General features: G+C 45.0%; 1 long non-coding RNA gene across 1 annotated transcript; it reads right to left on the reverse strand.

Moving 5' to 3' along the window:
* Positions 1-10,655: 10,655 nt before the first annotated feature.
* Positions 10,656-30,976, reverse strand: LOC143774001 (uncharacterized). The gene is made up of 3 exons (XR_013215454.1): positions 30,884-30,976; positions 15,314-15,394; positions 10,656-11,195 (listed from the first exon to the last, which is right to left on the reverse strand). It is a non-coding gene; the product is annotated as an uncharacterized LOC143774001 (long non-coding RNA).
* Positions 30,977-55,772: the final 24,796 nt, after the last annotated feature.

Consider the following 55,772-nt stretch of genomic DNA (forward strand, 5'->3'; position numbering starts at 1 on the left):
TTTAAGTGACACGTATCACGTATAAGTGCCACGTGTCACGTATTTAATTGCCACATATTTAAGTGCCACGTATCAAGATTTTCCATGGAGAACAGACACATCCAGAGATATGTCTGCTCTCCACGGCTGCAGCAACACACTGACAGGAGCCATAGTTCCTGTCGGTGTGTCACTGCGCATGCGCGAGCGAGTTTACCGGCGGTCATTGACCCCGGCACTCTCGCTTAACGGCAGTGCTGCGTGGGAAAGTTCAACGCAGCTGTACTGCTGTTAACCGAGACGCCGGAGTCATTGAACTCCGGAACAGTACGCGATACACTGCTAGGAGCTTCGCTCCTGGCAGTGTATCGCCGGAGAGCAGCCGATCGGCGTGGGACACTCGTTTTATGGATTCTGCGGACAGGGAGTATGAATTTGGTTTATTATTTTTGGATTTTTTCCTGGAGGATCGAGGGCTTCGCCTACAAGTGTGCTGTTGGTGAGTATATACTCTGTGTTATATGTTGTATGTACTGTGTGTCATGTATGTGTATTGTGTGTAGGTGTTTTGTGTAACTTTACAATTGTGCTAAGTCGCCGGACACAGGGACAACTCTCCCATCCTAATACCGGATGGGAGTAGTAGTCCCATACGGCGACTTAGCACAATGGTGGCACTAGCGTCGCATGGGGACACACACACGCACACACACGCACACACACGCACACACACACACACAGAAGGACTCCATGCTGCTTCACTGGGGGGCGGGGGCTTCCCTCTTCCTGTCCGACGTCACGTCCGGTCCTGGGTGTCAACCCCTCCGTACAAAGACGCCGACACCCAGGACAAAGGCGCTGTGTGTGGAAGGTAATATGGGGCCCTAGGGGGATACGCAGACACGCCGCTGCGTAAAGAATTGACATGTCAATTCTTTTTACGCCGGCGTGTTTGCAGACAAAAGCGCCGCGTTTTTTTGCGGTGTGTCTGAACGGCAAAGTGAATTTCTCATTCACTTTGCCGGCAGACGAAAATGACATTGCGCATTTTTGAAAAGCGCCCGCAAAATAGCGCTCAAAAATGCGCTATGTCTGAAAGTAGCCTAAGGCTTCTTTCACACTTGCGTCGGTACGGGGCGGTCGCAATGCGTCGGCCCGATGTACCGACGCACGTTGTGAAAATTGTGCACAACGTGGGCAGCGGATGCAGTTTTTCAACGCATCCGCTGCCCAGTCTATGTCCTGGGGAGGAGGGGGCAGAGTTACGGCCACGCATCCGCGGAAATGGCGGACGCGACGTACAAAAAAAAGGTTACATTGAACTTTTTTTGTGACGACGGGGGCTAAAGTTATGGTTAGGGTTGGGGCTAAAGTTAGGGTTGGGGCTAAAGTTAGGGTTAGAGTTGGGATTAGGGTTAGGGTTTGGATTAGGGTTGGGATTAGTGTTACGTTTGGGATTAGGGTTGGGATTAGGGTTAGGATTAGGGTTAGGGGTGTGTTGGATTTAGGGTTTTGATTAGGGTTATGGTTAGGGTTGAGATTAGGGCTGTTTTGGGGTTAGGGTTGTGATTATCGTTAGGGTTGTGATTAGGATTATGGATCGGGTTGAGATTAGGGTTAGGGCTGTGTTGGGGTTAGGGTTGGAGTTAGAATTGGGGGGTTTCCACTGTTTAGGTACATCAGGGGGTCTCCAAACACGACAGCCAATTTTGCGCTAAAAAAGTCAAATGGTACTCCCTCCCTTCTGAGCTCTGCCGTGCGCCCAAACAGTGGTTTACCCCCACATATGGGGCATCAGCGTACTCGGGATAAATTGGACAACAACTTTTGGGGTCCAATTTCTCCTGTTACCCTTGTGAAAATAAAAACTTGGGGGCTAAAAATCTTTTTTGTTGGAAAAAAATATATTTTTTTATTTTCACTACTCTGCATTATGAATTTCTGTGAAGCACTTGAGCTTTCAAAGTTCTCACCACATATCTAGATAAGTTCCTTAGGGGGTCTAGTTTCCAAAATTTGGTCACTTGTGGGGGTTTCTACTGTTTAGGTACATTAGGGGTCTGCAAACGCAACATAACGCCCGCAGACAATTCTATCAAAGTCTGCATTGCAAAATGGCGCTCCTTCCCTTCCGAGCTCTGCCGTGCGCCCAAACAGTGGTTTACCCCCACATATGGGGTACCAGCATACTCAGGACAAATTGGACAACAACTTTTGGGGTCCAATTTCTCTTGTTACCCTTGTGAAAATAAAAATTTGGGGGCTAAAAAAATCTTTTTTGTGGGAAAAAAAATATTTTTTATTTTCACTACTCTGCATTATAAACTTCTGTGAAGCACTTGGGCATTCAAAGTTCTCACCACATATCTAGATAAGTTCCTTGGGGGGTCTATTTTCCAAAATGGGGTCACTTGTTGGGGGTTTCTACTGTTTAGGTACATTAGGGGTCTGCAAAGGCAACATAACGCCCGCAGACAATTCTATCAAAGTCTGCATTCCAAAATGGCACTCCTTCCCTTCCGAGCTCTGCCATGCGCCCAAACAGTGGTTTACCCCCACATATGGGGTACCAGCATACTCAGGACAAATTGGACAACAACTTTTGGGGTCCAATTTCTCTTGTTACCCTTGTGAAAATAAAAACTTGGGGGCTAAAAAATCTTTATTGTTAAAAAATATATATTTTTTATTTTCACGACTCTGCATTATAAACTTCTGTGATGCACTTGGGCATTCAAAGTTCTCACTACACATCTAGATAAGTTCCATGGGGGGTCTAGTTTCCAAAATGGGGTCACTTTTGGGGGGTTTCTGCTGTTTAGGCACATCAGGGGCTCTCCAAACGCGACATGGCGTCCGATCTCAATTCCAGTCAATTTTGCATTGAAAAGTCAAATGGCGCTCCTTTGCTTCCGAGCTCAGCCATGCGCCCAAACAGTGGTTTACCCCCACATATGGGGTGTCGGCGTACTCAAGACAAATTGTACAACAGCTTCTGGGGTCCATTTTCTCCTGTTACCCTTGGTAAAATAAAAATTTGGAGGCAAAAAGATCATTTTTGTAGAAAAAATGCGATTTTTTTATTTTCACGGCTCTACGTTATAAACTTCTGTGAAGCACCTGGGGGTTTAAAGTGCTCACCACACATCTAGATAAGTTCCTTAAGGGGTCTAGTTTCCAAAATGGTGTCATATGTGGGGGGTCTCTACTGTTTAGGCACATCAGCGGCTCTCCAAACGTGACATGGCGTCCGATCTCAATTCCAGCCAATTCTACATTGAAAAAGTAAAACGACACTCCTTCTCTTCCAAGCTCTGCGGTGCGCCCAAACAGTGGTTTACCCCCATATATGGGGTATCGACGTACTCAGGAGAAATTGCACAACAACTTTTGTGGTCTAATTTCTCCTGTTACCCTTGTGAAAATAAAAATTTGGGGGCAAAAAGATCATTTTTGTAGAAAAAATGAGATTTTTTATTTTCACGGCTCTACGTTATAAACTTCTGTGAAGCACTTGGGGGTTCAAAGTGCTCACCACACATCTAGATAAGTTCCTTGGGGGGTCTAGTTTCCAAAATGGTATCACTTGTGGGGGGTTTCCACTGTTTAGGCACATCAGGGACTCTCCAAACGCGACATGGCATCCGATCTCAATTCCAGCCAATTCTGCATTGAAAAAGTCAAACGGTGCTCCTTCACTTCCAAGCTCTGCGGTGCGCCCAAACAGTGGTTTACCTCCACATATGGGGTATCGACGTACTCAGGAGAAATTGCACAACAACTTTTGTGGTCTAATTTCTCCTGTTACCCTTGTGAAAATAAAAATTTTGGGGCAAAAAGATCATTTTTGTAGAAAAAATGAGATTTTTTATTTTCACGGCTCTACGTTATAAACTTCTGTGAAGCACTTGGGGGTTCAAAGTGCTCACCACACATCTAGATAAGTTCCTTGGGGGGTCTAGTTTCCAAAATGGTGTCACTTGTGGGGGGTTTCCACTGTTTAGGCACATCAGGGACTCTCCAAACGCGACATGGCATCCGATCTCAATTCCAGCCAATTCTGCATTGAAAAAGTCAAACGGTGCTCCTTCACTTCCAAGCTCTGCGGTGCGCCCAAACAGTGGTTTACCTCCACATATGGGGTATCGACGTACTCAGGAGAAATTGCACAACAACTTTTGTGGTCTAATTTCTCCTGTTACCCTTGTGAAAATAAGAATTTGTGGGCGAAAAAATCATTTTTGTGAAAACAAATGCGATTTTTTATTTTCACGGCTCTACGTTATAAACTTCTGTGAAGCACTTGGGGGTTCAAAGTGCTCACCACACATCTAGATAAGTTCCTTGGGGGGTCTAGTTTCCAAAATGGTGTCACTTGTGGGGGGTTTCCACTGTTTAGGCACATTAGGGGCTCTCCAAACGCGACATGGCGTCCGATCTCAATTCCAGCCAATTCTGCATTGAAACAGTCAAACGGTGCTCCTTCACTTCCAAGCTCTGCGGTGCGCCCAAACAGTGGTTTACCTCCACATATGGGGTATCGGCGTACTCAGGAAAAATTGCACAACAAAATTTGTGGTTAAATTTCTGTTTTTACACTTGTGAAAATTAAAAAAAATGGTTCTGAAGTAAAATGTTTGCAAAAAAAAGTAAAATGTTAATTTTTTTCTTCCACATTGTTTTAGTTCCTGTGAAGTACGTAAAGGGTTAATAAACTTCTTGAATGTGGTTTTGAGCAGCTTGAGGGGTGCAGTTTTTAGAATGGTGTCACACTTGGTTATTTTCTATCATATAGACCCCTCAAAATCACTTCAAAGGTGATGTGGTCCCTAAAAAAAACATGGTGTTGTAAAAATGAGAAATTGCTGGTCAACTTTTAACCCTTATAACTCCCTAACAAAAAAAAAAATTGTTTCCAAAATTGTGCTGATGTAAAGTAGACATGTGAGAAATGTTATTTATTAACTATTTTTTGTGACATATCTCTCTGATTTAAGGGCATAAAAATACAAAGTTTGAAAATTGCAAAATTTTAAAAATTTTCGCCATATTTCCATTTTTTTCATAAATAATCGCAAGTAATATCGAAGAAATGTTACCACTAACTTGAAGTACAACATGTCACGAAAAAACAATCTCAGAATCAGCGGGATCCGATAAAGCGTTCCAGAGTTATAACCTCATAAAGTGACACTGGTCAGAATTGTAAAAATTGGCCTGGTCATTAAGTACCAAATTGGCTCTGTCACTAAGGGGTTAAGGTCACGTTCAGTATTTGGTCAGTATTTTACATCAGTATTTGTAAGCCAAAACCAAGAATGGAGCAATCAGAGCAAAAATATAATAGAAACCCGTCACCACTTCTGTATTTATCACCCACTCCTCGTTTTGGATTACAAATACTGATGTAAAATACTGACTAAATACTGAACGTGTTAAAAAATAGCACCATTATATTATAGAAGCATTATACTAGTAAAATCTATAGGAAATCGACTCAGAGTATTTGAATGTGCTTTAATTGTGTTTTTGGAGCAGAATTTGCTTCAAAATCCGCATTGAAAAAACCCTTCAACTTAGAATTCTTATTTCAACTACAAGTCAATAATTCTTTCTTCTACCACAAGGGGGCGCTCACTGTACAGTGAAAGAATTGTTATTGACCCTTTCAGAACTGTATAAATCGGATACAATGATCTTCATTTTTTGCTGCGGAATGCTTTAAAATGAACCTGTCAGCTCATTTATGCTATCACAGCCACGATGAACCAGAGACTGCACACAGATATTTCTCTCTCTGAAACGCTCCGGAATTTCAGAGAAAATATAGTTGGGAGATTTGACCGGAGACCATAGGCAGAGACCGGACTAGTCCCATCGGCTTCTCCCAGAGCCACTGCACCTGATTGACAGGTCTCTCGCTAAGTACACACATGGGAGATGCCTATCCATCCCCTGGAGTGATGCAGGGAACATCTAGTGCCAGAGCATTTCAGGGAAGAAGATACCTGGCTGCAATCGTGCAGCCAGGCTGCTTTATGCTGCCCATAGTTTTTAAGAATTTTTCTTAAAAATTTGGCATTTTCTTTCTTTGGCATTTTTCTTTATTTTTAGCATTTAAAGGCGTATTCCAGACACAAATATTTATCCCCCATTCACTGGATAGGTGATAAGGAGGGGCGTAACTACAATAGGTTCAGGGGTTGCAATCGCATCCGGACCCTGAAGCCTAAGGGGTCCCAAAATTATCTATAGCCTATATGAAAAGACCAATAATATTAAATACTTGCAATAATTATAATTGGGGGTCCCATTCGAGCGTTTGCATTGGGGCCTCAAGTTGATACATTTTCAATAAGTGGAATCCAAATGTTGGAACATCAGCCATCCAGAATTGCTAAAATGAGACCCTAGTAAAGAGAAGGGGACTGGAGTGGAGCCCGCTGTTCCTCTGTTTAACTCTATAGGTAATGCACATGATGGTTGTTCTCACCACCATGGGTATTAAATGGGACATGAGCCCCTATAACTAAGTGGATTTGTTGTGACTATATAGGGCGATAGAGCAGAAAAATAAAACATTGACATTTAAACAATTTAGATCAATTTTTTTGCTCTAGACACAATGAATTTCCTCATCATTCCTATCCGTTAGCCGCCAAACCAACTGGATCTCTGAAAATATTAGGTTTTAAAAAAAAAATGTCTGAAATTTATTAAAATGTAGAAAAGTAGCTATACGTGCATGTAAATGCTCATAAGGAGATGCCACAATACCGTATATACTCGAGTATAAGCCGACCCGAGTATAAGCCGACCCCTCTAATTTTGCCACAAAAAACTGGGAAAACTTCATGACTCGAGTATAAGCCTAGGGTGGGAAATGCAGCAGCTACCGGTAAATTTCAAAAATAAAAATAGATACCAGTAAAAGTAAAATTAATTGAGACATCAGTAGTTTAAGTGTTTTTGAATATCCATATTGAATCAGGAGCCCCATATAATGCTCCATACTGTTCATGATGGCCCCATAAGATGCCCCATACAAAATACGCCCCATATAATGCGCCATACAGTTTATGATGGGCTCCATAAGATGCTCCATATTAAAATATGCCCTATACAATGCTGCACAAATGCTGATTATGGCCCCACAAGATGCTCCATACAGATATTTGCCCCATATAATGCTGCACATGGCCCCATACAGATATTTGCACCATATAATGCTGCACATGGCCCCTAAGATGCTTCATACAGATATTTGCCCCATATAATGATGCACATGGCCTCATACAGATATTTGTCCCATATAATGCTGCACATGGCCTCATACAGATATTTGTCCCATATAATGCTGCACATGGCCCCATAAGATGCTCCTTACAGATATTTGCCCCCATATAATGCTGCACATGGCCCCATAAGATGCTCCTTACAGATATTTGCCCCCATATAATGCTGCACATGGCCCCATAAGATGCTCCATACAGATATTTGCCCCCATATAATGCTGCACATGGCCCCATAAGATGCTCCATACAGATATTTGCCCCCATATAATGCTGCACATGGCCCCATAAGATGCTCCATACAGATATTTGCCCCCATATAATGCTGCACATGGCCCCATAAGATGCTCCATACAGATATTTGCCCCCATATAATGCTGCACATGGCCCCATAAGATGCTCCATACAGATATTTGCCCCATATGCTGTTGCTGCGATTAAAAAAATAAAAAAATTACATACTCACCTCTCAGGCCCCCGGCACTTACTATATTCACCTGCTCCACGTTCCACCGACGACCGCCGCTATGTCTTCCTGTCCTCTGCACCGACGTTCAGGCAGAGGGCGGCACGCACTAATCGCGTAATTGCGCCCTCTGACCTAAGCGTCACTGCGGAAGACGCAGCGGCGCCGACGGTGGAATGAGGAGCAGGTGAATATCACGCACTGCCCCGTCATACTCACCTGCTCCTGGCGCCGTCGCTGCATGTCTGTTCCCCGGCGACGTTAGATCTGCCCAGGTGTCTCCACTTCCCCCTTCCCTAGTGTTGCCTCCCTTCCCCTTATCCCTTTGTGTTCACTTAGGCTTTCCTACACTGTGCGTGACAGATTCCTTTTGCCTCTGAGACTTCTCTATTTACTGCATTTCCTTCTATTTACAATGGATAATGCAGGGCCGTAATTACAAAATGTCTTCACATACAGTTCTGAATTCGATGGAAAAGGGCCATTCAGATCACATCAATGACCTCCATTCTGACCTCTGGCAGAAGCTCGACACATTTCTGTCACTGAATGCAAATCAAACCTCAGTTCTGATCGTATCAAATCAGCATTGAGTTTAGATTCGAGCTTAGGTGAAGGGGCTGGACACTGAGCAGGAATGGCGGAGGGGATTGACACTGAAAAGGACTGAGAAGTTTGCAATGAACTGTAATTCATGTGAGTCGCCCACCAGGGCCGTGGGGTACCCGGTACCAGGTCCGGTGTTCACAAGGGGAAGTCACGGTGGTGACCCAGTCCGGGGCCTTGGGTGCCCATGTAAAAGGGGAAATTGAATAAAGTTTATGTTCGTCGACGCCACCTGTGGTATTCAGTCAGTGGGGACTGACGCTGCTTGAAGGGGTCCTCTGGGGTGATGTTATGGCAGCTAGATGGTATGACTTCCCACAGATGAAGTGTATCCCCAGGGCTCCCGGTGTGTATATGGAAGATGGTGGAAGGTGCAGTAAAGAATGAGGACACAGGTTTGCAGTCTCTTTACCTGGTTTACTGTAGGCTTCAGGCAGCCACAGTCCATGGCACCAGATCACAGGGCAGGGGGGGTCCGGCCGGCTTGGAAGCGAATCCAGAGTCCCCTTTACCAGGTGGATTTAAAAGCCTTCCTCTAGCGCTGTGGTGTTGTAGTCCCTTACTGCCTATGGCTTCAGATAAGGTCCTCACAGTTCTTCTCTGTCCCCCATATAGGATAGGACAATACCTGTATGAAAGGTAACTCGAGCCTTTTTACAGGGACTCTATCACGCCCCAGGCTCTATGTGTTACTGTGTCTTCAGGTGTGTGTGGCGGATAAGTAACTTGCAGTTCAGCTGTCCTGGTGGGTTCTGATGTAGTTCTTAGAGTCCCTTACAACCTCGGTGTGCCGGCTACCGGTTATCTGCATTTTGCCAGGGAGATAGTCTGCTCGCTGCTGTCCTCCCCCTGGTGTCCTCACCTGTGCCTCGCTCTCCTTCACTCTCACTGAACGATGTCCTTTCCTTCTGTATGTCTCTTTCTCCAGGAGCTGCAGTACTTCAGACTACATGGCCCCTTCAGACCTTCTGACACTCTATGTCGGTCTGCTCTCTTCTGTCTCTCTGACCATCTGACCTCTCTTTCTCTCCAAACCACAATAGATATAGGGGAGTCACCTAGAAATAGGATCAAAAGCTGCCCCTTGTGGCCTGGAGTGTGAACATGTTGTGTGCATTGTGATTACCTGATAAAAGTTATCCTTCATCGCTTCCAAACGTAACATCACTCTCCCCGTGAGGAAAGCAATGCTACTGTGATGACCAGGACCCTGGGGCGCCACACATGCAAGCTTCAGAAGCAAAATATTTAAAAAAAAAATGTGAGGGAAACCAATCACGAATATTGTATGTAAGAAAAAGGTGCAGCAATGTCTATAATAACGTCTAAGGAATTATTCCCATCTTTACAAATTATCATTATATCAAATCCAATCCCCACCAATGAAGACAACAGGGCTTTAAGATTCCCTGTTTGACTCAAGCTGTGACCAACTACTGCAGTCCCATTGAGAATTAATGGAGTAATGACTATCGCTCCATTCTTATGAGGCATTTCAGAGCCCGGTTCTCTGGGCCACCATCGAGCTGCAAGTTATCATCTATTTTTTGGATACAGTCATTTTTAATGGAAATAGCTCTTTTTTACCTTTACTGACCCCACTCTGTATTTAAATACTCTTCAAAAAGCAAAATCCCTCAGTTGTCCTCCCTTGCTACCCCCTCCCAGTATGTTTGGTGCATGGATCTGTTATTTTAGATATTATACTCCAAATTTTGGATATTTTTAATACAAATTGCTGTATTTTTTTGCCAATGGGAAATATTTACGCCTCTTGTTGTAATTGAGTCCTGTTGTGCTCTATATTCTGAAAATCGTAACTAGAAAAATCAAAGAGTTTTTTGTGTGTTTTTATTTTTTAGTATTTCAACTTATGCAGGCCACGCCTCTGACTGAAAGCCGGAGGCTGGTTTCCTACCGGTAGTCAGGCTTTCAGTGCAGCGGTTGCACAGTTTTGGAACCTGCAGATGAACTCCATATTTGCAGGTTAGTAGCATTTGGAGACATGACAGGTGCCCGTTAATGAAAATTAACTCATTAGGGGCCAAATTCTTTGATTGTTAAAATCGCCCAAATGGAGAGGCGAAATGTAAAAGAAAAAAATAGATTTTTATTCCACTTTGCGGCAACTATTACGTTGTGTGTGTGTCCAATTTATCATGAAAAATTTGGTGAAAGGTCCACTTTAAATTTGAAATTTAGAAAGGTTTTTGCCACACAAAAAAAAATGAGCACATAACAAAACAAGCACAGTGTAGTAAAGTACCTCAAATTAAGTCATCGCATACATTATTAGTCTGATTGTAGTTTTATGTTATTGTTTTGTCAATATTACATTAAAAATATATTTATATGCATGCGAGAATATCTGTGACCGAGGAAACTATCATTATAAAAGAAGTATGTTTTTATAACTTCAGTATATACTAGAAAAGCACACAAGGTAATTTATTAATGTACATACTGTATGTAAAAAAAAAAGTTAAAAAATTTAATCAAAATACAGGTCTAAATGGATATTATTTTTGAAGGCCTGATTTTAAAGCTCATGTCCTGGATCTGAAAGATTGACTGAACAGAAGAAATGTAAAAAAAATCAATATATATATTCATTCTGACAATTCCTCCCGAATTCGAATTTTGACTTTTTCAGCACTTCATCCCCACGGAAAGTCATGAAAACCAGCAGGGACAGCAGACTAGCAGGAATTTTTTTTTTTACCAAGTTACTTAACTCATAATATATAATACAATATAATTATAGCAGTGAGTGGTTACAATTAAACAGATGAAGTTCAGGTTTTAGCAGTATGGTTTTTCTGTTCTTCTTGCCATTAATTTTGTTCGACTTCCTGTGAACCAAGGAAAAAAACACAAATATAGGTTTGCAATCAGTGTTGCACTATAGTCTGTATGACTGAAATATTGTATAACAAACTCTATGAATCTATGCTGTGAGCTACCAGTAACCTATAAATGAGAGTTTCTGCTCCAAAGACTACTCAAAAAATTAATGTGGCCATACTTAAGCCATGCGACCGAGTACCCCACATCCCTAGCGGGTGTTGCACGTGCAGCGCCCCAGAGTCCTGGTCGTTGCAGTACTGATGCTCCGCCGCTAAGGGGAGTGATGGTACGTCTGATGGCACTTAAAGAGTTCACCTGACCAGGTATCACATTTTACACTTCACATTCTGGCCACCAGGGGGAGCAAAAGGTTCTATGTATTAGGCCACTCCTCACAATCTGGTAAAACTGGGGGCTGGATAGGAAGTTAGTCAGAAGCTGACTGGGTTGGATCCAGGCAACATCCTGTGGCAGAGGGTGTTGCAGGGGAAGATTCAGGGGGGTCTCTGTCAGGGGTGGGATCCTGACAGTGGCCTAGCGAACAGAACAGAACGTTATGGAGGCGCGCCTGCACCCGTTGCGGTGGCATCCTAAGAAAGGACAAGAAGCGAGGTTTATTGTGGAGAAGTGAGAGACGAGATCGCAGCAAAAAGGAGATAAAGCCAGTAGGAGTCGTGCCGTAAGATCAAGGCAACATCCTACTGAGGCGCGTAGCCAGTGGCCGGAACGCCGAGGAAGTATTAGGCTCCAAGCAATACTTCAAACAGCGGCAGGACTGTTAATTTTAGGTTGGCTGTCTCACCTAAATCGCCTAAGCAGACATAGGGGGCAATTGTGGGAGAGGGGCGACGCTAGGGTCCCGGAAGAACTCCAGGCCTACCGGTCATACGGGTACGTCCTATCCATATCATCTGGGGGACGGAGAAGAACATCAGAAACAGATACGAGTTGTGAGAGAAGAACATCAGAAACAGACACAACAGTTGTGAGGACTATCCCGTGGTGCTCAGCAGGGAGGTACTACAACACACAGGCGCTAGAAGGTAGGCACTGATTTCCACCTGCAAAGGGAACTCTGGATGTGCCTTCGGACCGGCCGGTCTCAGCCAGCCCTGTTAGCAGTGCTCTGGATTGAGGATCCTGAAGCCTTCTGTAAAGAGGTAAAGAGACTGCAACCCTGTGTCCTCGTTATTCATCGCGACCTGCACCACGCACCATCATCACACCTTTCATTGGACGCCCCTTAGCAGGGTCACGGAACGGGTCTAGCCACCGTGACAACCCCAGAACCGAGACAGAGAGACCCGGTACCGAGTACCTCGTGGCCCTGCGTCTGGGGGCGCTCCACACATGTACCTGAGTACCCAATGTTAAAGATAGGTACGCAGGACGCATACAGAAGTAGGCGGAGCGTAGGCAAAGCTTCAGGGAGGAAGTACGCAGCCATCCGCAGCCCTGCTGAACGCAAATGTGAACCTAGCCTTAGTGTTTGCAGTTTGGTTGCTGAATAACGTTTGTTGAAAGGCTGTAACGCTGCCGGTCAACAAGGTTTTCAGCTATGGGCACTCCCTCAGCCAACACAACCATGCTAAGTAATTGGCCAGCATTACCACCAGATGGGTGGTGTCACAATTGTGCTCTGACTAGCATAGGTGTCACGGGTTTACCTTTACAAAGAGGAGCCGATAGACCACAGTGTCTGATTTTACATACTCCTGCACTGATTAGAAGCACTTCACCATCATATTAAACTGTGCAGGTTTCTTCTAGCAGTGCAGGGTTTAGTCTGCTCATTTGAGAGCTTCTGGAGCTTTCCTGCTTTGATGGTTTGATTGCTGGTGTTAGCTTCATACTGCCTGGTTCTGGAGTTGTAGGTGTGGGTTGTTTGGGGACGCGTTTGGAGTGTTGTTCTAAAGACTGTTGCTTGGTGATTTGTTTGTGTGCATATCCTCATCCTATCCTGTTTTGGCTTTTCCTTCCTTTACTTCCCAGGTGTTCCACTCTGTTGTTTGTGAGTGCATATTTGTATGATTGGTATTTTCATTTATCCCTGTACATATTCTCTTAGTCTGATTTGTGTATTCTTATACACTACAATTCCCAACATCCATGGGTGGGGAAGGGGACAGAAGAGAGATAATTTAGGAGCTCAGCAAGGCATGTGGTCCCGGCATCTTCACCATTAGAAATTATCTGGGGAGCAGGGATAGCTAGGGCTTCCTTAGCTTTAGGGATAGGAAAGGAGACCCTAGCCCCAGGATATCCTACAGCAGGGTCATGATGGTAGGGACAGGAGGCGGCTCGAGAGAGAGGGACAGTGTAAATGTTAGCCTCAGTGGGGGTACTCTGCACCAGCCTCTGTGGGGGTACTCTGCAAACAGCTTCGGTGGGGTACTGTCTATCAACCTCTGTGGGGGTACTCTGCAAAACATCTTCTGTAGGGGTGCTCTGCAAAACAGCCTCTGTGGGGGCACTCTGCACCAGCCTCTGTGGGGGTTTTCTGAAAATGGCCTCTTTGGGGGGTATTCTGAAAGCAGCCGAGGTGAAGGTCTTCTGAATTCTGCTTCTGTGGGGGGGCACTCTTCATCTGGCTCTGTGGGTGTACTCTGAAAAAAAGTGTAATAATTGAACTTTTTTGGGGTGCAAAGAATGAGAAGAGCATCAAATAGGGGATGTGGTCTTCGTGCTGCTGGTTGTGATGGTGTAGCTGCTTCAGGGAGAAAACGTGGTCAATCTGTACCTGCTACACGCACAAATTAAACACCTTCCTTTGGTGCATGCAGGTAACAGGATGCTCTGTGTAATTTACGAGTAATGCTGGACAAATGGTTAGGCCAGGACAAGTTGAGGCAGTTTTAGATTGGATGCCTGAGAGTGCCTAAAGTTTCTTTGCATTGTCTTTCACCTGGTCCCCTGCTGAAAGTGCAAAGTTTGCATCTGCGGCCCATGGGCATCTGTCTTCCAGCTCACACCTTTGCAAATCAGCAGCCAAGCAGTCTGAGCTCCAAGTCATGCAGCAGTCACTTATGCTTTTTGATAGTTGTGGTTCCGTGGGCCATCCACCTGGCTCTGCCCCAGAAGTGGAAGAGATGGAGTACACTGATGCCCAACCAGTTGTTCAGTTTGAGGATGAGTACATGGGAGGGCTAGAGCACCACAGTACATCTCTGATTGTGTGTGACTGCACTGTTGTAAGATCAGCTGGGGCTAGAAGCTCCTTTCCTATCCCTAAAGCTAAGGGGGCCCTAGCTATCTCTGTTCCCCGGATTACTTCTGATGGTAAAGACGCCAGGGCCACCTACGTTTGTTGAGTTCCTAAATCAGCCCTTATTTGTCCCCTCCCCAACTTGGGAAAGTGGGGAGTTGTAGTGTATAAGAATACACAAACCAGACTAACAAGGAAACACAAACACAACACCTCCAATTCCAGAATCAGGCTGTATGAAACTAACACTGACAATCCCTGATGCGAGTGGCTATAACATAGGGGAATGGCCAACACTGAACAGCTAAGACCATCCAAGCAGGAAAGCTCCAGAAGCTTTCAGCTGAACATTTTAACCCCTGCACTGCTAACATAAAACTGCATTGTTTAATATGATGGTGAAGTGCTTCTAATCAGTAAGGGAAATCAGACACCATGGTCTTCTGACCCCTCTCTGTCGTAGAAAAACCGTGACATGGCGAAACATAGGTGCCAAATGCTGTGGCTTTCTGCAGTGTGTAGACTGGTAAAGAGGGATGCAACGTCCAGCCCGCAGCGTTTACTGACCGAGGGCACATACCCTAATAAATATACAATAAGTTGCACACGGAAAGCATTAAAATGTCATGGAGCTGTGAAATTATATATCTGTCAGATGTCTATCTGCTTATACAGTATATCTACCTATATCTTTATATAAGCTATCTTTCTTTTTTTTCAACTAGCTTTATAAGCTTCAAACAGAAATCATTGTTGAGCAAAAATGCAGGTGAAAAACGCAAGTGAAAAACTCGTGTTTTGTCCGCTGTGTTTTTCCTGCCAAGAGATGCAGAAATGGTGCGGAAAGTTCTTCATCCAAATACTCAAAGTGTGCACACAGCCTTTGTCTTTCATATCTGGGAAACTTATTTTACTTACCTTTATCGCAATTACCATCTTTCGACATGTTCTTCTTGACCGTTTTTAGAATATGCAAGAACCAAAACATACGTCACACGTCTGCAAAAAAAAAATAACGATATTTGAAAATTTTAAATAACCAATGCAAATGTTCATATCTGTAAACTCACAATAAAATATAACTTACATTCTTGATTATTCTTGTAAATTTTGCAAAACATTATACTACTTCATCCTCTGCTATCTTTTGGGTTAAACCGTGGCAGCTCCTTTGCAGCCCAGAGACTGAGAAGTTCACTTTTCTGCGTGACTTCTTTGTACAGAAGATATCAACTTTATTATCAATCCATTGATTGCCAACCAAACTCAAAAAGGTTTTATTCTTGTCTGGATGAAAAGTTTAATTCATTATCAACAAGGTCAATCTATTTCCACTTTGACGTGGGACCCTGAATTCTACTACAAAAAACCCTTAGGCTGGGTTCACATTGCGTTAATGTGTGCACGCTAACGGACAGCGTTGCACGGCGAAAATGTCGCAATTAACGCCGTGCAACGGGTCCGTTAGCGTGCCCATTGACAGCAATGTAAATTTCTCCTGCAGCGCATCACTAGCGCGTGCCTTTTTCGACATGCAACACATTCATACTCCAGGCCACCAGGGCGAGCTTCTGATCCTATTTACTAGGTGACTCCCATATATATATATATATAACTGGTAGTCTGTAGGGAAAGTTAGAAAGTTCCAGACAGCCGTCTGAGGAGGATAGAGGGTTCATGGAGCTGTGCATGCCCTAAGAGCTGCAGCTCCCAGAAGGAGACATTTCAGAAAGCAGAATATGTTGCAGTGAGCATGCAGGAAAGCAAGGCATGGGAGAGGATACCAGAAGGGGACCAGCCCTAAGCAGGCTGCCTCCTTCTTAGGCGCAGAACACCGGTAGCCGGAACACCGAGGTTGTGCCAGCCGGACCCAACTTGCCCTGTGATCCAGTGCCCTGGACTGTGGCTGCTGAAACCAACAGTAAACAAGGTAAAGAGACTGCAATCCTGTGTCCTCGTTCTTCTCTGCACCTCTCACGATACCACCATCTACAAACCGGGAACCCTAGGGATATACTTCACCTGTGGGAAGATATACCATCTAGCTGCCACAACATCACCCCAGCAGACCCCTTAAAGCAGCGTCGGTCACCCTGACCGAATACCACAGGTGGCGTCATGAACATAAACTTTATCCCTTTAAAGACCTTTCCCTTTTACATGGTCGCCCAGGGTCATGGGCCGGGTCACAGCCACCGTGACATCCCCCTGTGAACCGCAGGACCCAGTACCGAGTAACCCGTAGCCCGTGGGGCGACTCATCTTGGCATCACGAATAAGATGGACTGACCCAGCAAATCAGGTCAAGTGCACCTAAAGACTGTGCCAGAACTGTGCCTAACCGTGATTTATTAAGAGACTGTGGTGTTGTGAATTCCGTTCTCGAACTCCCTCCTGTGGTCATGAATGGTACTTCGGCGAGTTCTGTCCGTGGACTCCCTCTGGTGGCTGTGAGTGGAACTGCTGGTTCTGAGGTTGCTCACTCAGCTGTCCTCATTTGCGGCTAGGCTGGCTTTTCTATTTAACTCCACTCAGATCGTTACTCAATGCCAGCTGTCAATGTATCAGTACTGGTTCAGATCTCTCTTGGATCCTTCTGATGACCTGTCTACTCCAGCAGAAGTTAAGTTCCTGCTAGTTCATTTATTGTTCATTTTGTACTGAATATATTTTTTAGTACTTGCTAATTTCTTGTCCAGCTTGCTTATATGATATTTCCTTGCTTGCTGGAAGCTCTGGGGTGCAGAGTGGCACCCCCGCATCGTGAGTCGGTGCGGGGGTCTTTTTGCACACTCTGCGTGGCTTTTTGTAGTTTTTGTGCTGACCGCATAAGATCCCTTTCCTATCCTCAATCTATCTAGTAAGTCTGGCCTCCTTTGCTGAAACCTGTTTCATCCCTGTGTTTGTGACTTTCCTCTTAACTCACAGTTAATATATGTGGGGGGCTGTCTTTACCTTTGGGGAAATTTCTCTGAGGCAAGCTAAGGCTTAATTTCCTATCTTTAGGGGTAGTTAGCTCTTAGGCTGTGAAGAGGCGTCTAGGGAGAGTTAGGTACGCTCCACAGCTATTTCTAGTTGTGTGTTATAGGATTAGGGTTTGCGGTCAGCAGAGTTCCCACTTCCCAGAGCTTGTCCTGACATCTAGTTTAACCATCAGGTCATTCCAGGTGCACCTAACCACCAGATCCATAACACTGTGGATTGTAAAATACCACCAAAATTGCCGTCAAAACCGCTGCCATTACAGCGCCATGATGTTGTGATTTTGCTTTTTGCTCCCTCTAGTGGTCATTAGTGATTTGACTCTGGAGCGTCTGTCTTTTCCTATATCCTCACCTGGGCCGTTAGTTCAGGGGCGTTGCTATATAAGCTCCCTGGACCTTCAGTTCAATGCCTGGCATCGTTGAAATCAGAGCTAATCTGTTGTGCTCTTGTCCTCTGATCCTGGTTACTGTTGTGATTTTGCTTTTTGCTCCCTCTAGTGGTCATTAGTGATTTGACTCTGGAGCGTCTGTCTTTTCCTATATCCTCACCTGGGCCGTTAGTTCAGGGGCGTTGCTATATAAGCTCCCTGGACCTTCAGTTCAATGCCTGGCATACTGTTATGACCCCAGTGGACAGGGTCTCAGAGGAACGTGTAAGTCTGCAAGATACAAAAATCCAGCTCATAGGGCTGTGGTAACTGGGTTGACCAAATAGCTACTCCTAACGCCAACACTAGAAGTAGCCGGGGATCATTCCTACGTTGATTCTAGATGACACGCGCCAGCCGGAGAATCTAGCTACCCCTAGTAGAGGAAAACAAAGACCTTTCTTGCCTCCAGAGAAGGGGACCCCAAAGCTGGATAGAAGCCCCCCACAAATAATGACGGTGAGGTAAGAGGAAATGACAAACACAGAAATGAACCAGGTTTAGCACAGAGAGGCCCGCTTACTAATAGCAGAATAAAGAAAGGTAACTTATATGGTCAACAAAAACCCTATCAAAATCCACACTGGAAATTCAAGAACCCCCGAACCGTCTAACGGTCCGGGGGGAGAACACCAGCCCCCCTAGAGCTTCCAGCAAAGGTCAGGATATAGATTTGGAACAAGCTGGACAAAAATACAAAACCAAAACAAATAGCAAAAAGCAAAAGGCAGACTTAGCTGATATAACTGGAACCAGGATCAGTAGACAAGAGCACAGCAGACTAGCTCTGATAACTACGTTGCCAGGCATAGAACTGAAGGTCCAGGGAGCTTATATAGCAACACCCCTAACTAACGACCCAGGTGCGGAAAAAAGGAATGACAGAAAAACCAGAGTCAAAAAACTAGTAACCACTAGAGGGAGCAAAAAGCAAATTCACAACAGTACCCCCCCCTTAGTGAGGGGTCACCGAACCCTCACCACGACCACCAGGGCGATCAGGATGAGCGGCATGAAAGGCACGAACTAAATCGGCCGCATGAACATCAGAGGCGACCACCCAGGAATTATCCTCCTGACCATAGCCCTTCCACTTGACCAGGTACTGAAGCCTCCGCCTGGAGAGGCGAGAATCCAAGATCTTCTCCACCACGTACTCCAACTCGCCCTCAACCAACACCGGAGCAGGAGGCTCAGCAGAAGGAACTACAGGCACAATGTACCGCCGCAACAAGGACCTATGAAATACATTGTGAATAGCAAACGACACAGGAAGATCCAGACGAAAAGATACAGGATTAAGGATTTCCAATATCTTGTAAGGCCCAATAAAACGAGGTTTAAATTTGGGAGAGGAGACCTTCATAGGAACAAAGCGGGAAGAAAGCCATACCAAATCCCCAACGCGTAGTCGGGGACCCACACCGCGGCGGCGGTTGGCAAAGCGCTGAGCCTTCTCCTGTGACAACTTCAAGTTGTCCACCACATGATTCCAGATCTGCTGCAACCTATCCACCACAGAATCCACCCCAGGACAGTCAGAAGGCTCCACATGACCCGAAGAAAAACGAGGATGGAAACCAGAGTTGCAGAAAAAAGGCGAAACCAAGGTGGTGGAACTAGCCCGATTATTAAGGGCAAACTCAGCCAACGGCAAGAATGTCACCCAATCGTCCTGATCAGCAGAGACAAAACACCTCAAATAAGCCTCCAAAGTCTGATTAGTTCGCTCCGTCTGTCCATTAGTCTGAGGATGGAAAGCAGACGAAAACGACAAATCAATGCCCATCCTACTACAAAAGGATCGCCAGAACCTGGAAACGAACTGGCATCCTCTGTCTGACACAATATTCTCAGGGATGCCGTGCAAACGAACCACGTTCTGAAAAAACACAGGAACCAGATCGGAAGAGGAAGGCAGCTTAGGCAAAGGAACCAAATGGACCATCTTGGAAAAGCGATCACATATCACCCAGATAACGGACATGCCCTGAGATAGCGGAAGATCAGAAATGAAATCCATGGAGATATGTGTCCAAGGTCTCTTCGGGACAGGCAAGGGCAAGAGCAAACCGCTGGCACGAGAACAGCAAGGCTTAGCTCGAGCACAAGTCCCACAGGACTGCACAAATGACCGCACATCCCTTGACAAGGAAGGCCACCAAAAGGACCTGGCCACCAGATCTCTGGTGCCAAAAATTCCCGGGTGACCTGCCAACACCGAGGAATGAACCTCGGAAATGACTCTGCTGGTCCACTTATCCGGGACAAACAGTCTGTCAGGTGGACAAGACTCAGGCCTATCAGCCTGAAATCTCTGCAACACACGTCGCAGATCCGGAGAAATAGCTGACAAGATAACTCCATCTTTAAGAATACCAACAGGATCAGCGACTCCAGGAGCATCAGGCACAAAGCTCCTAGAAAGAGCATCGGCCTTCACATTCTTTGAACCTGGTGAATACGAGACAACAAAATCAAAGCGGGAGAAAAACAATGACCAGCGGGCCTGTCTCGGATTAAGGCGTTTAGCAGACTCGAGATACATCAGATTTTTGTGATCAGTCAAGACCACCACACGATGCTTAGCACCCTCGAGCCAATGACGCCACTCCTCAAATGCCCATTTCATGGCCAACAACTCCCGATTGCCCACATCATAATTTCGCTCGGCAGGCGAAAACTTCCTAGAGAAAAAGGCACAAGGTTTCATAACAGAGCAACCAGGGCCTCTCTGCGACAAAACGGCCCCTGCCCCAATCTCCGAAGCATCCACCTCAACCTGAAAGGGAAGTGAGACGTCAGGCTGGCACAAAACAGGCGCCGAAGTAAACCAGCGTTTCAACTCCTGGAAAGCCTCCACGGCAGCAGGAGCCCAGTTAGCTACATCGGAGCCCTTCTTGGTCATATCCGTCAAAGGTTTCACAATGCTAGAAAAATTAGCGATAAAACGACGGTAGAAGTTAGCGAAGCCCAAGAACTTCTGAAGACTCTTAACTGACGAGGGCTGAGTCCAATCAAGAATAGCTCGGACCTTGACTGGGTCCATCTCCACAGCAGAAGGGGAAAAAATGAACCCCAAAAAGGGAACCTTCTGTACACCAAAGAGACACTTTGAGCCCTTGACAAACAAAGAATTTTCACGCAAAATTTTAAAGACCAACCTGACCTGCTCCACATGCGAATCCCAATTATCAGAAAAAACCAAAATATCATCCAGATAAACAATCAAAAATTTATCCAGATACTTCCGGAAAATGTCATGCATAAAGGACTGAAAAACTGAAGGCGCATTGGAGAGCCCAAAAGGCATCACCAAGTACTCAAAATGACCTTCGGGCGTATTGAATGCGGTTTTCCATTCATCACCTTGCTTAATGCGCACAAGGTTGTACGCACCACGAAGGTCTATCTTGGTGAACCACTTGGCACCCTTAATCCGGGCAAACAAGTCAGACAACAGCGGTAAAGGATACTGAAACTTGACAGTGATCTTATTTAAAAGCCGATAATCAATACAAGGTCTCAAAGATCCGTCCTTTTTTGCCACAAAAAAGAATCCCGCACCAAGAGGGGAAGAAGACGGACGAATATGTCCTTTCTCCAGAGACTCCTTGATATATGAACGCATAGCGGTATGTTCAGGTACCGACAGATTAAACAGTCTTCCCTTAGGAAATTTACTGCCTGGGATCAAATCTATAGCACAGTCACAGTCCCTATGAGGAGGCAGTGCACTGGACTCAGACTCACTGAAGACATCCTGATAATCAGACAAATACTCCGGAACTTCCGAAGGCGTAGAAGAAGCAATAGACACAGGCAGGGAATCCTCATGAATGCCACGACAGCCCCAACTTGAGACTGACATAGCCTTCCAGTCCAGGACTGGATTATGGGTCTGTAACCATGGCAGCCCTAAAACAACCAAATCATGCATTTTATGTAAAACCAGGAAACGTATCACCTCGCGGTGTTCAGGAGTCATGCACATGGTAACCTGTGTCCAATACTGCGGTTTATTTGCTGCCAATGGTGTAGCATCAATACCCCTAAGAGGAATAGGATTTTCTAATGGTTCAAGAGTAAAACCACAGCGCTTAGCAAATGAGAGATCCATGAGACTCAGGGCAGCACCTGAATCTACAAACGCCATGACAGGATAAGATGACAGTGAGCAAATCAAAGTTACAGACAGAATAAATTTAGGTTGCAAATTACCAACGGTGACAGGACTAACAACCTTAGCTATACGTTTAGAGCATGCTGAGATAACATGTGTAGAATCACCACAGTAGTAGCACAAGCCATTCCGGCGTCTATGAATTTTCCGCTCATTTCTAGTCAGGATTCTATCACATTGCATTAAATCAGGTGTCTGTTCAGACAACACCATGAGGGAATTTGCGGTTTTGCGCTCCCGCAACCGCCGGTCAATTTGAATAGCCAGTGCCATAGTATCATTCAGACCTGTGGGAATGGGAAAACCCACCATAACATTCTTAATGGCTTCAGAAAGGCCATTTCTAAAATTAGCGGCCAGTGCACACTCGTTCCAATGTGTCAGCACGGACCATTTCCGAAATTTTTGGCAATACACTTCAGCCTCGTCCTGCCCCTGAGACATAGCCAGCAAGGCCTTTTCTGCCTGAATCTCAAGATTGGGTTCCTCATAAAGTAAACCGAGCGCCAGAAAAAACGCATCAAGATCAGCCAATGCCGGATCTCCTGGCGCCAGCGAAAAAGCCCAATCCTGAGGGTCGCCCCGTAAGAACGAAATAACAATTTTTACTTGCTGAGCAGAATCTCCAGATGAACAGGGTCTCAGGGACAAAAACAATTTACAATTATTCACGAAATTCCTAAACTTAAACCTGTCTCCGGAAAACAGTTCAGGAATCGGTATTTTAGGTTCTGACCTAGGATTTCTGATAACATAATCTTGTATGCCCTGCACACGAGTAGCCAGCTGGTCCACACTTGTAATCAAGGTCTGGACATTCATGTCTGCAGCAAGCATAGCCACTCTGAGGTAAAGGGGAAAAAGAAAAAAAAAAAAACTCAGAATCTTCTTTCTTATAATCCCTCTTCTGCAATGCATTAAACATTTAATACTGGCCTGGCAAACTGTTATGACCCCAATGGCGAGGGTCTCAGAGGAACGTGGAAGTCTGCAGAATACAAAAATCCAGCTCATAGGGCAGTGGTAACTGGGTTGACCATATATCTACTCCTAACGCCAACACTAGAAGTAGCCGGGGATCATTCCTACGTTGATTCTAGATGACACGCGCCAGCCGGAGAATCTAGCTACCCCTAGTAGAGGAAAACAAAGACCTTTCTTGCTTCCAGAGAAGGGGACCCCAAAGCTGGATAGAAGCCCCCCACAAATAATGACGGTGAGGTAAGAGGAAATGACAAACACAGAAATGAACCAGGTTTAGCACAGAGAGGCCCGCTTACTAATAGCAGAATAAAGAAAGGTAACTTATATGGTCAACAAAAACCCTATCAAAATCCACACTGGAAATTCAAGAACCCCCGAACCGTCTAACGGTCCGGGGGGAGAACACCAGCCCCCCTAGAGCTTCCAGCAAAGGTCAGGATATAGATTTGGAACAAGCTGGACAAAAATACAAAACCAAAACAAATAGCAAAAAGCAAAAGGCAGACTTAGCTGATATAACTGGAACCAGGATCAGTAGACAAGAGCACAGCAGACTAGCTCTGATAACTACGTTGCCAGGCATAGAACTGAAGGTCCAGGGAGCTTATATAGCAACACCCCTAACTAACGACCCAGGTGCGGATAAAAGGAATGACAGAAAAACCAGAGTCAAAAAACTAGTAACCACTAGAGGGAGCAAAAAGCAAATTCACAACACCGGACCTCCTGCGGAGAGAGATGGAGGAGCTGGCCCGACGATCCCTGCGGACCCAGATGACAGCGGTGACCGCACGGAAGGAGTCCCTGATCAAAAAGATGACGACCGCACCACGACAAAACTTACCACCAATGCTCACAACCCCAACGGAGCCAGAAAGTAAGACACCCCTGGAAAGTCAGATGCTTCAAACAGAGATGACAACGCCGCAGCACAAGCCCCTGCAGCCCACAGACTAGGCACTGCAACAAGTGATCCTGACCCCAGCAGAGGAGCAGACCAGCACCGGAGGGACCGCATCTGAAGCAGGTATGAGGAACGACCCTGCCCCAGTGACCGGCCCCGCTCCAGCGACTGCTCGTGCCACAACTACTGACCCTGTTTCAGTGACTAACGTTACCGCGGCCACCGACTGTGCCATGCTGCAGACCAAAGAGTCACTGATAGGCCCACTCCCAGCACCATCAGACCCCAGACCTGAGTGGGGCCATTACAACGTTCCCTGGGACCATGACTCTGGTATGGGAAAACAGACACCCCTGGCCTAGCAAGCAAAGTATGAGAGAAGAGATATGCAGAGCCATCAGATCCCAGATACTGAACTGAAACCATTTGAGTCACCTGTTGTGACATTTGCAGAAAGCTTTTCCCAGTCAGAAAACAGTAGCCATCAAGAGCTACCCTGGCCAAGGAGATAAACAGTTTTGCCTGCAAAGTTCAAATATGACTGTAAATACAGTAGTTAATTCAACTCTTTTTGCTGTTTAGAAGTTCATTAAACCCGACCAGGGTTTTCACTTAAAGGGGTCCCACGTTAAAAGTTATCCTCTGCCAAGTGCACTTACTTCAAGAGTTTCGTTTTCTTAAAGACACTGGAGTCATGGACAGCGAATCGCTCAAAAACTTTCCCTTTCTAAATAGTTTGCACCTTCTTAAAGGTGCTTCCTACTGGTTTTACAAAGAAGCTTTTAAAGAGACTGCGTCTAATATTGCTTTGAAAGTTGTTTTGTTTTCCAGAGACCTGAAGAAAAACCCTTTTGGTGCGGCAGGATTTCAGGTCTGGATACACGCCTTGTAGCCTGCTCAAGGCCAACATTAGGGGTTAATGACGGCTCCCTCGCATCGGTGCTGCTCTTTTAGAGTTAATGATTGACTAGAATATTAATTGCACTACCTCATTGAAAGACTTGAATATTGTTTGCACCTATAAAGGGAATGTTGAATCATTGCACTTTGCCAGTTAGAAATGTATGTTCCAAGATAGAAGGTTAATATATTACAGAGTTAATATAGTAAATAATAATAAAATGGAGAGTTGAAGTTATATATCGTATATCGTATACAGATAGTTATGATGATGCACTTTTGAATAAAATTGAGAAGAAGATATAGCGAGCCCGTGGGGGTTAGTCGAAAGTTTTGCACTTGAAGAAGAGTAAAGATAAAATAATTGTTTTGCACCTTGAAGTCATAAGATAGTATACCCATGGTGGGTAATAGCTCTTCATAGTTAGTTAGTTAATGTACTGTTTTACTAAATTGTTCCTAAAAGTAGGCCTACGATGTAAATATGTTATCTGTTATGATGACCTGGTGGTAAGGAGCACCCGGAATGACCTGATGAGCAAACTAGTAATACAGGACAAGCTCTGGGAAGTGGGATCTCTGCTGACCGCAACACTAATCCTATCACAACACACTAGAAATAGCCGTGGAGCGTACCTAACTCTGCCTAGACACCTCTTCACAGCCTAAGAGCTAGTTACCCCTAAAGATAGGAAATTAAGCCTAGCTTGCCTCAGAGAAATTCCCCAAAGAAATAGGCAGCCCCCCACATATATTGACTGTGAGTTAAGATGGAAGTCACAAACACAGGGATGAATGTTATGAACTATACTTTTGGGCTCCCTCTTGTGGTCACTTGCGGTATGGCTCTTGTATACTCTTTCCCCAGGTTGGTAGTCACCTGGTTCGTTAACACTCTGGGTGTTTCTATTTAAACTTCCTGGAGTCTTAGTCCATTGCCTGGCATCCATGTAATCAGTCCTTGTCTGGTTGCTCTTGTCTACTGGTCCTGATTTTTGCAACATAAGCTAAGTCCTGCTTTCTTGTTTTTTTTGTTATTTGTATTATTCTGTTTTTTGTCCAGCTTGTTCATAATGTGATTCCTGATTTTGCTGGAAGCTCTAAGGGGGCTGATATTCTCCCCCCATACCGTTAGTCGGTACGGGGGTTCTTGGATATTCAGCGTGGATATTTTTGTAGGGTTTTTCGCTGACCACATAAGTCCGCTTTCTATATTTCTGCTATTATTTAGTGGGCCTCTCTTTGCTGAATCTAGTTCATACTTACGTTTGTCCTTTCCTCTTACCTCACCGTTATTATTTGTTGGGGGCCTGTATCTACTTTGGGGTACCTTTCTCTGGAGGCAAGTGAGGTCTGTATTTTCTCTGAAAGGGTTAGTTAGATCTCCGGCTGGCGCGAGATGTCTAGAACCAACGTGTTGTGGGTTAGTTGTGGGCTAGGATCAGGTATGTGGTCAGCTCAGTTACCACCTCCCTAAGAGCTAGTTTTTATGTTTGCAGACTTTGCTGAAGACCTTGAGATCCTCTGCCATTAGGATCACAACAGATGAAACAGGTTTCAGCAAAGGAGGCCAGACTTCACTAAACAGACTGAGGATAGAAAAGGTGTCTTTGCGGTCAGCACAAAAAACTATAAAAAAACCACGCAGAGTGCGCAAAAGAGACCCCCACCCCGACTCACGGTGTGGAGGTGCCACTCTGCATCCCAGAGCTTCCAGCTAGCAAGACAATATCATGATAGCAAGCTGGAGAAGAAAACAATGATTAGCAAATAAACTCGCAGGGACTTAGCTTCTGATGGAGTAGACAGGTCATCTGAAAGATCCAAGAGAGATCTGAACCAGTACTAGGACATTGACAGCTGGCATCAAGTAACGATCTGAGTGGAGTTAAATACAGCAGCCAGCCTAGGACTAAACGAGGTCAGCTGAGGAAAGAACCTCAGAACCAGCAGCTCCACTCACAGCCACCAGAGGGAGTCCATGGACAGAACTCACCGAAGTACCATTCATGACCACAGGAGGGAGTTCGAGAACAGAATTCACAACAGTTATCGTAACATCCAAGTGTTCTCACCTTCCATGAAGGGAAGCTCTAGTTTACATAATATTAATTAGCTTTATAAATTTATAGCATTTCAAAAATTGTATATCTTTTTGCTAACATGTGTTGTTCTTCTTTTCCCAGTCCGGGAGTACTGGATTTAACGGGGGGGAGTGTGGTGCCCCAGGGTCCTGGTCATCACAGTGACATTGCTTTCCTCCCGGGGAGAGTGATGCTACGTTTGGAGGCAAGGAAGGATAACTGCATCCAGGTACCACAAACATGCAACACATTCATACTCCAGGCCACCAGGGTAAGCTTCTGATCCTACTTACTAGGTGAGTCCCCATATATATATATATATATATATATATATATATATATATAACTGGTAGTCTGTAGGGAAAGTTTGGAAGTTCCAGACAGCCGTCTGAGGAGGATAGAGGGTTCACGGAGCTATGCATACCCTAAGAGCTGCAGCTCCCAGAAAGAGACATTTCAGAAAACAGAATACGTTGCAGTGAGCATGCAGGAAAGCAAAGCACGGGAGAGGATACCAGAAGGGGACCAGCCCTAAGCAGGCTGCCTCCTTCTGAGGAGCAGAACACCAGTAGCCGGAACACCGAGGTTGTGAAGACCTCCACGCCTTACAGCAGAGACCGGCAGGACAGCCTAACTGCAAGTTCCCTGTCCGACCTAATACCCAGGAGGCACGGTGACATCCCACAAAGCCGGGTTATCTAAGAGACCCTATAAACAGGCTCAAGTCACCAGTCATACGGGTTTTGTCCTACCCTATATGGGGGACAGAGAGAGAGAGAGACACCACATCTGTGAGGACATTACGAGAAGCTTAGCAGTAAGGGACTACACCTCTACAGCGCAAGGGAAGGCTATTGATTTCCACCTGGACAAGGGGACTCTGGGCTTGCCTCCAAACCAGCCAGACCCAACTTGCCCTGTGATCTGGTGCCCTGGACTGTGGCTGCTGAAACCAACAGTAAACAAGGTTAAGAGACTGCAATCCTGTGTCCTCGTTCTTCTCTGTACAGTACCTCTCACCATACCACCATCTACACACCGGGAGCCCTGGGGAAATACTTCACCTGTGGGAAGATATACAGTACCATCTAGCTGCCATAACATCACCCCAGCGGACCTCTTAAAGCAGCGTCGGTCACCCTGACCGAATACCACAGGTGGCGTCACGAAGATAAACTTTATCCCTTTAAAGACCTTTCCCTTTTACATGGGCGCCCAGGGCCACGGACTGGGTCACAGCCACTGTGACATCCCCCTGTGAACCGCAGGACCCAGTACCGAGTAACCCTTAACCCGTGGGGCGACTCACCAACACACCGGTGACCCGTATTTCCGGCGCGATTGCCGGAAGCGAGATTTACATGCTGCTGTCAGAGTTTGACAGCGGCATTTAACTGGTTAATAGGTGCGGGTGAATTGCAATTACACCTGCAGCTATTGCAGGCACATGTCAGCTGTTCAAAAGAGATGACATGTCCCCAGAAAGATGTGGGCTCACCGCCGGAGCCCACAAGAAAGGGAGGGAGTCTGACATCGGCATAAATGTACAGCCACTGCCATCAGGCGCTTATCTACAGCATTCTGTAATGCTGTAGATAAGCCCCCGATGAAACCTGAAAGATAAGAAAAACAAGTTATATTATACTCACCTGGGGGGGCAGTCCGTTGCGGTCCGGTCCAATGGGTGTCGCGGTCCGAGTCCGGCGCCTCCCATCTTCATGCGATGACGTCCTCTTTGTTGCTTCTGTCGCAGCTCCTGCGCAGGCGTACTTTATCTGCCCTGTTGAGGGCAGCATAAAGTACTGCAGTGCGCAGGCGCTGGGCTTCTCGGACCTTTCAGTACTTTGCTCTGTGTTTCAGTTTTTTCCATCAATGTATCATTTTTTTCCCATGCCATCCATGTGCTGACTCCGAATCAGACACATCTATATACACTGCTCAAACAAATAAAGGGAACATCTAAAATCCCACATCCTAGATATCTCTGAATTAAATATTCCAGTTGCAAATCTTTATTCATTACATGGTGGAATGCATTGAGAAAAATAAAACATAAAAATGATCAATGTAAATCAAAATTAATATCCCATGGAGGTCTAGCTTTGGAATGATACTCAAAATCAAAGTGGAAAATTACAGGCTGATCCAACTTCAGTGGAAATGCCACAAGGAAATAAGAAAGAGTAGTGTGTGTGGCTTCCACGTGCCTGTATGACCTCCCTACAACACTTAGGCATTGTCCTGATGAGGCGGCGGATGTTTTCCTGAGGGATCTCCTTCCAGACCTGGATTAAAGCACCATCAACTCCTGAGCAGTCTGTGGTGCAACGTGGTGTTGGTGGATGGAATGAGATATATTGTCCCAGATGTGATCGATTGGATTCTGGTCTGTGGAACGGGCAGGCCAGTCCATAGCATCAATGCCTTCATCATGCAGAAACTGCTGACACACTTCAACCACATAAGGCCTAGCGTTGTCATGCATCAGAAGGAACCCAGGGCCCACTGTGCATGTGATCTCACAATGGGTTAGAGGATCTCATCCTGATACCTAATGTCAGTGAGGGTATGTCTGGTTATCACATGGAAGGCTGTACGGCCCTCAAAAGAAATGCCTCCTCACACCATTACTGACCCACTGCCAAATCGGTCATGCTGGAGGATGTTGCAGGCAGCAGAACATTCTCCACGGCGTGAACCTGCTGTCATCTGTGAAGAGCACAGGGCACAAATGTTGAATCTGCCAGTGTTGGTGTTCTCTGGCAAATGCCAATTGCCCTGCATGGTCTTGGGCTGAAAGCACAACATCCACTTTTGGATGTCGGCCTTCATATGAACCCTCGAGGAGTCTGTTTCTGGCAGTTTGGGCAGAAACACGGATTTTAGTGGCCTGCTGGAGGTCTGGCACTGCTCCTCCTGTTCTTCCTTGCACAAAGGAGGGAGTAGCAGTTCTGCTACTGGGTTCTTGCCCTCCTACAGCCACCTCCATGTCTTTTAGTGTACTGGCCTATCTCCTGTTATTTGCTCCATGTTTTGGACAGTGTGCTGACAGACACAGCTATCCTTGCCACAGCTCACAATAATGTGCCATCCTGGATGAGCTGCACTACCTGAGCAACTTCTGTGGGTTGTAGATACCGCCTCATGCAACCTCTAGGGGTGAGAGCAATGACAAAATGCAAAGGTGACCAAAATAACAGCCAAAAAGAATGAGAACAGAGAAATGGTGTGCGGTCACCACCTGCAGAACCACTCCTTTATAGGGGTTGTCTTGCTAATTGCCTATCATTTCTACCTGTTCTCGTTCTCATTTGCACAACAGCAGGATAAATTGATTCACAGTTGGTGTTGCTTCATAACTGCACAGGTTGATTCCACAGAAGTGTGATTGACTATGACTTGGAGTTACATTGTGTTATGTAAGAGTTCCCTTTATTTTTGGAGCAGTGTAGTTTTTTACAGCAAGAAAACACAGGAATGCAAGTATCACCATAAACTTATATGGGTACAAGTTTTATCTTTAGAAATAATGGATAGAACATATTCAGGGAAGTCTGAATGAGTCCTTGGAGGAATGGTAACACCAAGTATTAGTTAGTGTTAAAAAAAAGACCAGTTCTATGGCATGAGAGTTATGCATGCAAAGAAATGTATGTTACATAGTTATTAAGGTTGAAAGAAGACTGTAAGTCCATCTAGTTCAACCCATAGCCTAGCCTAACATGCCCTAACATGTTGATCCAGGGGAAGGCAAAAAAACCCCATGTGGCAAAGAGTAACTCCACCATGGGGAAAAAAATTCCTTCCCGACTCCACATACGGCAATCAGACTAGTTCCCTGGATCATGTGTCCAAAATAAAATATCACTGCTATGGTCTTTTCATTGGCAAATCACTAAGTATTCACTGCATTATATGAGACAACAACTCCAGTATGGCTGGTTTTGGCTTTGAACATAGTGCTTAGTGGCATCAAAATATGTCAGTCAAATATAAAGAGAAATGAATCCGTGGCACTCACCATCTGCTAATGACTGTTCTCTTAATTTCACAAAGCATGTCTATGGAAGGAGAGATGCGATGATCTGGTCTTCGCGAACCATCACAAGGCCTAATCAACATCTGTAGACTTGATCGGGACATTACTCCTTCCATGAACCTGTTGTTTTAAGAAATAAAAAATATTTGTATTGGCAGATGGTGACTGCTGGAGATTATTTCTTCTGCATATTTTAAAGATAAGTAGTGATCTACAGAATGTTCTTCACACATCTGGAACAAGTATGGATGCTGCACCTTCTAATAGGAATGTACAAATAGGAGTAAGATTGCACATGTGTGGCGCCCCTGGGGTCCTGTCGCCACAGAGATACTGCACCTCATCCCTAGGTGTGGTATCCCACTCTCAGGTAAGGAAGGAGCACTACACAGGATTCTAACACTCACATCCCACACACACCAGTTCAGTCGGGGCATCTGGGTGTACCCTTAGGGAGAATGGCCTCATCCCAGGCTGGATAGGAATGGGTGTTGGGAGTGGGTGGGGTAGGTAGGAAAAAGGGGAGGAGCTTACAAGGTGGTAAAACAGTGCAGAGAGGAGTCTGTGAGGAGAAGTGGAGCTAAGCAGACGTGTGGGTCTGCAGCTCCTGACAGACAGAGCAGAGAATTAAAAGGGAGAAGCAGAGAGAAGCTCCCAGAAGGACAGAAGGGGTGACCCAAAAACTTTTGTTGTAAATAATTAGCACTTCTTAAAGTGCCCCTTATTGATTTTACCACACCTATTTTGTTTGAGTAGAACCTTGCTTGTTTAAAGTTGTACCACAGAACTAAAACCGTCTGGTGTGACCGAAGACGTGGTCCTATGTGGAGACCAGTTATGCTCTGCAGTTGTGCCCAGAGCCTACGTGGGGGGTTTGGGAAGGTTCCCCCATAGCACACTGACTGGAGGGATTCCCCGGCTGGGGATCCCACTAAAGCCTGTTGGACTCAGTTAAGACTGGTAGATTGCACTTAACATAAAAATGTTCTATTGCACCTAATGAGGAATGTTTATTGCAAGTATGTTACTGTTTTATTGGGGGTACGATAATGCTTTGTAGTTTGCTTAAAGGTCATGTTTTGTTAATGCAATGTTTAAATTTGAAGAGCCTCCCATAAAAGGAAGAATTGTTTTACCTGTTGACATGCATGTCTAAAAATTATACTGTATATTACCAGTTTCTTTGTAACACCTGTATGTTTTTACTGTGTTTCAGCCCGTGGACGTGCTGTGTTTAATGGGGAGATATGTGGCACCCCTGGGGTCCAGTCGCCACAGAGATACTGCACCTCATCCCGAGGTGTGGTATCCCACTCTCAGGTAAGGAGGGAGCACTACCCAGGACTCTACGTAGGATTCTAACACTCACATCCAACACACACCAGTTCAGTCGGGGCATCTGGGTGTACCCTTAGGGAGAATGGCCTCATCCCAAGCTGGATAGGAATGGGTGTTGGAAGTGGGTGGGGTAGGTAGGAAAAAGGGGAGGAGTTTATAAGGCGGGAAAACAGTGCAGAGAGGAGTCTGTGAGGAGAAGCGAAGCTGAGCAGAAGTGTGGGTCTGCAGCTCCTGACAGACAGAGCAGAGAATTAACCCCTTAGTGACGGAGCCAAATTTTTGACCAGTGTCACTTTATGTGGTAATAACTCTGGAATACTTCAACAAATCTCAATGATTTTGAGATTGTTTTTTCGTGACACATTATACTTTATGATAATGGTAAATTTAGGTCGGTATGTTTTGTGTTTGTTTATAAAAAATATCAGAAATTTGAACGGAGTCCTGGAATGGTGCATCCCAATCTACCTGGGAGTTTGCTGGACCACAACCCCGGAGGACACAGCACACCCAGCTGGGTACCATGAGGAACTGTGAGTAAAAGTCTGGAAACTGCACCTTGCTGTGTCCTTTGTGTTATTCCTATCACACCTGCCCGGCATAACCACCACCGCCATCTTATATCTCTACACTACATCTGCCCTGGGGTCAGCTCTACCCGTGGGAAGCTACAGCATCCTTGCTGCATCACTATCTGCCCCAGAGGATCTGAACTGCAGCGTCGGCCACCATCTCATTGCCGAACACCACGAGTGGCATCACGAACATTTCCCCTTTTCCCCATAAACTTTTTTCCCATTTCTCATTTACCACTATAACAACGCTTTAGTATTGGACGCCCAGGGCCACAGACTGGGTCACTGTTGACGTGACCTTCCCCTTTAAGAACTGCCCTGTCGGACCCGGTACTGAGTACCCCACGGCCCCATGGGGCACTCCACATGCTCTAAGTTTTTTTAATTTTACAGGGACATTTTCCAGGAAAGGGGTTATAATGTGTTTGATGCATGTGTTCAAAACACTCAATATTTCAAAATACAATCCTTACAGAGGTTGTCCGATCTTCTGATAAAAGTTGGCAGTCACTCTGAGACTACAGACTTCTGAATCCTGACAGCATATATGGTGATTTGCATACATCTCACTACATTCCGACTAGACGTGCCTGGCTTCTCTCAATACAAGTAAATTAAGAGAGGCCCAGCAAGTCTAGTTGGCATGTGACCATCTGTATGCAATTCGCATTCTTACAGTCACATGACCACCTGCTCTCATAAATCTATTTCTGTGTGTCTCCAATAGAGCTGTGTTACTTACATAAAGAAGTTCTAAAATGTTCTACACCAGATGCAATTAGGGCAGCAGTGTCCCCATGGCATGTACTCTGATTGGAAATGTCCAGAATTTTCATTTGTAACCCAAACACTTTTTCTTGATTGATGTGGATGGTGTCTCCTGTATCACCCACAGTCATCTACAATGAACTTGTACCTTGCTACATTGAACACTTCGGGAATTCCCAATTGCGCATGCGTCTGTCCTAATTGGAGAAAGACTGTGAATGATGCAGGAGATGTGACCCTTGTAAATCAAGGAAATAAAAGTTGACTGGTTACAAAGACCACTGGACAATTGAAAGCAACATATTCACTCAGTGGACACTTTGCCCTCATTCAAATATGGGACGTACCTTCTGCTGCTCTACTGGGGGGGGTAAGTGAAGGTTTTCAAAAGTTTTTTTCCATGGCATAGAATGTGGTGGGACCACTTTAGGCTAATTTTCTACACCAAATGACTAAAATAGGTTGCTTGTATTGTTTTTAAAAAAACACGCAGTGTAAAAAAAACTCACCAAAATCTCATTGTGGGAGAGTAGTATACTAGAAACTTCCCCACTCCTGGTTTTGGCTTACAAATACTGATGCAAAATAATGAACATATGAACTTTGCCTTGGAAGGTAAAGCCTGATGACAGGTTCCCTTAAATTTTTTTATGTGAGTAGACAATGCCAATAAACATAAAATTGGCATGACACTTTCTCAGCTTTAACGTTTGCCCTGAGGTGGTTTTTGTTGGAGAGTTTTCATGTCATATCATGAACAGAATTCAAAGAAGACATTCCACAAAATATTTTCTTTTCATTAGCTATGGTTCAGGAATAATTATTGCCTTAAAGGGTTTTTCCACGAAAAGACAAAAATAAATAAATATAAAACATATGTTTCTAAATACCTTTAATTAGCAAATCACCTTAATTTTGTTTAAAATGATAACCAATGTAAAATTAAAATGGCCTCCATCATGCTACAAATAAATGTCCAAATATGTTAATATAAGAGGTGCTTTTGAACATGTGTAGTTGTAAGCTCTCCTGCTGTTTTCTGAAGATAGCCTGACAGTATGTGACATAGTTTTTCCTTAGGTCACAGCATTCGCTCATCATTCGGAAAGTGAGGATTAACAGCAATAGGAGTAGCCTCTTCTTACCTCAACATCCTTGATATCTCCATTATTAGATCACATAGACAGAATGGACTGCAGTGCGAGCAGCCTCCTCTTACCTCAGTACCCCTAGTATCTCCAGTATTAAATCACATAGACAGGATTTAATGCAGTGTGAGCAGCCTTTTCTTACCTCATTACCCCTGGTATCTCCAGTATTAGATCAGATAGACTGAGTGGACAGCAATGAGAACAGCCTCTTCTTACCTCAGTACCCCTGGTATCTTCAGTATTAGATCAGATAGACTGAGTGGACAGCAGTGTGAGCAGCCTCTTCTTACCTCAGCACCTTTGGTATCTCCGGTATTAGATCATATAGACAGGGTGGACAGCAGTGTGAGCAGCCTCTTTTTACCTCAGTACCCCTGGTATCTCCAGTATTAAATCAGATAGACAGGGAGGACAGCAGTGTGAGCAGCCTCTTTTTACCTCAGCACCCCTGGTATCTCCAGTATTAAATCAGATAGACATGGTGGACAGCAGTGTGAGCAGCCTATTCTTACCTCAGCAGTGCACTCCTAGTATCACTGATATTTGCTGATTATGGGTATTTAGGAATTTATTTTTATATCTTTTTATTCCATTAATTTTACTTGATGATAATTGCCTGAATCATTGTTCATACAAACTATCGAGCATATTGTAAACTGGTTCAGAGATTGAACAACAAATATTAGGTTATTTTATGAAAGTTTTGAGCAGTAGTGAATTCTAAGAACAAGTTAAAATTTGTAGTTGTTGCACTATAGCACACAAGCCAGTATCATAGTAATAAATCTACATCTAGTGAAGAGAATGCTACTTTACCCTCCTTTCCAACCAATCTGTATTTTACACATAGGGACAATCAATGTAATGGTGTCCCCCCTCCCCGTGACACTAAATTCATACTACATTATGTTGCAAAGGCTGAAATCTACACTGGAAGAAAAAATGCAGCATGCTGAGCCACTTTTCCCTCATGGAAACCATCTGTTTAGGCATGAGATTTCTATAAATCCCAACCATTTGCTGGAATTTTTAGGCTACGTTCGCACTATGAGCTTTCGGTGAGTTTTTGATGTTGCAGATTTTCTGCACCATTTCTGCACCCATTGCGTACAATAGGTTATTTGCATTTTTTTCAAAAATATGCAGTGTGAAAAACTCACAAAAACTCATTATGGATACGTAGGCTTTGACAATTTTTGAGCATCGAAAATACGCAATTTCGTAAACTCACCTAAAGCTCAAAATATGCTGATGTTTACTTAATTTGACTCAATAGTTCCTGGATACAGATGGAAGTCCCTAGTGGATTCATGAACAAATGAATGTGAACCCAGCCAGAACTGACTGCATGGTTTTCTATATTTTTTTTTTTTGCAAAGTTCCAGTACCCCTGAATTTTTTTCCTTTTGCCCCATGTATCTGAACAGTATTGTTTTTGCAGAATGTGCAAGGATTTCTGTAAACCCTATTCAGATGAACGAGACAGTCATATAAAAGATTTCTGTAATAACTTTACATTCAGTACTACTGACAGTCTAGGACTCTGCATTATAACATTTTTGTTATAAATATAGAAAAAATATTTTTAAAAATAACATTACTACAAACACCTTGGCACATTGCATGTCTTACATATTTATGCCTCATCTTAACAAAAGCAGTCAAACAGTGCAAAATGTGTCCAAGAAAACAAGTTAAAAAAGGGAAGAAAAAAAACAGGAACATTCTTACAACTTCTAAAACACCCCAACAAACTAAAAAAGGGATTGAAGAACGAATTCTTAACATCAACTACATTATTAAAGATTTTATCCTAATGGAAAACCCAAGAGACAAGCAGAAACATGAAAAACACAGTGTTAACTGTGTATCTATGGCCGACGTGTGTCTTGTGCTTTCTGCTCGTGTTCCTTGCTGTAAATTACAAGTTACAGATTAAATATAAAGATTTACCAGAAAATGGACATTTACTAGGCGTGTTTTGGGTGAGTTGGGTGTTCAGACATGTAGAAATCACTGCCCCTTTCATCCAGGTAGATGATATTACATAATTTATTGCTAGTATAAGTACCTATATACTTATATATTTACTTTCAGAGAACCATAACTCCCTATCAGTTTACCTTATACCTTGAGTAAATACAAAGGAAAGTTTGGATAAAGTAAATAAAAAATGTTTTAATTCTTTGCAAGTCTATCTGTTTAAAGAGAACCTGTCATCACGATTACACATGTTAAAGTAAGGGCACGGCCATAATGGTGCTGTTATAGATTCAATAGATACATTTAATAAAGAAGTCGACTTCCTGGTTAATAGAAAAAATTGGAGTCCGGCTCAACAGGACTGGATTTTCCTTTTCTTTTTATTTTTCAAAAGAAATTATAGTGCATATGAAAAAAAATGTACATGGTCAGCATGACCCAGTCAACGCCTTTCGACCGCACAAGACCGTCTTGCTCATGACTCATGACTTCCTGGTTGTTGTTAATCAGCATTTGAAGTTTGGGTGTAATAAACGTTCGGTGAGTAGTGGCGGGACTGTGGGTAGGGTCTTTTGGCTCCTGCCCAGCCCCTTCTCCTGCCTCTCGTGTTTGTATCTTCCTCCTATTTTAAAGTTTGCAACGGCGCTGTCCTTGCTGCGGGCGGCCCTTGTGTAGATTGATTTCCTGGTGGTCTTCAGTAAAATAGTGCTGGTGGCGGTGCAGGCACAGATTGAGATCTCGGCTCGTCATTGAGCGGAGATCTAAGTCTGTGCATTTGTAAGAAGATGGACATACTGGCTACGTTCTCCCCTGAAGAACGTAATGTGAACTGTGACATGCGGTAATGGTGTTACTACTGTGTTCTGTTTGACAGAAGGGAGAGGTAGAGTTAATGATTGGGACTAGCCCAGAGTGTGAGGTGAAAAGGTGAAGGGACAGAGACAGTTTCCTGTCAGGACAACTGATAGTACCCAGTGTGCAGCTAAAATGGACCGAAGGTCTGTAGACTAAGCAGTGCCGCGTGACGTGGGTGTTCCTGAAGTGAGGAGAGACCGAGACAGGCGTTAGTGTGAACAGAAAGGAAGATGGAGTCGGAGGCTGAAATAGGCCATGTTGCACTTTTTGCATCTGATAATTGGGACAGTTCTAGGTTCCCCCACGTTGATGGCAATGGATGGCGGAAGAGTTTTTCCCCCCTAATTTTGTTGCTCTTGTTGTGCCTTTCCCTGCTGTATTAAAAGTGCTGCATGACGTGGGTGTCCCTGAAGTGAGGGGAGACCGAGGCGGTGGTTTATTATACCATGCCTCTCTTTTATTTTTCTTGTTTGTTTATGCATTTACTTGTGCTTCTTCAGAAACTTTGTTATACTATGCCTGAGGAAGGGACCTAAGAAGTCCTAATGATTTACTATAAATAAAGCAGGAGGAAAAAGATAGCACAATAGTGTTTTATCCAAGGGAGATAAAGGTGTTTAAATAAGGTTATACTAACCTGATTTAGTTGTGTATACCCAACATTTCAATCACTTAGGCCATGTTCACACTTTGCGGGTTTTACCGCGGATCCGCGGCGATTTTGATGCTGCGCGTCCGCAGCAGTTTCCATAGCGTTTCCATTTACATGTAAACCCTATGGAAACAGCAATCCGCTGTGCACATGCTGCGGGAAAAACCGCGCAGAAACACAGCGGTTTACATTCCGCAGCATGTCACTTCTTTGTGCAGAATCGCTGCGCTTCTGCACCCATAGGAATGCATTGATCCGCTAACTTCCCGCATGGGGCTGTGCCCACGATGCGGGAAGTAAGCGGATAATGTGCAGATGGTACCCGGGGTGGAGGAGAGGAGACTCTCCTCCAGGCCCTGGGAACCATATTTGTGTAAAAAAAAAAAAGAATTAAAATAAAAAATAATGATATACTCACCTCTCAGTGCTGCACGCGGCCGTCCGGTCTCAGGTTTGCTATGCGAGCAGGGCCTGAGATGACGTCGCGGTCACATGACCGTGACGTCGCGGTCACATGACCGTGACATCACGAAGGTCCTTCTCGCACAGCATCTTTGGAACCGGAGCACCGCGTGCAGCGCCGAGGAGATCGGTACGTCAGAGGGTGAGTATATAACCATGTTTTATTATTTTTAACATTACTATTGATGCTGCATATTGCTGAACCCGCAGAGGACGCCGCAAAGTGTGCACATAGCCTTATACATCCAGCTGCTGCTGGTCCAACAAGTCATCAGACGGGGAAAACACAGATAAGGAGGATTTGCGGATAATCTGCGCTGCAGGTATCCCATGTAATAAATCCAAATCCAGACAGAAAGTACATGCGGTTTTACATTATTTAGTCAATGCAGGACTACAGACTTCTTCATCAGGACAAGAGAAGCCTAGCTCACACCATAATGCAGTTCCATTTATAGTGATAAAAGTTCAAATCTTGGAGCCAAATGGACACATGATGGACACCTGATGTGTCAAAAGCATAGTGAGCAATAGTTATCAATCATCCATGACAGCACACTGAGAAAAGGGATCTGCCAACCAAGGACAGGAAATCTACAGGTTAAAAAGGGCAACTCTTTCTCCTGCATCAGTTGGTTTCCTGTCCTTGACTGCGGCGACCCCAAATAAACACCGTACCAGCAAAACCACTCTCCCTCCCCCTCCCGAGTAGTATTCCATCTCCCAATAAAGAGACAACACAAGTAAATTGCTGGGTGAGGGTCACAGCTTTAATTTCTTTTTTCATATATAACATATATAACAATGGAAGGAAGCACTTTCAACTTCACAACAGACCAGTAGCCAAATGCCCTGTAACATCTACAGGCAAGTCAGCCTACTTAGCCTCAACCTTCCGGTGCTTCCTATTGTTGAAACAGCCATGGAGGATCCCGTGTAGTCCTACACGGGACTCCGACCCCCACCCATCAAGTACAACGCTTGTTCTATCCCATCTTGAAGCCCCAACAGCAAGATATCCAAACCGATATCAGTGAGATGGACGCCATCTGACCTCAGGAGAGCTGAATTGTCACCCTCCAGCTGATGATGCCTCATCACCACACCGAACTTATCCCTTACAAATTTGGACATACAGTACGTGCGTTTATGGTGCGTCTAGTCCGCTCTACTGCCATCCTATCCCGGGCACCCTGCCACACGGCTCTAGGTACTATCTCTGACCATACTAGTATGAGCTCTGGGAAAAAACTAGGAAATCTTACCAAGTCAGACCTCATCATAGTCAGCAGCTCAGCAACCTTGTAGGAACACAAATCATTCCCGCCAACATGCAAAACTAGAATTACTGGCCCAAACATATCCCTCCCGATATCAACCACTTCTTGTAGCACCTGAGGCCATCTCAGACCCCGAATGCCCCTCCAATTAACATCCAAACCCTGAAAACCCATATGTCTTCCTCCAGGACGGCATTCAGCTCTCTGAGCAGCTCAGAAAATATACAGTATGAATGGCCTAGGAGCCACACTGTTGGCCTGGAACGACTTAAACAACCAAAAGAAAAGAATCAAATTAGTAAATCTGGTCTAATGTACCTAGCATAACAAGCAGAGCGCCATCTACCTATCCTTTGAACCTCCGCCTCTGGTAAACCCGCTTTTGCTGCCTCCGTGGCGACCCCTATACGAAAGGAGTGTGTCCCATATTCCCCAGGTTGAACCCCGGAAGCCTGTAGGCCTTTGAGAAAAACCGACTGAAATTGAAATTTAGTCAACGGGGACCCATCCGCATGCGCAAGGAAAAATTTACCATTAATTCTGAATTCCAGATATTTTAAAACCGTCGTAACCGGGCAAACTGGGCATCCTGAAACTGTGCTTACCAGAATCCAGGCACCCCTACCAGAAGAGTCAGTTTTTGATCTGCGAATACGGAGACGTATCGCATTTTCTACTACCACCACGTCTTCGCTCAATAAACCCTTATCTGGCATATTTTTTGATTTAGGGACTAACTCGCTAATGCGTAAAGCTCCAAAATACAGAATGACATACGCAGCGGAGAAAAGGGCAGCTTCAAAATTGCGAAGAGCAAATAACAGGGGTAGATGAAACCAACTGATGTAATAAGGAAATGGAAATGGGGCGTCTACTCTCTTTACAGGGTTGAGCTCTCTTCCACCCTGTTAAGGCCTGCCTGATTATAAAGGCCTTTGTAACATCTGGCCAATCTAGCAACTGAAAATAAAAGGCCAAACCAGATAGCCGTTGTTGTGCCGAAGAACCCGAAATTCCAGAATTCCAGAGTAACAACAAAAATTCAACTGTTACCTCAAGTCTGGCCTGGCAGCGAGAATGAACTGGTCTCCCATTGATCAAATGACACCATTCCACCCAAGACTTACCGTATGACTGCCAAGTAGAGGGAGCAACTGACGAACGGACCAATGGGATTAACTGTTGACCACAATGTCCCATAGGGAAGAAGGGCACAGCAATCCTTCCTGTTGTGCACTGGGGAGAAGCTCCCTGAAGACCTGCCAATTAAAACGTGGCAATATCATTTTCCACTCCTGGAACATGGCGAGCCCGAAACCATATGTTCTTATTTAAACAGACAAGGACTAGGTGACGAAGTAGGCTAAGAACCGGAGGAGAAGATGAAGATAAGCGATTTATACAATGGACCACGCTGAGATTGTCGCACAAGAAGCATATTTTTTTGTTGGCGAATTGAGTGCCCCATATCTCCACAGCTACTACAATGGGAAAAAGTTCCAATAGCGTAAGGTTTTTGCAAAGCCCTTGCAACTTCCACGACTCTGGCCAAGCTGCCGCGCACCACTGATCTCCTAAAATGGTACCAAAACCAGCCGACCCGGCCGCATCCAAAAATAATTTTAACTCCTGGCTAGAAATTTCTGAAGACATAAAACAATTACGGCCATTGAATGAAATAAAAAAAGTTTTCCAAACCGCCAAATCAGCCCGTAAACTTCTTGTTAACCGAATTTTATGACCGGGAAGGGTAGCCCCTCTTGTCGCTAATGACAAACGCCGTGAAAAAACTCTACCCGCCGGCATGACTTTACAGGCAAAAACCAATAGCCCGAGTAAGGATTGCATTTGTTGGAGGGTAACTTTTTTAACTGAACAAAAACCTTCAATCATGCACATCAGTTTCTCCACTTTTTCCGCAGGTAAACGATAAACCATATTCACAGTGTCAATTTCAATCCCCAAGAGCGACAGGTTTGTAACTGGGCCTACATTTTTTTCCGCAGATAACGGGACCCCAAACTGGTGTGCTATGTCCTTGAAAAAATTCAATAACTGCACACAAAAAGTTGAATCTTTAGGAACCACAAAAAGAAAATCGTCCAAATAGTGTGTGACAGACCTGTAACCCGTTCCGGATCTAACAACCCAATCCAAAAAGGAACTGAAGAGTTCAAAATAATAACAAGATATGGAGCAACCCATCGGGAGGCACATGTCGTAATAAAAACCATCATCCACCTGGCATCCCAAAAGATGGAAACAATCGGGGTGAACTGGTAAGAGACGGAAGGCAGACTCGATATCAGACTTCGCAAGGAGGGAGCCGGCGCCAGCCTGGCGGACCAAGGCCACCGCCCTGTCAAACGAAATATATGATACCGATGCGTCCTCCGTGGAAATTCCATCATTGACAGACTCACCCTTGGGGTAGGATAGATGGTGTATAAGACGAAAACTGCCAGGTTCCTTTTTTGGAACTAAACCCAAAGGGGAAACTGTAAAGTTTCAAAAAGGAGGAGCTTCGAACGGGCCCGCAATCCTGCCTAGCTTCACTTCTTTGACGATTTTCTCGCGTAAAACATCAGAGTGGTCCCGGGCAGATTTTAAATTCGCAGCAAAGGACGGGGACCTGCTAAATTTGAAAGGGATAAAAAACCCATATGAAAAACCAAATTGAAGTTGGCCCGCCGCATCTTTATTAGGATAACGGTCTACCCAAGGGCCCATCGCGGATACGCTCACCGGGGTCCTTATGTTCCCTGCTTTCACTAGAGGCAGGCTTGACTGGCAGTTTGCTCGTTGGACGGGGGCAGCGGGCCGCAGGATGAGCTCCTCCGCAGGAGGAGCATTCATGCTTGTACTTGCATAACCCAAAGAAACGGCAGTGTCCCTCATTGAACAACCAGCAGGCTCCAGGTCTCCGGACGACCACTGAGTTGTGACCTGCTGTTGTGGGGTGACTAGTGGCCGCTGTTCGAAAGGGGGGCTGTTTTTGGGAAAGCATTAACATGATCCACACGTCCGTAGCTTTTACCCCCCAACCTATTTCAGGCTGCAGGGCCAGCCGCCTCCGGAACTCCTCATCATAGCGCCACCAGACAGAACCGCCGTGGGCCTTGTAAGAAGTGTAAATCATGTCCTGATAAATGAACAAATCAGAACACCGTTCCGGATGTTTCTGGCCCATAACAGAGCCCAAAACGGCAAAAGCCTGTAACCAATTACTCATGGTTTTTGCGACCTTCTGCCTGCTCAAATCAAATGGCCTATCATTAAGACACCTCTCCTTATCAATCGTATGCTGATCCACTGATACTAATGACCATATGTCTATATAATCGTTTGACCAAATTTTATTCTTGGTTTCACTATCTAAATGAGAACCAAGTGGGCTAATCCTGCAATAAAGGGAATCTTTAAATATACTGGCTAGCAGTGGCTCAACCGTTTTAACTGAATTCTTCTGATTTACTAGTGTATCGCCAACCGGCGTCACAAATTGCTTAATCAAAGTCTTAAGGACCGGTAAAAAATCAGACTTTACATTTTTACCTGCAAAAGAAAAGTTGCACTCACTCAAATCTGCCGTAGGAGGAGGGACTCCGCTACATGGAGGAACTCCAGCCCCTGCATCGACGGTTGGGTGAGTAAGAGCCAGGCTGGCAGCCCTGGACGCCGCTCTCGGCTCGGCCAGGCTGGATGCCCTGGAAGCTGAACTTGGCTCACTTCTCTCGCCACGAGAACGACGCCGATAATCGGGACTCACCGATGCACTCGAAGACTCCGATGATGACGGAGAGCGCCACCTTGAGGACCGTGACCTATTACCCCTCCTGTGAGATCCGGACCTCCGGCGCACATGCGTGGAACGCTTGCTACGCCGGCGTGAGGAGCGGTGTCCATGGCGACGATGATGCTGTGGTGATTCAGATGATGATGATAAACTAGAATCACGGCGTCTACGCCTATGTGATACAGCCTCGTTAGATGTGGCAGTAGCCAAAATTGAGGAAGCAAGATCAACATTACTACTAGCGATCGTGCCGGGTACGGCACCTTCAGGCAGGGGGGGGCCCGAAGTTTGCTGCGTGCCTTGCTGCGTGCTTACTGTATTGGCTCAGCAGAGTCATCTGCAGAGGCTGAGGTACTGCCTCTGGACCCCATCTGTAAACTATGTGGGGGCTGTAATAATAAATACTGAGGCCGAGGGGTTAAAATTGGAGCCTCAGTAATTGCGTCCACAGTGCCCTGCATGCCGACCTGTGGGAGGGGAGGGAGAGTGAGCTGGGGCACAGTGGGAGGAGCCACACTCTCTGTCCGGCCCGAGTGTATTACTACTAACTCGGCAGGCTGCGGAGCAGGGAGAGTGGCCAGGGAAGGATTATGTGTGCTCTCTCCTTCTGAATAGCGCTCATGTGAGCGCCCGACAGCAGGAATGAAAGCATTAGTAGTGGCAGGCTGAGCAGCAACGATCGCAGAGAAAGGGGGCGGAGCTACCACGCTATGAGAGAAAGGGGGTGGAGCTACCGCGCTCTGAAAGACAGGGGGCAGAGCTACAGCAGACAGAGCTGGTGTGGGCAGGGCAGCCCTGCTATCACGTGAACGCCCTGCTCGCAGAGCAGGAGAGGGAATGGGGCAGGGGCTAGGGCTGAGACGAACAGGAGGGCGGGAACACCTCGTGGACCGCCGGCCTCCAGATACTGCTGCAGCCGGAGTAGGAAGACATGCACTAAGCCCTGAAATCAGAGCCTGCACCCAGTGCTCACCCTCCTGCGATGCCCTGACACGCAGCATGTCCAAGATAGGATCAGCCATCACACTACTCTTCACCAGACAGCGCAGACGAGCACCTCCGGGACCCAAAGGGGAAGAAGAGGATCTACGCAGCTACTGCTGTTATATACCAGGTACAAGTGGGAGGGGGGCTGAAAATAGCCCTAAGAGCTACCATTGGCCAACCAAAATGGGCCAAACCATTTAACCCATAACCAAAAGAGGGGGGGGAAGGGAGAGAGGGGGAGTGCCAAGTGAATGGAATGGGTGGGGGGGACCGCAGTCAGTGGCACACGCCTTAAACAGTGCTGTGCCATCCATTAATTGGGAACCTGGAACAAGTTTACCTGTTAGAGAAGATCGTCGAAAGATTTCTTCCCAGCCCTGGATGGCCGGTTCAGACTGGGATCCCTTCTCTGCCACGGTCTGCCTGGGGCTCCTAGAGGCACCATGGTAGGGCTCAAGGGTGCTGGTACACCTGTTCGGCGGCAAGGTGAACGGCGTCCCATGCCTGGGATTGGCTCTGGTGGCGCAGGCAGTGGGTATATGGTGCCCGCTGCGTCCTTGATGTCCTCCCCGCAGTCACATGGTGGCCGAGTCTGGAAGTTCTGCACTCCTGGAAAAGGCAGGCATATCATGGATGGTGACGGCTTGAGGGAGTGTGGCTGATGACAAAATTGGGATGCGCCGTGATGCAACAAGGGGCCAAGCCTGGGTTGCTCTATGAGGTGGAAAATTGTGAGGAGCCATGCCTGTCAGAGAGGGCATATATTTTTGGTGTTCTGGAGGCTGGGCAGGCATGACCCAGATGTGATTAAGGTACCGGGAGGAGGAGCTAGTATATAGTGTGCTAGCACCACTACTCATGGTTTTCCAGCCCATCAGTCCCCTATTATAATGATGATAGAGTTGAAGCATGAGCAACAGCAGCAGCTGCATGTGAAGCCCCTGGAGCATGTAGAGTGGGGTCATCTTTGTCTCAGCAGAGGCAGACAGATCGCAGACAGATGTGGATCTGTGATCAAGTTTCGGCAAGGTGGACGAAACTGTAGCCTCCAGGGATGAGCTTCCGGCTGAGAAGAATCCTTCCTCCAAACCGGTACCATTTTATTGAGTCGAGGTGGTAAGTGATCTTCGTGAAAGTTCACTTGGTAATAGGGTGTCCTCTTCTTTCTTGTCTATTTTTCCAGGGAAAGAAGTGCATTGCTAAGACCAAGCACAAGGAGTGTGCTCTGTGCAAAGCCCTATTAGTAGATTCTTATCAGAAGAGGCTCTGTCAGTCATGCATACAACAGACAGTGGCAGAGGAGACCCTAGCTTTACTACTGGGAGTGCAGACAGCCCTACAAAATGAAGTTCTAGTTCAGAAAACCAACCTTATTGAACACCCAGAGTCTGAAAGAGAGAATAATAATAATAATAATAATTTTTATTTATATAGCGCCAACATATTCCGCAGCGCTTTACAAATTATAGAGGGGACTTATACAGACAACAGACATTACAGCATAACAGAAATCACAGTTCAAAATAGATACCAGGAGGAATGAGGGCCCTGCTCGCAAGCTTACAAACTATGAGGAAAAGGGGAGACACGAGAGGTGGATGGTAACAATTGCTTTAGTTATTTGGACCAGCCATAGTGTAAGGCTCGGGTGTTCATGTAAAGCTGCATGAACCAGTTAACTGCCTAAGGCTGGGGTCACACTTGGCGTAAGACAATACGCCACGTATTATACGTCCGTACTACGGCCGTAATACGGAGAAATGTTCCCAAAATATTGATCCGTAGTCAGGGTGTGTCAGCGTATTTTGCGCATGGCATCCTCCGTATGTAATCCGTATGCCATCCGTACTGTGAGATTTTCGCGCAGGCTTGCAAAACCGACATCTAATGGATTTATGTGCTCAAATGTTCATTAAAACATATACAGTATATATATATATATATATATATATATATATATATATATGTCATTGAGACACATATATATAAAGTCTGTATTTAGATTTCAGTCAGCGCGATATCTGTGAACAGCCGGTAATTCAATTGCCGGCTTTTCATTTCTCCTGCACAAACCCGACAAGATATGAGACATGGTTTACATACAGTAAACCATCTCATATCCCCCTTTTTTTGCATATTCCACACTACTAATGTTAGTAGTGTGTATGTGCAAAATTTCAGCGCTGTAGCTGCTAAAATAAAGGGTTAAATGGTGGAAAAAATTGGCGTGGGCTCCCGCGCAATTTTCTCCGCCAGAATGGTAAAGCCAGTGACTGAGGGCAGATATTAATAGCCAGGAGAGGGTCCATGGTTATTGCCCCCGCCCCCCCCGTGGCTACAAACATCTGCCCCCAGCCACCCCAGAAAAGGCACATCTGGAAGATGCACCTATTCTGGCACTTGGCCACTCTCTTCCCACTCCCGTGTAGCGGTGGGATATGGGGTAATGAAGGGTTAATGCCACCTTGCTATTGTAAGGTGACATTAAGCCAGATTAATAATGGAGAGGCATCAATTATGTCACCTATCCATTATTAATCCAATTGTATGAAAGGGTTAAAAAACACACACACACACATGATTTAAAAGTATTTTAATGAAATAAACACAGCGGTTGTTTTAATAATTTATTGCTCTCTCAATCCATCCGGAACACCCTCGCTTGGCAAAATAATAAACGCACAATATACATACCTTCTGATGTCCGATCACGTACCACGATGTAATCCACCTGAAGGGGTTAACTAATATTACAGGCACGAGCTGCGATAAACCACTCGCTCGTGTCTGTAATCCCCGGGTGCTGAAAGGAAAGCTGGATCTGTACTTACATTGAGTCGCGGTGATGCGCCCCTGCTGGATGTTCTCATGAACTGCAGCCTGGGAACTTTTTCCCACGCTCCAGGTCATATGAGGACATCCACCAGGGGGCGCATCACCGCGACTGAAGGAAATGTAGGTCAATGACCTACATTTCATTCATTCGCTGGGGATTACAGGCACGGAGCACAGCTGCATTAGCAGGGCTCCTGCTTGTAAATTATTTTAACCCCTTCAGATGGATTACATCGTGGGACGTGACAGTTCAGCTGAGGGTATGTATCTTGTGCGTTTATTATTTTGCCAAGCGAGGGCCTGCAAATGGATTGAGAGAGCAATAAATTATTAAAACAACCGCTGTGTTTATTTCATTAAAATACTTTTAAATCATGTGTGTGTGTGTTTTTTTAACCCTTTCAAACAATAGGATTAATAATGGATAGGTGACATAATTGACGCCTCTCCATTATTAATCTGGCTTAATGTCACCTTACAATAGCAAGGTGGCATTAACCCTTCATTACCCCATATCCCACCGCTACACGGGAGTGGGAAGAGAGTGGCCAAGTGCCAGAATAGGTGCATCTTCCAGATGTGCCTTTTCTGGGGTGGCTGGGGGCAGATGTTTTTAGCCACGGGGGGCCAATAACCATGGACCCTCTCCTGGCTATTAATATCTGCCCTCAGTCACTGGCTTTACCGCTCTGGCGGAGAAAATTGCGCGGGAGCCCACGCCAATTTTTTCTGCCATTTAACCCTTTATTTTAGCAGCTACAGTGCTGAAATTTTGCACATACACACTACTAACATTAGCAGTGTGGAATATGCAAAAAAAAAGGGGATATGAGATGGTTTACTGTATGTAAACCATGTCTCATATCATGTCGGGTTTGGGAAGGAGAAATGAAAAGCCGGCAATTGAATTACCGACTTTTCACTAACACCGCTGCGTATTTCTCGCAAGTCACACTGCTGGTCCGTGTGGAATCCGTATTTTTCTCGCCCCCATAGACTTTCATTGGTGATTTTTTTGCGCAATGCGCTGACAAACGCAGCATGCTGCGATTTTGTACGGCCGTAGAAAGCCGTATATTACGGATCCGTAATATACGGCTGATAGGAGCAGCCCCATTGAGAATAATTGTGCCGTATGTAATGCGAGTTTTACGGACGTAGTTTCTGCGCTCTTACGTCCGTAAAACACGCATGTGTGACCCCGGCCTAAGTGTGTAGCAGTACAGACACAGAGTGCTATTAACTGCATAAAGTGTATGAGAACATGATGCGAGGAACCTGATTATGTTTTTTTAAATTTTTAAATTGGCCACACAGGGATAGTTAGGTTAATGTGTTGAGGCGGTAGGCCAATCTGAACAAATTAGTTTTTAGGGCACGCTTAAAACTGTGGGGATTGGGGATTAATCGTATTAACCTGGGTAGTGCATTCCAAAGAATCGGCGCAGCACGTGTAAAGTCTTGGAGACGGGAGTGGGAGGTTCTGATTATTGAGGATGCTAACCTGAGGTCATTAGCGGAGCGGAGGGCACGGGTAGGGTGGTAGACTGAGACCAGAGAGGAGATGTAGGGTGGTGCTGAGCCATGGAGTGCTTTGTGGATGAGGGTAGTAGTTTTATACTGGATTCTGGAGTGGATGGGTAGCCAGTGTAATGACTGGCACAAGGTATAGGCATCGGTGTAACGGTTGGTGAGGAATATGATCCTGGCTGCAGCATTCAGGACAGATTGGAGCGGGGAGAGTTTGGTAAGAGGGAGGCAGATTAGTAGAGAGTTACAATAGTCCAGAAGAGAATTAATAATTGAAACAGTAAGAGTTTTTGCAGAGTCGAAAGTAAGAAAAGGGCGAATTCTAGAAATGTTTTTGAGATGCAGATAAGAAGAGCGAGCCAGTGATCGGATGTGGGGGGTGAATGAAAGCTCGGGATCAAGGATGACCCCAAGGCAGCGGGCATGTTGCTTTGGAGTAATGGTGGAACCGCACACGGAGATGGCAATGTCAGGCAAATGTAGGTTAGTAGAGGGAGAGAACATTCTGCTCCTCTCTCTTTCTGATATCCAAACCAAATGGCTCCTTCAGGACTATTGTTAATCTGAAAGCCCTGAATACATTCCTGAAAGTACAAACCTTTAAAATGGAGTCTGTCAAATCAGCAATAAAACTGTTTTTTTCTGGTTGTTACACGGCGGTACTGGATTTAAAAGATGTGTACTATCATATATCCATATATGTGGAACATCAAAGATACCTTAGGGTGGATTGGTCATTGATGGGGTGGTTAGGCACTTCAAATTCAGGGCCCTCCCATTTGGGTTAGCAGTAGCCTCTAGGGCATTTACAAAGGTAGTGGCGGAAGTCATGGCTCATATTCAAGAATGAAATATCTTAATCATCCCTTATCTGAACGATTTCTTGGTGGTAGGAAACTCGGCCCACCAATGTAATAAACACCTAGAGGAGGTGATGATCACCCTAAGAAGTCTGGGCTGGTTGCTGAATGTAGAAATATCCAAATTAGTGCCCTTAAAAGCTCAGCAGCTTCTTGGGATTCTACTGGATTCGGAGATTCAGGAATGTCACCTCCCAGAGTGTAAAATAGAGACATTTCTGGACCAAGTATTAAAAGCAAAAAGAGTCACACTCATGTCTCTTAAGGGTGCAATGACCCTGCTGGGTACTTTGATATAGTGTTTCCCAGCAGTTTTATGGGCACAATTCCATTCCAGAGTGCTGCAGTGGTTTGTGTTGCATAACGAGTTTTCCCTTAGAGGGCACTTAGAGGGAAAAATGACATTGTCTGCTCGGTCAGTGTAGTCCCTTTGGTGGTGGTTAGATGGATCAAACCTGTCCAGGGGGGTGGTTCCCTGTGTGGATAATATCACTCAAATAGTCACCACGTATGTGAGTCCCACAGGGTAGAGAGCCCATCTAAGTAGGGAGGTGGTCCAGGGAATCTGGAAAAAAAGATTTTCTCACTTTTTGTCCAATGTAAAAGAGTTCCTAGTCGTAGAGCAGGCTGTAAGCAAGTTCCTTGTATCCTTATAGGACCAGAGTGTCAAGATTCTCTCGGATCATCGAATATCTACTCTATACCAGGGGTGAGGAATCTTTTTTCTGCCAAGGGCTATTTGAATATTTATACCATCCTTCGGGGGCCGTACTGTTATCATCCGGTGACCTTGGAGCCGCATGAAACTTTCTCTGGAGTCGGTGGAACCTGTACTGACTGCAAATCCTGAACTAACACCGCAACTAGAAGTAGCCGTGGGGTGTGCCTAACAAACCCTAGACACCTCGACACAGCCGGAGGACTAAATACCCCTATAGATGGAAATAGGAATACTACCTTGCCTCAGAGCAGAAGCCCAAAGGATAGGCAGCCCCCACGAATAATGACTGTGAGTAGGAGAAGAAAAGACTCGCAGGTAGAAAACAGGATTTAGCAAAAGAGGCCACTCTAGCTAAATAGGAAAGGATAGGACAGAATACTAGGCGGTCAGTAATAAAACCCTTCCAAAAATATCCACCGCAGATAATACAAAAAATTCCACAATCTAACTAAAGACGTGGAATGAATATCTGCGACCCCAGAGAATCCAACAAGACTGAGAAATTACTGACACAATCTAAGCTGGACAAGAAAACACAAAAGAATAGCACTGAATTATGAAGCACACAGCATGTGTGCCACAGAAACAAAACCAGACACTTATCTTTGCTGATTTGGCAGAAAGGCAGGAGGAACCAGGCAGAGGTCCAACACCTCCCAACAACAATTGACAACTGGCAAGGACTAATGAATCCTGCACACCTAAATACCCCAGTCAGAACTGCAATCAGCAGACACACCTGACCAGGACTGCAACCCAGGGACAACTGCATTACCACCTACTACCACCGGAGGGAACCCAAAAGCAGAATTCACAACACCGTACAAACTCCGCCCACAAAGTGCATCCTGACTCTGGCACTGGTTTTAGGACGTAATCTTACATTGCATTCCCTTCAGTATTCAGTTGTGAACACTGCGTGTGTGTGCTAATAGAGCAAGAATAAATTAATGAGCTGGTTGTAATCAAAATACACCTCCCTGCCCAAGAATGCGGTCCCTGAGAATCTGCTCGGGGGGCCTGATAAAAGGTTATCAAGGGCTTTAAATGACATTGGGGCCTGAGGTTCCCCACCCCTGACATAAACTGACATGGGGGAACTCAGTCAAAAACATTGATGAGAGTGATGGATCGTCTGTTTCAGATAGCGGAGAAGCATCTCCTTTCCCTGCTGGCCCTACATTTAAGGAGGAAGGAATATACCAAAGCGGATTTTCTAAGCCACAATCCTCTGTGACAATGGGAATGGGTGCTGGATCAAGATGTCTTCACACAGACAGTTTGGCTGTGAGGCCTCTCGGTAGTAGATCGGTTTGGCACAAAACTAAACTGGAAGGTGAGGGAGTTCTGTTCCATGAACCCCAGGGAAGATACCTTAGCTGTAGATGCTCTCCTGATTCCTTGGGATTTCAGCCTGGCGTACGCCTTCCCACCAGTTGCACTGATTCCAATGGTCATAAGAAAAATCAGGGAAGAAAAGGCGAAGATCATGATGATTGCCCCCTTCTGTCCCAAGAGATCTTGGTTCTCGTGTCTGAGGATGATGTCAGTGTCCAATTCGTGGGTTCTACTGGAAATCCTGAACCTACTTGTCCATGGGCCAATATTCCATCCACAAGTAACCGTCTTCCACTTGACAGAGTGGAACTTTTTTTTGCCAATCTCATATCCACTCGGCTCCAGAGTAGGCAACCAGTCACGACTTAGATATATGCTAGAACTTGCAGAAAGTTTTTATCCTTTTCAGGTTCTAGGGTGGAGAAAGGGGCACCAATAGGAAAGATTCTGGAGTTTCTACAGAAAGACCTTGAGTTCGGGTTATCCACCAGCACCCTAAAAGTATAGGTGTCAGCTCTCGGGGCGCTGTATAGCTGTGATTTGAACTGTAACTATTAGATATTACGATTTATTAAAGCATCTTTCAGATCTAGACACATTTCTAAAGTTAATTTGGTACCATGGGATTTAAATTTGGTCCTGACAGCCTTAACTGACACGCTGTTTGAACCTATGGAGTCAGCAACCCTTAGAGTTATTTCATTCAAAACATCCCTGCTAGTAGCATTAACTTCAAACACTAAGATGAAAATAACTTTTCCTTAATGGGCTAAAAATATACTTTTATTCAGCAAATTTAAAATACAATAATATTCATATATATTCCAGTGACCAACAGCAGGAGGGGACACATGGAACCAGGGACAGAAAAGAGGGTGGGAACACTTGGATATAAAAAGCAATGGATTGATATAACATATGTCTCAATTGCATAGTCCTGGGGAGTACCCAATGTGCATAAATACGAAAATCTGAATATTTTTGAAGTGCAAGTGCTTGTAAACAGAGTGGACCACCAAATTAGATTTCAGAGGAGATACATCCCTGTATAAAACACGGACCTAAGGTAATAAGACAAAGTATCATATAGCCCAGACCTCAGACATAGTGCTAATAACAAGCCCAGGCACTAGCAGTGTGTACAGATCAAACTAAACATTGCATATTTACCATACGGTGTAGATATCCAGGTGCCAACCACACCCGACGCGCGTTTCGCTCACAAAGCTTCGTCCAGGGGCTTTGTTTTGTTGTAATAACCATTGGAGGTCCTCTCATGCTCTGTAATCCAACTGATGCTGGAGAGAGGTGCCGCCCTTTTTATCCTGTAGGTTTCCTGTCCTTGGTGGGTGGATCCCCTCTCTCATGGTGCTGTCATGGATCCCGAAAAATCCCTTTACCGGTAAGTAACTAAGACTTTCAAGCATACATTACTTGTATCACCAAAAATGACCTGACAGATTTCCTTTAGCTCTTTTTTCCTAATAATTTGTTATTTAAGAAGCAGCATGCATGGTATGTATAAATAAAATAAATATATGTATCACCGTCACCCAGTACCTTGCACTATATCGCTACCCCATTATATCCAAACATCACACTGTGCATTGAAGACAACGTTTCTCAACAGATCCTCTTTTGAAATTTCTGGTGGTCCGCTGTCATCACACAGGAGAAATTTTGTTTTTGCTATTCTTCACATTTCAATTGTTTAGCCATATATTTTGACAAATGACCGACCGTGTAATAGTGTAAATAAACTGTCCAGGTCCTCAAGAGTTTACAGAAGTAACAAGCATTGGACCACCTCCATGATATCCATGGCCAGGAATTATCCATTAAACAGGTTGAACAGCCATAAAAAGCCATACTCACTTATCTCCACCACCCAGGTTTAGACACTTCTATGTCTCCCAGCAGCCCCTTTACTTTCCCGCAGCTAATCACTTGAAATCTAGCTATGTGACCCCTGCAAACACTGCTACCAAAATGGGCAGTCTTCTTTGCAACAATGCCCAACCTATTTTTATGACCTGTCGGAAATAAAGTGTTATTAAAGAAAATAATGAGTTGTTGTAGGACAGCTTCCTCACCCGACTGTCAAGGGGGCAACAACAAAAGAACATGCATTTTGGATTTTAACATGCCCTATACTTTTGTACAGCTTGGTGATAAGACTCATACTTGTAGTGGCCTATCTATCCCTCCTCCATAAAAGCATCGCTTCAGGTTTTTTTTTTCAGCGCTGGAGTGGCTTTTTAAAAGTAAGTCCCCTGCCCCTGGTATTATACTGTACTCACCATCCACCGTCTTCACAGTTTTTCAGCACCGCTCCGTTGCACCAGCTCTATTTTATGAGCTTACCTTCTGACTGAACAAATAATAAATAACAGAACGATCTCACCCAGCGTTACTGTTTTTTCTTTCTTTTAAGAAGCATCCATAGGGCTCCAAGAATGTCCGTGAATTCCGGGGGAGGCTTTTAAAAAACATCCATACAGTACCCCGATCCTTAGGACAGATAGAGGGCCCTGATTATAACATCCCCAGAAGTGTGGCTCCCGACGCGTTTCCCTTGGCTCCGTTCATCAGGGGAGACAAGCCTTTCATAATGTTATAGGGGATAGAGGCACGGTATCCATGACTCCTCTACTACTGATAGTGGAATTTTAAAACGGTTTGATTTATCTTTGGTGTGTTGTTTTTTGCTATTTGTTTTTTCATAGACCGACTGGATATTTATACTCAACGGTATTTTAGTGGGATCTATTAAAGGTTATTTTTTAAATTTTGAAACCTGTATATTTACCTTGCTGCTATACACTGATTTTTGATTGGTAAAGACTTATTTTGGGTACCTTCTGACTGGCCAGAAGTCAGAAGCTCCATCACAAGCTCTTGATGCAAATCTTTTAGATCCAGAATGAGGCTCTCATAGACTTGTATTAAAAATTGACCTATGCAACGCGACATGAAATACCGGAGTTGCCAGCAGATCCCTTTTCGCCGGAGACCGATGGGAGCGACGCTGGAAACTGATGAAGATGAGTATGAGACAGGGAAATTACAGTTAAAGCGCAACTCCACAAGTGCAATTTAAACAAAAACGCTGTAAGATACCTATCGGTCAACTACAACATAAAACTGAAATGAAAATAGACCCTATGGAATATTAAGTAATTAGGAAAACACGGCACTTCTGGAATTCTGGTGGTGCACAAGTCGGATACCCAAATCCGTCAACTGCGATGTAGAAATACTTGGCACTCATATAGATGTATTCATGAACTTATTTATTGAATATAGAAATTCCAGAAAAATAAGAGACATTTCGGTCAATACCTGACCTTCATCAGTCAACTGGATGGAGGAGATCGGTGTGGAAACATGCTTGTGTGAAGGTCTGCAATGTCCACTGCTGAGACGGGAAGAGCACCTATGTGAGTGCCAAGTATTTCTACATCACCCCTATGAAATATTAAGACTCCCAAAGATATGCAGAACTACAGAAACAAATAATACAATAATTAGGCAAATTACAATTACAAACGAGCAATATTGTCACATTCATTAATGTTATCATTAGGCTGTTTTAGTGTCATGGTAGAAAGTCCCCAATTTGGTACCCATCACTATTAACAAAGAGACACTTTTGTAAGGTAACTGTGTGTCGGTTCTTCTATACCATATTTAAACAGTAAAATCCCATGACATTCAACATTATCAGGGATACCATAAAT

Source organism: Ranitomeya variabilis, chromosome 5 (assembly GCF_051348905.1).
Source record: "Ranitomeya variabilis isolate aRanVar5 chromosome 5, aRanVar5.hap1, whole genome shotgun sequence".
Taxonomy (NCBI): domain Eukaryota; kingdom Metazoa; phylum Chordata; class Amphibia; order Anura; family Dendrobatidae; genus Ranitomeya; species Ranitomeya variabilis.